At 35.1% G+C, this 72,089-nt stretch overlaps 1 protein-coding gene across 1 annotated transcript; it reads left to right on the top strand.

The window, feature by feature from the left end:
* Window positions 1–12,473: 12,473 nt before the first annotated feature.
* On the top strand, window positions 12,474–70,874 carry SYCP2 (synaptonemal complex protein 2; the record flags this gene model as incomplete). The annotated part of the gene is made up of 42 exons (XM_079719587.1): window positions 12,474–12,497; window positions 13,402–13,545; window positions 15,240–15,372; window positions 16,174–16,274; window positions 16,523–16,547; window positions 18,729–18,814; window positions 20,754–20,839; window positions 21,114–21,148; window positions 21,937–22,079; window positions 22,162–22,214; window positions 23,359–23,404; window positions 23,946–24,041; window positions 29,156–29,216; window positions 36,239–36,387; window positions 37,565–37,639; window positions 38,081–38,227; window positions 41,100–41,199; window positions 42,043–42,200; window positions 43,996–44,065; window positions 44,382–44,439; window positions 44,972–45,105; window positions 45,255–45,688; window positions 51,817–51,944; window positions 52,739–52,775; window positions 54,848–54,918; window positions 55,019–55,076; window positions 55,557–55,612; window positions 56,020–56,077; window positions 56,623–56,791; window positions 58,756–58,793; window positions 59,267–59,431; window positions 60,660–60,855; window positions 62,087–62,295; window positions 66,199–66,289; window positions 66,551–66,703; window positions 67,276–67,403; window positions 68,564–68,658; window positions 68,755–68,854; window positions 69,479–69,537; window positions 69,649–69,727; window positions 69,841–69,897; window positions 70,803–70,874. The coding sequence occupies 42 exons, from the start codon at window positions 12,474–12,476 to the stop codon at window positions 70,872–70,874; spliced, it is 4,377 nt and encodes a 1,458-aa protein (XP_079575713.1).
* Window positions 70,875–72,089: the final 1,215 nt, after the last annotated feature.

Below are 72,089 nucleotides of genomic sequence, written 5' to 3'. Positions count from 1 at the left end.
CTATCCACCTCATTACAAATAGCTCAGTTTCGTTTCTTTTTATGGCTGAGTAATACTCCATTGTATATATGTGCCACATCTTCTTTATCCATTCATCCGATGATGGACACTTAGGTTGTTTCCAGCTCTGGGCTATTGTGAATAGAGCTGCAGTGAACATTTTGGTACATGTCTCTTTTTGAATTATGGTTTTCTCAGGGTATATGCCTAGTAGTGGGATTGCTGGGTCATATGGTAGTTCTATTTGTAGTTTTTTAAGGAACCTCCATACTGTTCTCCATAGTGGCTGTACCAATTCACATTCCCACCAGCAGTGCAAGAGTGTTCCCTTTTCTCCACACCCTCTCCAGCATTTATTGTTTCTAGATTTCTTGATGATGGCCATTCTGACTGGTGTGAGATGATATCTCATTGTAGTTTTGATTTGCATTTCTCTAATGATTAATGATGTTGAGCATTCTTTCATGTGTTTGTTGGCAGTCTGTATATCTTCTTTGGAGAAATGCCTATTTAAGTCTTCTGCCCATTTTTGGATTGGGTTGTTTGTTTTTTTGCTATTGAGCTGCATGAGCTGTTTATAAATTTTGGAGATTAATCCTTTGTCAGTTGCTTCATTTGCAAATATTTTCTCCCATTCTGAGGGCTGTCTTTTGGTCTTGTTTATGGTTTCCTTTGCTGTGCAAAAGCTTTGAAGTTTCATTAGGTCCCATTTGTTTATCTTTGTTTTTAGTTCCATTTCTCTAGGAGGTGGGTCCAAAAGGATCTTGCTGTGATTTATGTCATAGAGTGTTCTACCTATGTTTTCCTCTAAGAGTTTGATAGTTTCTGGCCTTACATTTAGGTCTTTAATCCATTTTGAGCTTATTTTTGTGTATGGTGTTAGGGAATGATCTAATCTCATACTTTTACATGTCCCTGTCCAGTTTTCCCAGCACCACTTATTGAAGAGGCTGTCCTTTCTCCACTGTACATTCCTGCCTCCTTTATCAAAGATAAGTTGGCCATATGTGCGTGGGTTTATCTCTGGGCTTTCTATCCTGATCCACTGATCTATCTTTCTGTTTTTATGCCAGTACCACACTGTCTTAATTACTGTAGCTTTGTAGTATAGTCTGAAGTCAGGCAGCCTGATTCCTCCAGCTCCGTTTTTCGTTCTCAAGATTGCTTTGGCTATTCGGGGTCTTTTGTTTTTCCAAACAAATTTTGAAATTTTTTGTTCTAGTTCTGTGAAAAATGCCAGTGGTAGTTTGATAGGGATTGCATTGAATCTGTAGATTGCTTTGGGTAGTAGAGTCATTTTCACAATATTGATTCTTCCAATCCAGGAGCATGGTATATCTCTCCATCTATTTGTATCATCTTTAATTTCTTTCATCAGTGTCTTATAATTTTCTGCATACAGGTCTTTTGTCTCCTTAGGTAGGTTTATTCCTAGATATTTTATTCTTTTTGTTGCAATGGTAAATGGGAGTGTTTTCTTGATTTCATTTTCAGATTTTTCATCATTAGTGTACAGGAATGCCAGAGATTTCTGTGCATTAATTTTGTATCCTGCTACTTTACCAAATTCATTGATTAGCTCTAGTAGTTTTTCGGTAGCATCTTTAGGATTCTCTATGTATAGTATCATGTCATCTGCAAAACAGCTTTACTTCTTCTTTTCCAATTTGGATTCCTTTTATTTCCTTTTCTTCTCTGATTGCTGTGTCTAAAACTTCCAAAACTATGTTGAATAAGAGTGGTGAGAGTGGGCAGCCTTGTCTTGTTCCTGATCTTAGTGGAAATGGTTTCAGTTTTTCACCATTGAGAACAATGTTGGCTGTGGGTTTGTCATATATGGCCTTTATTATGTTGAGGAAAGTTCCCTCTATGCCTACTTTCTGCAGGGTTTTTATCATAAATGGGTGTTGAATTTTGTTGAAAGCTTTCTCTGCATCTATTGAGATGATCATATGGTTTTTCTCCTTCAACTTGTTAATATGGTGTATCACATTGATTGATTTGCGTATATTGAAGAATCCTTGCATTCCTGGAATAAACCCCACTTGATCATGGTGTATGATCCTTTTAATGTGCTGTTGGATTCTGTTTGCTAGTATTTTGTTGAGGATTTTTGCATCTATGTTCATCAGTGATATTGGCCTGTAGTTTTCTTTCTTTGTGACATCCTTGCCTGGTTTTGGTATCAAGGTGATGGTGGCCTCGTAGAATGAGTTTGGGAGTGTTCCTTCCTCTGATATTGTTTGGAAGAGTTTGAGAAGGATGGGCGTTAGCTCTTCTCTAAATGTTTGATAGAATTCGCCTGTGAAGCCATCTGGTCCTGGGCTTTTGTTTGATGGAAGATTTTTAATCACAGTTTCAATTTCAGTGCTTGTGATTGGTCTATTCATATTTTCTATTTCTTCCTGAGTCAGTCTCGGAAAGTTGTGCATTTCTAAGAATTTGTCCATTTCTTCCAGGTTGTCCATTTTATTGGCATAGAGTTGCTTATAGTAATCTCTCATGATCTTTTGTATTTCTGCAGTGTCAGTTGTTACTTCTCCTTTTTTATTTCTAATTCTATTGATTTGAGTCTTCTCCCTTCTTTTCTTGATGAGTCTGGCTAATGGTTTGTCAATTTTGTTTATCTTCTCAAAGAACCAGCTTTTAGTTTGGTTGATCTTTGCTATCGTTTGATTTCTTTTTCATTTATTTCTGATCTGATCTTTATGATTTCTTTCCTTCTGCTAACTTTGGGGGTTTTTTGTTCTTCTTTCTCTAATTGCTTTAGGTGCAGGGTCAGGTTGTTTACTCGAGATGTTTCCTGTTTCTTAAGGTGGGATTGTAGTGCTATAAACTTCCCCCTTAGAACTGCTTTTGCTGCGTCCCATAGGTTTTGGGTCGTCGTGTCTCCATTGTCATTTGTTTCTAGGTATTTTTTAATTTCCTCTTTGATTTCTTCAGTGATCACTTCGTTATTGAGTAGTGTATTGTTTAGCCTCCATGTGTTTGTATTTTTTACAGATCTTTTCCTGTAATTGATGTCTAGTCTCATAGCATTGTGGTCGGAAAAGATACTTGATACAATTTCAATTTTCTTAAATTTACCAAGCCTTGATTTGTGACCCAAGATATGATCTATCCTGGAGAATGTTCCATGAGCACTTGAGAAAAATGTGTATTCTGTTGTTTTTGGATGGAATGTCCTATAAATATCAACTAAGTCCATCTTGTTTAATGTATCCTTTAAAGCTTGTGTTTCCTTATTTATTTTCATTTTGGATGATCTGTCCGTTGGTGAAAGCGGGGTGTTAAAGTCCCCTACTATGATTGTGTTACTGTCGATTTCCCCTTTTATGGCTGTTAGTATTTGCCTTATGTATTGAGGTGCTCCTATGTTGGGTGCATAAATATTTACAATTGTTATATCTTCTTCTTGGATCGATCCCTTTATCGTTATGTAGTGTCCTTCTTTGTCTCTTCTAATAGTCTTTATTTTAAAGTCTATTTTGTCTGATATAAGAATTGCTACTCCAGCTTTCTTTTGATTTCCATTTGCATGGAATATCTTTTTCCATCCCCTTACTTTCAATCTGTATGTGTCTCTAGGTCTGAAGTGGGTCTCTTGTAGACAGCATATATATGGGTCTTGTTTTTGTATCCATTCAGCCACTCTGTGTCTTTTGGTGGGAGCATTTAGTCCATTTACATTTAAGGTAATTATTGATATGTATGTTTCTATTCCCATTTCCTTAATTGCTTTGGGTTCGTTATTGTAGGTATATTCCTCCTGTTGTGTTTCTTGCCTAGAGAAGTTCCTTTAGCATTTGTTGTAAAGCTGGTTTGGTGGTGCTGAACTCTCTCAGCTTTTGCTTGTCTGTAAACGTTTTAATTTCTCCATCAAATCTGAATGAGATCCTTGCTGGGTAGAGTAATCTTGGTTGCAGGTTTCTCTCCTTCATCACTTTAATTATGTCCTGCCACTCCCTTCTGGCTTGTAGAGTTTCTGCTGAGAGATCAGCTGTTAACCTGATGGGGATTCCCTTGTGTGTTATTTGTTGTTTTCACCTTGCTGCTTTTAATATGATTTCTTTGTGTTTAATTTTTGACAGTTTGATTAATATGTGTCTTGGCGTATTTCTCCTTGGATTTATTCTGTATGGGACTCTCTGTGCCTCCTGGACTTGATTAACTATTTCCTTTCCCATATTAGGGAAGTTTTCAACTATAATCTCTTCAAATATTTTCTCAGTCCTTTTCTTTTTCTCTTCTTCTTCTGGAACCCCTATAATTCGAATGTTGGTGCGTTTAATGTTGTCCCAGAGGTCTCTGAGACTGTCCTCTATTCTTTTCATTCTTTTTTCTTTATTTTGCTCTGCATCAGTTATTTCCACTATTTTATCTTCCACCTCACTTATCCGTTCTTCTGCCTCAGTTATTCTGCTATTGATCCCATCTAGAGTATTTTTCATTTCATTTATTGTGTTTTTAATTGATGCTTGATTCATCTTTAGTTCTTCTAGGTCCTTGTTAACTGTTTCTTGCATATTGTCTATTCTATTTCCAAGATTTTGGATCTTGGAAATAGAATCTTGGATCAGCTTTACTATCATTATTCTGAATTCTTTTTCAGGTAGACTGCCTATTACCTCTTCATTTGTTAGGTCTGGTAGGCTTTTATCTTGCTCCTTCACCTGCTGTGTGTTTTTCTGCTTTCTCATTTTGCTTATGTTACTGTGTTTGGGGTCTCCTTTTTGCAGGCTGCAGATTCGTAGTTCCCATTGTTTTTGGTATCTGTCCCCCGTGGCTAAGGTTGTTTCAGTAGGTTGTGTAGGCTTCCTGGTGGGGGGGACTAATGCCTGTGTTCTGGTGGTTGAGGCTCGATCTTGTCTTTCTGGTGGACAGGTCCACGTCTGGTGGTGTGTTTTGGGGTGCCTGTGGCCTTATTATGTTTTTAGGTAGCCTCTCTGCTAATGGGTGGGGTTGTGTTCCTGCCTTGTTAGTTGCTTGGCATAGGGTGACCAGCACTGTAGCTTGCTGGTCGTTGACTGAAGCTGGGTGCTGGTGTTGAGATGGAGATCCCTGGGAGATTTTCGCTGCTTGATATTATGTGGAGCTGGGAGGTCTCTTGTGGACCCGTGTCCTGAAGTTGGCTCTCCCACTTCAGAGGCACAGCACTGACTCCTGGCTGCAGCACCAAGAGCCTTTCATCCACCCGGCTCAGAATAACAGTGAGAAAAAGTAGAAAGAAAGAATTAGTAGAAGAAAGAAAGAGAGAGGGAAAGAAAGGAAGAAGGGAAGAAAGGAAGGAAGGAAGAAAGAAAGGAGGGAGGGAGGGAGGAAGGATGGAAAGAAAGAAGGAAAGAAAGGAGGGAGGGAGGGAGGAATGAAAGCAAAAGGAAGAGTGAATGGAAGAAGGGAGGGAGGGAGGAAGGAAAGAAAGAAAGAAAGACAGGAGGGAGGGAGGAAGGAAAGAAAAAGTGGAAAGAAGAAGGGTGGGAGGGAGGGAGGGAGGAAAGAGAAAGAAAGAAGGAAAGGAGGAGCGGAGGGAGGGAGGGAGGAAGGGAAGGTAGGAAAAAACGAAAGAGCAGGTAAAGTAAAATAGAATAAAGTATGAAATATAGTAGCGTTATTAAAATTAAAAAGTAATTATTGGAAAAAAACACGGACCGATAGAACCCTGGGACATATGGTGGAAGCAAAGCTATACAGAGAGAATCTTACACAGAAGATTACACATACACATTCACAAAAAGAGAGCAGGGGGAAAAATCAAAAATCTTGCTCTCCAAGTCCACCTCCTCGATTTGGGATAATTCGTTGTAAAAAGAGGAAAAGGGCGAGAAGTCTGAAATCTTGCTAAGTCCACCTCCTTAATTTGGGATAATTCGTTGTAAAAAGAGGAAAAAGGGGGGAAAGTCTTAAATCTTGTCCTCAAAGTCCACTTCCTCAATTTGGGATGATTCGCTGTCCATTCATGCACTCCACAGACGCAGGGCACATCAAATGGACCGTGGAGCTTTAATCCACTGCCTCCGAGGCTGCACAGAGAGATTTCCCTGTCTCTGCTCTCACAACTCCCGGGTCTCAGCCTTGGACCTGGCCCCGCCTCTGCGCGTAGGTCGCCGGAGGGCGTCCGTTCTTCGCTCAGACAGGACGGGTTTAAAGGAGCCGCTGATTCGGGGGCTCTGGCTCACTCAGGCAGAGGGGAGGGAGGGGAATGCCCTCTCCTCGCGCACCAGGCAACAAAAGGGAAAAAAGTCTCTTGCCTCTCCGGCAGCTCCAGACCCTTTCCCCGGACTCCCTCCGGGCTAGCCGTGGTGCACTAACCCCTTCAGGCTCTCTTCCTGCCGCCAGCCCCAGTCCTCTCCCTGCGCTCCGACTGAAAGCCGATACCCGAGCCTCAGCTCCCAGCCCCGCCCGCCCCAGCGGTCGAGCAGACAAGCCTCTCGGGCTGGTGTGTGCCTGAGGGCACCGATCCTCTGTGCCAAAATCTCTCCGCTTTGCCCTCCGCACCCCTGTTGCTGTGCTCTCCTCCGCTACTACGAAGCTTTCCCCCTCAGCCACCTGCAGTCTCCGCCCGCGAAGGGGCTTGTAGTGTGTGGAAACCTTCCCTCCTTCACGGCTCCCTCCCACTGGTGCAGGTCCCGTCCATATCCTATTGTCTCTGTTTATTCTTTTTTCTTTTGACCTACCCAGGTATGTGGGGAGTTTCTTGCCTTTTGGGGGGGTCTGAGGTCTTCTGTCAGCGTTCAGTAGGTGTTCTGTTGGGAGTTGTTCCACGTGTAGATGAATTTCTGATGTATCTGTGGGGAGGAAGGTGATCTCCGCGTCTCACTCTTCCGCCATCTTCCTCCCTCCCTTGTATTTAATTTTTGATAGTTTGACTAATATGTGTCTTGGCGTGTTTCTCCTTGGGTTTATCCTGTATGGGACTCTCTGCACTTCCTGGAGTTGATTAACTATTTCCTTTCCCATAATTGGGAAGTTTTCAACTATAATCTCTTCAAATATTTTCTCAGTTCCTTTCTTTTTTTTTTTTTTTTTTTTTTTTTGGTACGCGGGCCTCTCACTGTTGTGGCCTCTCCCGTTGTGGAGCACAGGCTCCGGACGCACAGGCTCAGCAGCCACGGCTCACGGGCCCAGCCGCTCCGCGGCATGTGGGATCTTCCCAGACCGGGGCACGAACCCGCGTCCCCTGCATCGGCAGGCGGACTCTCAACCACTGCGCCACCAGGGAAGCCCCCAGTTCCTTTCTTTTTCTCTTCCTCTTCTGGCACCCCTATAATTCGAATGTTGGTGCATTTAATGTTGTCCCAGAGGTCTCTGAGAGTGTCCTCAATTCTTTTCATTCTTTTTTCTTTATTCTGCTCTGCAGTAGTTATTTCCACTATTTTATCTTCCAGGTCACTTATCCGTTCTTCTGCCTCAGTTATTCTGCTGTTGATCCCTTCTAGAGGATTTTTAGTTTCATTTATTGTGCTGTTCATAACTGTTTGTTTGCTCTTTAGTTCTAGGTCCTTGTTGAACGTTTCTTGTATTTTCCCCATTCTATTTCTAAGATTTTGGATCATCTTTACTCTTATTATTCTGAATTCTTTTTCAGGTAGGCCGCCTATTTCCTATTCATTTGTTAGGTCTGGTGGGTTTTTACCATGCTCCTTCATCTGCTGTGTGTTTCTCTGTCTTCTTATTTTGCTTAACTTACTGTGTTTGGGGTCTCCTTTTCGCAGACTGCAGGTTCATAGTTTCCATTGTTTTTGGTGTCTGTCCCCAGTGGCTAAGGTTGGTTCAGTGGGTTGTGTAGTTGGATATCTCTAGGAGATTTTTGCCGTTTGATATTATGTGGAGCTGGGAGGTCTCTTATGTACCAGTGTCCTGAACTTGGCTCTCCCACCTCAGAGGCACAGCACTGACACCTGGCTGGAACACCAAGAGCCTGTGCTCCACACGGCTCAGAATAAAAGGGAGAAAAAAAAAAAAAAAAAGAAAGAAAGAAGAAGATAAAATAAAAAGTAATTATTAAGAAAAACAGTTTTTTAAGTAATTATAAAAAAAAAACCGGACAGACAGAACCCTAGGACAAATGGTAAAAGCAAAGCTATACGGACAAAATCACACACAGAAGCATACACATACACACTCATAAAAAGAGAAAAAGGGAAAAAAAAATAAAAAAAAATATATATATATATATATCGTTGTTCCCAAAGTCCATCTCCTCAATTTGGGATGATTCGTTGTCTATTCAGGTATTCCACAGCTGCAGGGTATATCAAGTTGATTGTGGAGATTTAATCCGCTGCTTCTGAGGCTGCTGAGAGAGATTTCCCTTTCTCTTTGTTCTCACAGCTCCCGGGTCTCAGTTTTGGATTCCGCCCCGCCTCTGCGTGTAGGTCGCTGGAGGACGTCTGTTCTTCGCTCAGACAGGACGGGGTTAAAGGAGCTGCTGATTCGGGGGCTCTGGATCACTCAGGCCTGGGGGAGGGAGGGGCACGGAATGCGTGGTGAGCGTGCGGTGGCAGAGGCCGGCATGACGTTGCAACAGCCTGAGGCGCGCCTTGCATTCTCCCTGGGGAAGTTGTCACTGGATCACGGGACCCTGTCGGTGGCAGGCTGCACAGGCTCCTGGGAGGGGAGGTGTGGATAGTGACCTGTGGTCGCACACAGGCTTCTTGGTGGCGGCAGCAGCAGCCTTATCGTCCCGCTCTGGGGTCCGCGCTGATAGCCACGGCTCGCGCTCGTCTCTGGAGCTCCTTTAAGTGGTGCTCTTAATTCCCTCTCCTCGCGCACCAGGAAACAAAGAGGGAAGAAAAAGTCTCTTGCCTCTTCGGCAGCTCCAGACTTTTTCTCGGACTCCCTCCCGGCCAGCCGTGGCGCACTAGCCCCTTAAGGCTGTGTTCACGCAGCCAACCCCAGTTCTCTCCCTGTGATCTGACCGAAGCCCGACCCTCAGCTCCCAGCCCCCGCCCCCCGCCGGTGGGCGAGCAGACAAGCGTCTCAGGCTGGTGCGTGCTGGTCAGCACCGATCCTCTGTGCGGGAATCTCTCCGCTTTGCCCTCTGCACCCCTGTTGCTGCGCTCTCCTCCGCGGCTCCAAAGCTTCCCCCCTCCGCCACCCGCAGTCTCCGCCCGCAAAGGGGCTTCCTAGTGTGTGGAAACCTTTCCTCCTTCACAGCTCCCTCCCACTGGTGCAGGTCCCGTCACTATTCTTTTGTCTCTGTTTTTTCTTTTTCTTTTTTTTTTTTTTGCCCTACCCAGGTACGTGGGGAGTTTCTTGCCTTTTGGGAGGTCTGAGGTCTTCTGCCAGCGTTCAGTAGGTGTTCTGTAGGAGTTGTTCCACATGTAGATGTATTTCTGATGTATTTGTGGGGAGGAAGGTCATCTCCGCATCTTACTCTTCCGCCATCTTGAAGCTCCTCCATCTTCTGTGTTCTTGATCTGACTTCTGTTACCCTCCCCCCATATTTTTGTCTCTGCTTCATTCCAGATATTATCTTATGGTACCACTTCCATTTCTCTTTTACTTCATCTGTGTCTAATCTGCTATTAAAACCATCAATTTTATTCTTTCTTAATAATATTATTATTGACTATTTTTGTTTTTAGGATTATTTGGTCTTCTTTCAGACTTTCTGTGGCCTTCCTTACTGCCCACCCCAGTTTCCAGTTCTCTGCCACAATTCTCAGTCTTGTATTATAATCATTAGGTACACAATACTCAGTTATTTTGAAGTATTTGTCTAATAACTACCATTTGGAGGTCCTGTGGGTCTTTTTCTTTTGGCTAGTTCTGTTTCTCACCTTTTAATTAATTCATCCAAGTCTATGAATTGTACTTTAACTGCTGATTTGGTTGTATCCTATAGGATTTTATATGTTCAGATTTTCTTAGTGACTTAAATATTTTATCATTTCTGTCTTTCTGTATCCCATGGACTATTCACATGTATGTGTTTAAATTTCCAAATATATAGGAAGTTTGAAGCTATCTTGTAGCTGATTTCTAAATTTATTTCATTGTGAGAACAGAGAATCTGTTATGTTTATTCTTTTGCATGCATTTGCGTTTTGTTTTTGCTGTGGTGACTTAAGATTTTCTCTTTTATTCTTACTCAGAAATGTCCTCACAGTATGTCTAGATGTACTTTTTCTTATTTATCCTGGAATTCCGTGGACTTTTTCAACTTGTGGATGTTTATATTGATTTGGGAAAGTTCTTGGCTATTATTCAGCTGTTGCCATCCCACTGCTCTTTTTTATTTAAAATTTTTTTCTGGATTTCTCATTGAATAGATAGTGGAATGTGTGCATCTCTTCTTCATATCTCAACTTTTTATTCTATACATTTTGTTCCTTTGTGATCCTGTGATATCCTCAACTTTGTCTTTTTATTCCAAGGAATGTTTCCTCCTAAAGCTTTCAGGCCTATGGTGTAGTGGCAGTGGTGGACGCTCAGGGTTCTCTAGCCTACCTTGTTCCTCTTACGGTTCCTCATTAATCCCCCTGTTGGTTGCTGACCTTCAGTACTTACTTCTTACCTCCATAATTGAGTTAATACAGGCTAAATTTCCATCTTCTGTGATGGCCTGGGGAGAAAGAGAAAGATTGAAGCCAAGCAGAAAATAGGTACACCCCTTGTTGGGAATTGGGAAAGCAAACCGGTGGGTCCCTGCATTCCCAATTTCCCAGGCAAAATGATAAAACAACTACCAACTATTTAGAGATCTTGGAATCATTGCTGGTATACTGGAATCCCCAGCTAGCCACAGACCAAGAGTCACCCATTTAATATTTAAGCTAGAGCAGACAACCATAACCAGATGGGGCAAAACCACAGCTAAGTCGTGGATAGATTTGGATGGAGCAGCTGGACTCTAGCTGCTTAATTGCAGAGGCTGGCCTTGTGATTTCATTTCCCTCACAATAACCCAAACCCACATTTTACTGATCCCAAGTTTTGGACCCCACCTACCTGCATTTTAGTATGAATTTACTTTTAGAAAGGTTAAGTAAGTATAAATTACAAATAAAACTGAAGTTTCCCATTGCCAAATAGCTGATTATGGTTCTGTGCAACTCTCTACTCTTCCTCCCCAATAAGCTGACAGATAGCTGTGTCAGAGTGTCCTGAGTGGTGTAGGTGAATGTCACTCTACACACACACACACAGGTGCATGCATGCACGCAAATATGTGTATACTTATGTGCACCTAGAGGTATAATAATAAATAATACAGTTTCTTTTTGCATATAAGTGGCATTATGCTGTATTTGTCATCTGGCAACATGTTTTTTAATCACTAAAACTGTTTGGCTGCAAATATCTGAAATTCTGGTTCATTTTATCTAACTGTTATCTTTACAGAATTGATTAGCATATGCCACATTTTATTTATTCATTCCTTTCCCTCCCTCCCATTCCTAGCTCCCATCTAGGTACTTTTGAATTTTCTCACTCAGAACGATGCTGCAGAAGCATCTTTATACTTGGCTCCCTATGTATGTGGATTCAGTGTTTCTCTGTGGATCAGATTTTTTCCCCCTGGAGTTAATCTTTGGAAATGCAGGATATTTTTTTGCTCATCCCTTTTGTATGTCTCTTATGTATGTCCTCATTGGCACTTTAAATATCTCTACTGGCATGTCTGCAAGAAAGTAGACTGACCTAGTGCCTCTTGTTGCCTTCAAGATATACAGTCCTGTATTCCTCCTGGATTAAGTAATTAATTTCCCCTCTATGTTGGATTTCCTGAGGTTCTATTACAAAGCTCTTCATAGTACAGATTATTTTAAAATTGTTCTAGTTATGATGTCTAGAAAAGATTGTTTTATTTCTTTTCCTTTATAGGACTAACCTCCAAACCTCCAAATTGCATTTGCAAATGTTAGATGCTTTTGTTAAGATGGTGCTTAATGTAACCCTGCTGTTTCCTATTTCCATTCTCTTTTGAAGGGAAAAATGTGTTTAGGTTATCTTTTCCTCCTTTCATTGCATATTTGTATATTCTTACATATCCTGTTCTTTGACAGTATACTTGCATATACTTCCCTTCTTAAATATTGTATTACTAGCTTAAATTTCATTTAGGCATTAATTCAAGATTATTTTTCTTCTCGTTCCCAAAGTTGGAGCAAAGTTGGGATCTCTGATGAGGGAGGTTCACATTTATATTCTTTCAGTGACTAGTTTTGTGACCTTTTGGCAGGACTTTGACATTTATTTAAGTCATTTATAAAAAGGGAAAGCTTGAATAAATGATCTTCAGTCTTTCCTCCAGAAACTTCTTTGGACAGATTCAAATGAGTAATTTCATAAGCAGTGAGGAACTTGAAGAAACAACATTTATTGCCTTTGGTATAAGCAGCAATGCTTATTTATGTGTGTTAAGATTTTTAAACTGTAAACATATAAAATAGATTGTAAGATTCAGAAAGTATATGCTTTCTTTTGTAGGTGTTTGTTTTGTCCACCTGTTTTAAAATTAAGTCAAAATGCCAATAAGACCAGATCTCCAGGTATGTAGTCCTAGACCAAAAGGAAGTCTTTTATTTTAATTCCTAAAATCACTTTTTGTTTATTTATAGGTATTAAATGCCATCTTTTTAGGAAAGACAAAGCTTACTTGTTTTTATGAAATGGTCAAGAGTCAAATAATTGAAATTAAAATGTTGTCCTTTTATTTTTTCAATAGATTTGTTTCCAAAAGCTTTATTAAGAATATAAAGTACTGAAGATGATTTATATATACCTCTTACATAGAAATGAATCATACACTGATCTATGTATCATTTATGGCTGGATACTTTTATATCAAGACTTAAAATTGTGAGATACTTGCATTTAGGCGAATCATATTAATGTATGAAAATTCCTTATTAATGGTGGTGTACTTTAATAGCAGGGATGGCAGTTTTGTAAAGCTTATAAATATAGAATATAATAAATAATAAATTATATGTACATGTAATGCTTAAGTTATATTGCTTGGTATAGTTTCTAAAACCTGTCTTTATGCAATTTTTTTTTTAACTATTTAAACTTCATGAAGAAGTTGATATGTTAGGGTTTTATCCATGGTATTAAGTATTAGTTACTATAAAGTTGATTTTTCCTTCATTAACAGGTTTTTGTTGAGTTTAGCATAATGATGACTTTCCAGTAAGAAATATGAAGTGGAAAATTAGTAAAATATATTTTTCCTGTATAGAGCTTATTATTATCAAAAAACTTAATCTCTAATTCTGTTACTCTGAATTTAATAGTGGACAGTTTTTTTTAAATAAGTGAATTGATATTATATAAGCTCTTTTGAGAATTTTCAAATGTGAAAACAATTCCTAAATTACTTGATTTCATAAGGTGACTAAGGTGACTTATTTGGGTTTTGATTCAATATATTTGCCATTTTCTATATTTCAGCAGTTGGAAAAATGCATTGATTATGCTTTAAGAAAAAATGATTTCAAACCTTTGAAAACACTTTTACAAATTGATATTTGTGAAGATGTGGAGATTAAATGCAGCAAACAGTTTTTCCACAAGTTGGATGACCTTATGTGCAGGGTAAATATTCATTTTTGTTGAATGAGTGTTACAGTTATTAGATACCACTCTACTTTTTAGGAAGAGATACTCCGTTGGAAGGAATGAATAAAAAGGCTTTGGTGGGCTTCCCAGGTGGCACAGTGGTTGAGAGTCCGCCTGCCGATGCAGGGGACGCGGGTTCGTGCCCCGGTCCGGGAAGATCCCACATGCCGCGGAGTGGCTGGGCCCGTGAGCCATGGCTGCTGAGCCTGTGCGTCCGGAGCCTGTGCTCCGCAACGAGAGAGGCCACAACAGTGAGAGGCCCGCGTACCGGGGGAAAAAAAAAAAAAAAAAGGCTTTGGCAAGCTCACTTTTAACTGTCTAAATAAATGCTTGTTTCACCACTTGCTTTTTTTTTTTTTTTTTTTTTTTTTTTTTGCGGTACGCGGGCCTCTCACTGTTGTGGCCTCTCCCGTTGCGGAGCACAGGCTCCGGACGCACAGGCTCAGCAGCCATGGCTCACGGGCCCAGCCACTCCGCGGCATGTGGGATCTTCCCGGACCGGGGCACGAACCCGCGTCCCCTGCATCGGCAGGCGGACTCCCAACCACTGCGCCACCAGAGAAGCCCTACCACTTGCTTTGTGTGTGTGTTTGTTTGAGGAGTCCCAAATAACATGTTGGATTGTTGTTTTCTAAATAATATATTTAAAATCTGTGTTTACATAGTGTTACCATTATTAACTGTTATCTAAACGGGAAAAATAGCTTACCTGTTTGAAGTTGAAACAACTTGAACTATTTTTTAAAAGCCTGTCAGCATATTCTTCATGTTGTGTGGACAGTGCTTGGTGCTTGCAAAAAATAAAACAAAAACAAATAAAAATCATCGAAAACCTTGTACTTGATTTATCATGTATAAAGTATTTTTATACGTGAGAAAAAAGTGATTATTGACAATCTCCACTAGAATTTGATGTTTGTTATGAATCTAGAAGAGTGAGTAAAAATTTCTCATATCGGGGGCTTCCCTGGTGGCGCAGTGGTTGAGAGTCCGCCTGCCGATGCAGGGGACACGGGTTCGTGCCCCGGTCTGGGAGGATCCCACATGCCGCGGGAGCGGCTGGGCCCGTGGGCCATGGCCGCTGAGCTTGCGTGTCCGGAGCCTGTGCTCCGCAATGGGAGAGGCCACAACAGTGAGAGGCCCAAAAATTTCTTGTATCGGGCTTCCCTGATGGCGCAGTGGTTGAGAGTCCACCTGCCCATGCAGGGGACACGGGTTTGTGCCCCGGTCCGGGAAGATCCCACATGCCGTGGAGCGGCTAGGCCCGTGAGCCATGGCCGCTGAGCCTGCAGTCTGGAGCCTGTGCTCTGCAACGGGAGAGGCCCGCCTACCGCAAAAAAAAAAAAAAAAAAAAAAAATTTCTTGGATCCCTTAGTTAAATACATAAAGCTTTTTAGAATGGAAGGTAACTGATTCATTGCATCATAAGTTTAAGGTTTCTTGAGTTTATACATGTCTGCAATTTTTTACTGAGTTTGTCATTCACTGGCTGAGTGCCTGTAAGCAGGTTGCCTTTTTTAAACCACACTTTTGTCCTTTGCAATATGGAGATTATGATTATGATAATGACTAACACTCAGGATTTGTGAGGATTATAACGCTCCTAGCACAATGCCAATTCCATTCTGTTTTGTATTTACAGATGTTTAAATGTATAATTTGCATTTCAGGAGCTGAATAAAAAGGATATCCAAACTGTTTCAACCATTTTGGTTTCTTTTGGAAGATGTGGCAAAAATATCACTATATTGGGGCAAGCTGGACTTCTAACTATGATAAAACAAGGACTAGTCCAAAAGATGAGTATAGAATATGTAACATATTTCTTTGAGGGAAATATGATTAAAGGTGTGTTTTCTAATTAAATGGTTCAAACTTGGAAAATAAATTTGGGAACTGTATATAAAACTTTGAGATAAAATATTTTTATAACCTGTGGTATATGTTAGAAAAATAAAGATCACAAGGGAACTGTATACAAGGTCCTTGATAATTGTGTGAATTTAAGGTCACAAGACTCCCTAAGGCCTTTACTTGCTTTATTTTCTTTTTAGCTCATCTTAACCACTATCTAACTTAATTTACTTTTCTTTTTATATCGTTTATTATTATCTATTTCCCATTTTGGAATGTAGGATATTGATTTTTGTCTGTTTTGTTCATTGTTGTATACCGAGCACCAAGAACAGTGCCTAAAACCGTGTGTGTACTCAAATGTCTGAGTTAATAAAAATAAAATAATACCAAAATATTTCAAATAGTAAAAATGCCACAATAATCTAATGTGTAATGATAATTTATTCTTTATCTATGAATATGAATGTGCATGAACTAAGAATTTGAAGGGGGGAAGTAAAGATTTTCTTCTTGGAATTGGATTAACTTCATCCATTCCCATCTAAAAAATGGGAACATATAGTGAGTTACTAAAAAGCAAAAACAATGATGGTGTTTAAGAGCATAAACTTATTTTGATACAATACTGGAATTTTTATTTTTAATGTTTCTTTGTTCTTAGGTTTACTGTTTGTATGAGTACATTCTTAAAATTATTAAAATTGAAGTCAAAGTAACTAATGTATATACATTTCTTTTTCTACATGGTTGCCTGGTTTGAAAAATCCAAGGAGATTATTCTGAGTCAAGGAAATTCAAAAGATGAAGCTGTTATAAATATGATAGAAGACTTATTTGATATTTTGATGGTAACAATCATATTGATTCACTGATGTTATAAAGCATGTGTTTATTTAAAAACAATTTGTGTTCTATATGCCCTGAGACTAAAAGTCACTAACAGGTTGGTTAGTGCACTTATCCTGATTAATTAGTTAATACATAAAAGTTAAATAATTATGTGGTGAGTTCATATGTAACCTGTTATTTTAATACTATTTGTAATGGTTTATAATATAAGATAGTAAGTTTTAAATTAAATATTATTCACTTTCAGGTCATACGTGACATCGATGATGAAGGTATAATAAACATTTTATTTCTACTGGAACAATAATTTGCTGTTAGAGTTTTGGTATAATCTTGCAATTCTTTTAGTATTGTTCTAATATTAGGAATTCATTACCTAATTCAGGGATCGACAGATTTTTTTCTGTAAAGGGTCAGATAGTAAATATTTTAGGCTTTGTGGGCCAGGAAAAAAAATGATGGTATTATGTAGGTACTTATTTAACAAGAAAGAAAACAAATTTCCACAAATGTTTTATTGATGCAACTCAAAATATAACAATAATTGAGTACAGTGTTTTTGTAATACAGGTCTACTAATGAGAATAGCACTCTTTTTTGAGAAGATGACGTTTCTCTTAAGGTTCAGAGTTAGTGTTTGCTGTTATAAAAATTAATTGCAAATATTCATTTGTTCATGCTTATCTGTAGTGAAATTTTGTGTATATTACATTAGAAAACGTCTTTTCATGCAGATAATGCCAAATACTGATACCAGTTCATGAGCATGATTTTTAATTGAGCATATTCATCACTTGGAAAGCATTTATAGAATTATATTAGACTTTTTTCTTAGTATTTGCTTTTTAGAATGCCATTACATTGCAGATTAATCACGTTTAGTCGAAGGTTAGGTAGAAGCTCCTCAGTTGCAGAGTTAAAATGAATTTTGAAATTTTGAAATTAGGGAAATTTCCTTTGCACCTACATCAACGTCCAGAAACGCTGCTGGATCTGTAGTTGGAGCTTGGAAAAAATATATCCCCTATAAATTTGTTGTTGGAAATGGAGATGTCATTTCTTGTCTCAGCTTTTGACAGCCTAGGAGATGTATAAAGCAGCTGGACATTACTCGTGATTCAGATGACCTTTGTTTCATTGAAATAACTTTACTGAAGTATAAGTTTCTCATATACGCACTAATTTTGCCTTGGACTTTGGTGTTGAATTCATTAAGAAACACTATCAACTCTGCAGCCCAAGCTAATTACCAAAGCCATTCATTTAGTGGTGGCTAATGATGGCTAAGTTCATAAGAATGAATGAAATTCACCTGAGACTACTGGTTCAGTAAATCATGATAGATTCACATATTTCCACAGAGTACCTGCTGATGAATACAGCCATACAAAAAGGGACAGTGAGTTGGATTTGGTTTGTGGGCCATAATTTGTCCTTGATCTAATGAAACAAAATTTTCAGTAGTACACGGAGAGTATAGAACATGTTACAACTCATCATTTCACTTGTGCTTGGCAGTGCCTTATGTCAAACAATAAACTCAAGTTATCTTATCTCTGTGTTGGCTGAGGAAGAATTACCTAGGATTAGTAATTGGGGCTGGTGAATTGTTTATAAATAAAGGAACAGCTAATTGCTGCCAAAACGTTTAAAAATATCAATTGCTATTTATTTCAGTAGTAGTTAATACTACCTTTTCATTGGTTTCTTTGCAATTAACATAACAATCTAGTCTAAATTCTTAAGTTTTTAAGGGAGAAAACAGTCCTAAAGCACCAGTGATTATGAAGTGATCCAACTGGTTTTTTTTAAGTAAATCACTTTATCTTTTCAAGTAATTCAGTGATTTTTTTTCTTTTAACATAGTCACTTTGAAAAGTGCATTTTCTGTTGCAGCGTTGTCATTATTTAAAATTATTTTAGAACTCTGCATCATAAATTAGCATGTAGCAAATTCCTCTTAATATACTTAGTATTAATAAAGCCTTGTCTTTTGAGAGAATAGTGTCAAATTTTAGAAATAGGTCAAGATATTTAGATCTTCATGAAGTCCGGAGGTGTTAATGGCCGTTACGGAATTTTAGAGGTATGACTATAAATTACTGAGGCCAGTTTTCATAAAAACCTCAAATTAGACGTTTCCAGTTTTGGACTGTTATTTATTTATCCGAAGAAGTCATACTGCTTTAAGTGCCTCAAAGGAGAAGCTGGATCTGGGCTTATTCCTTTGCTAGAGTTAAAATCAGTCACATCTGTTTGAATGGTGTTTTTTTGAAGTTACATAGCTAGTTAATGGCAGAACCAGGACTGAATTTCATGCTTCCTGGTGCCCAGGCCAGTCCATGGGCCTTCTTCTGAACTGAATTAGTATGTCTGATTTCCATTAACACATATAAGATTGTCAATGAAAAGAGTTTAAAATACACATTTGTCAATAATTTATTTTTATTCAGGTAAAAGGCAAGTAGTGGAAAGTTTCATACCTCGAATTTGTGCCCTGGTTATTGACTCAAGAGTGAATATTTGTATTCGGCAGGAGGTAAAGTCATTTTTTAGATTTTCTTTGAAAACTTAAAGAGAAGGTGAAGACAATTTGGTAGCAATTTATCAAATTCAATAATTATTTTATCTTGGCACTAAATTATCATGTAGTGTATCTCTGTTGTCTTAATTCATTGTCTGACACGATGAAATATATTGTGTTGGCCAAAAAGTTCCTTTGGTTTTTAAGTTAAAAAAGACACATTTTACATTTTCACCAAGAACTTTATTGAACAACATATTCACCATTTTGTTCCACTACTTTCTGCCATTTTTCAGGCAACTTGATAATTCCATCTTCCAAAACTTTTTACCTTTTTGAGCAAAGAACTGTTCTAGGTACCTTCTACAGTCTTCCAGGGAATTGACATTTTTTCCATTAAGAGAATTTTGTAAAGACTGAAATAAATGGAAATCCGAAGATGCTATGTCTGATGAATATGGCGGATGAATCAGAACTTCCCAGCCAAGCTGTAAGAGTTTTTGCCTGGTCATCAAAGAAACATGTGGTCTTGTGTTATCCTGATGGAAGATTATGCGTTTTCTGTTGACTAATTCTGGACGCTTTTGGTCGAGTGCCGCTTTCAGTTGGTCTAATTGGGAGCAGTACTTGTTGGAATTAATCGTTTGGTTTTCCAGAAGAAGCTCATAATAGAGGACTCCCTTCCAATCCCACCATATATACAACATCACCTTCTTTGGATGAAGACCAGCCTTTGGTGTGGTTGGTGGTGGTTCATTTCTCTTGCCTCAGTGTCTCTTCCCGTTCCACATTATTGTACAGTATCCACTTTCCATCGTCCGTCACAATTTGTTTTAAAAACAGAACGTTTCCGTTATGTTTCAGTAGAGAACTGCATGTGGAAATACGGTCAAGAAGGTTTTCTTCCCTTAACTTATGTGGAACACAAACATCAAAGCGATTAACATAACCAAGCTGGTGCAAATGATTTTCAACACTTGATTTGTATATTTTGAGTATGTCAGCTATCTCCCACGTGGTACAACATTGATTGTTCTTAGTTAATGTCTTGATTTGATCGCTGTCAACTTAAACTGGTCTACCTGACCGTGGAGCATCATCCAGGGAGGAATCTCCAGCATGAAACTTCGCAAACCACTTTTGACATGTTTCATCGGTCACAACACCTTCTCCATACACTGCACAAATCTTTTTTTTGCGCTTCAGTTGCATGTTTACCTTTCTTGAAATAATAAAGCATAATATGCCAAAAATGTTGCTTTTTTCTTCCATCTTCAATATTAAAATGGCTACACAAAAATTCACCAATTTTGGTAAGTTCTTTTTAAATGCACGCTGATATGACAGCTGTCACAATACAGTCTAACAAAATTGTTCCGAATGAAGTTAAAGACAACTAAGCGCTACTAGAGCCATCTTATGGGAAAAAAACGCCAAACACACCTTTTGGCCAACCCAATATTACCTAAATATGTATTGAAAATTCATAAGCATGTGGGTTTATGTATACATATATAGCTCATATGAAAATAAACTATGCCATGTAGATATTAGTAGTTCCTAAGTATTTAAATGCTAAAAATAACCTGTATTAGTATATATATATATATATATGTGTGTACATGTGTGTAGTTATAAAAACAAATATTAATAGGGTAATATTTTTTGCTTTAGTTCTTAGAGTAATAATAAACATATGTCATACTGCAAAGAGTATACCTTCTTTAAGTACAGGAATCATGGTATATTCTATTTTTGATATCCTGTGTTTTATGTTTTCTTATAGTCACTATTTTATACTTTATATTCTTTCCTCCACCCTTATTTCCCTGCATAAAATGCTGTGATTAAGAAAAAATAGGCTTCTAAGTTTATATACCTATAATATATCTCTAAGTACTTAATGTTTCACTGAATATATAAAGTTAATGGATTATGTATTTTTCTTTTCTAGACTCTAAAAAAAATGAATGCTATGCTGGACAAAATGCCTCAAGATGCCAGGAAAATACTCTCTAACCAAGAAATGTTCATTCTCATGTAATAATTTGTACTATATTTCTTTAATTAGTGGTTCAAGTCAAGAATTTAAAGGATGTTTTATAAGGCAAATAAGGCAACCATGAGTTGCCTTAATAATTAAAACTGATAAACTCTTGTAGGTTTCTGATTTAATTTACATATATGTTTTCTGCCAAAGTCTGTGATACTAATCAATTGTAAATTTTGGTGAAGTTTTTTTCCCCCAAACATATGAGCTTTCTAGTTAATTGATACTTGTCTAGTATATATAACCTGTTGTTTTGATTCACAGGAGTAGTATGGGAGAAAGGATTTTAGATGCCGGAGGTAAGTCTGTTTTTTTCAAAATGTTCATGTTTGAAATTACTCCAAATTTATTAATAGACTATAATATCTAATTAGTCAAAATAATATTAACATTATAATGTAGTAAAATTATGCGAGGGAATTATAAACTAAACTAAAAAAATAAGTGTGATAACAGGAGTTGTCAAATATAATTTGTGCCTAGTGGTAGGTTTTTGAATAATAACTTAATTTTCAAGTAGATTTGGATTCCTTTTGTGAAGAAATTTCTTAAATGTATTTTATGAAATTAGGAGGTTTAATATTCTTGGGATTGATAGATTTGTTTGTAAACAACGTTTCTATTAAAAGAGCTCAAATTTTCTTTCCATATGAGAAAATTTTGATGTAGTGATTTACATATAGAACAAACCACTGGTTTAGAGTACTTTAAAATAACTTTAAATATCATGATATGCAAAAGGAAAACAAAGATTACCTGTGATTTATAGACTTTTGTATGAGTTATTTTGCAATTCACAGCTCTAATAATGGAATGGAGGAATCTTTGAACATTTAGGAGTTTCTTTTAAATATCCTTAAAAATATTTTTTTACTCCTTCTATTAGTAAACTTATTTTGTTATTTGGGCTATATTCATGCCTGTAATGATGAGATGTTTCTAATCTCTATGAAGAAAATGACAAAAGATGAGTAAATTACACTACGTTCCTTATTACTCTTGCTTGTTCTAACAACTTATGAAATGTATTGACTTTTATAAACTTTAATTTTCATAATTTCAAATAATACATTAATTTTTTTTTAAGATTATGACTTACAAGCGGCTATCATAGAAGCTTTATGTAGAATGACCACAGAAAAACAAAGGCAAGAACTGGCGTGTCAGTGGTTTTCAATGGATTTTATTGCTAATGCATTTAAAGGAATTAAAAACTCTGAATTTGAAACAGTAAGTAGTGTAAAAATAACAAATTAAAAAGTTTTTTTAAATTACTCTGTTTTTTAAAAGCTCTCTCTTTTTTAAAAATTAGGATTGCAGGATATTTCTCAACCTTGTAAATGGCATGCTTGGAGACAAAAGAAGGTAAACAATGCAAAATACAACCATTTAATGATAAAGAAATAGAGTTCAAGGAAGAGCACACAATGGTAGGCTGAAATAATCCTCCACTGGTCTTATTTTGCTTTGTACTTTTTAGAGGAAAGAATACATTTTTATTTAATTAATATTAATTAATAACTTTGTCTAAAATTGGTTTACTGTATTTCAGAATTGCATATATATTATAAATTTGGTATTTAAGGAACAATAAAAATCTGGGTATAAATATTACTTGAGCTACCTCCTTCATACACATACTGGAATAAAAATACATAGCAAACATAAATCATCTTCTTTTATAATTAACATATTGTAAGGATGTTCTTTCTGCAGTTATTTAATCTCAAGAATGGTCATGGAAGGCTAGGTAGTATAAATTTTTATCACTTTTGACAATGACAGAAGAGGTATTTTTGTAGTGCAGTGCCTGGCACCTTACCGGTGTTCAGGACACATTGGATTGAATGAGTTCACATTTAGTTTACCTGCTAAGGAAATGAAAGATAGGGTGAGGGTTGTGCGCAGGGAGTCACACTATTTGGATTTGAATAACAGGTCCCCCTCTTCCTGTTCTAATGTTGGACAAGTTATTTAAACTTACTCGCCTCAGTTTCCTTAGCTGTAAAACAAGAATACTAATAATATCTACCTCATACGTTTGTTGTGAAGATTAAATGAGATGGTTATACACTTAGTACTTATAGTAGTATCTGACCAAGAAAGTATTCAATGAATTCAGCCATTTTTATTAGCAGTATTATTCACTTCTACTCTTCTTTTCCCATATAACCTTATGGGAACTTCCACTGTATCAGTATCACTAGTATAAGCTAAATTAGCAATCTCTGTTCATAGTCGATAACATGAAAAGTAATTTGGTTCAGTCACTTTAGTCAAAATGGTAGGCTGAGTAGTATCCTCAAAGTACTATGCTGTCTTTCGGAAACAGATTTCCCATGAACTCTCACTTTAAAGAGTAATAAAGAAGGAAATATGATTTTATTTAAATTGTTGTCACTACTGCCTGATTTCCTTTTGATCCTAGGTGTGATTTGTATGGCAAGTGAAAATTATGCTGTGAAGGCTTATTAATTTTTTCTTTAATTCAGACTACTTTTTATTTCAGGGTCTTTACATTTCCTTGTTTATCAGCATTTCTTGATAAATATGAGGTAAATTTTAAATTTAGTATGTGTTTTAGTTATTAGATGAATTTTGATGCAAAGGTCAAGTGAATTGTAGGTCACAAATTGACAAGAACATTAATGTTAGTCATAATTAGATCACACATACAGCTGGTCTTGTATTCTGGATCTAAGTGACATTTTATGAAATGGCACGTTTGTAGCCAAGGATAAGTGAAATATAAAGGTTGTACTTCAAATTTTCTTATGTTTCCTTAATCAAGCCCATTATTGTTTATCATTCATGAATATATTCAAACATGAAAATATTTTCAACCTTTATTTGTACTTGGAATATTTGTGATTTTTGGGAGCTAGCTAATTTCTGTGTAAAATATTAAGCAGCATTTCTTTTGGTTGTTTCTAAATTGACTTAAATGCTGTACTTGCCCGCTCTTTATCTTCCCATACCTTCCAGCTCTACTCTTTCCTTTTTTTAAAAAACTCAACCATGAATATAACATCATAATTTTCTGTTGTCACTTTTAAAAGCATAGTATATTCTAGTTTTCTATGTTTATTTTATTAGTTGCAGATACCATCAGATGAAAAACTTGAGGGATTTTGGATAGATTTTAATCTTGGGAGCCAGACTGTATCATTCTACGTTGCTGGAGACAATGATGTAAGCTTTAGATACCTCTGTACCATTTTGTGTGTGTGTGTGTGTGTGTGTGTGTGTGTCTGTGTGTGTATAATGTTGTAATTCAACTTAATATGGATTTCTTTGATATTTATTTTCTCGCTATTTTAATAGATTTCAATGTTAGCTCTAGTAGTTTTGATGAGCATGGTAACCTATCAAGTTAATTAGAAATGAAAATTATTTCTGATGTCTGATTGCAAGAGAAAAATGCTAAAATTTAATACTAGTGTTTAAATATGAGCTTTTCAGAAATTAATAACATGTTAATTATTAAAATTTAACATTCACATGAACAAAGTGAATTGAATCTAGAAAAGACAGCAGTTACTCCAGTACAGAAGCACTCAGTTAAAAATAACATTAACAGATGATGACAAATGGTCTTACCTTATTATTTCATAGAATCTTCTGTTTGAAAATAGTGAGGGATTAATTCTTTTTTTGTTTGTTTGTTTACATCTTTATTGGAGTATAATTGCTTTACAACGGTGTGTTAGTTTCTGCTGTAAATCAGCTTCACGTATACATGTATCCCCATATCCCCTCTCTCTTGCATCTCCCACCCCTCTAGTTGGACACAAAGCATGGAGCTGATCTCCCTGTGCTTTGCAGCTGCTTCCCGCTAGCTAGCTATTTTACATTTGGTTGTGAGGGATTGATTCTTATGGTGGTACTTAGAAGTGAATTTTAGTTATTTTCTTTCTGTGCTATATTGTAACTATGTTTAAACTTTCCAACCAGGCGGTATGTTTTCTACTGACCTCTTTAACCTGAGGAAAATTCTTGAGGCCTTGTTTCCAAATAGCCACCACTTAATATTTGCTACATTTGCATACTTCTAGCTCAAACTGTATGGCCAAGATCTGAGTAAGAGTTGATTTGCATTTACTAATCTGAATGCGGCTGCTGACAATACAATGAGGCTTTAGTCTTTTTAGTCTCTCTCTTGTAAAATCCTGCCTTTTGTTCCAGGTAAACTCTTTATAGACAAACATTAACCAAATGCCTCTTAGGATTTCCATGTACTTTTATTTCTTTTTAGAGTACCTTTTTAGAATGCTTAATTAAAATTGAGCTCCAAAAACTAGCACTACTTCTCAGGGGTACTGATGGTTTTCATTAGTGTATTTATTCTTGCAGCGTTTTTAGGTGTATTTTTAACTGGATTTTCTTCAGGAAGTGGACTTTCATTTTGGGAAAAGAGGATAGAATAGGACTGATGTGGTTCCTGACTTCACTCACTTGGTCTAATGGATGATTCAGACAAGGATATAGTAATTTTAGTATTATACTTGATGGGGATAGTATAAAATGCATTTATAAGTATTAAGTGCCTCCTATGTTCCTGTCACTGATCTAGAGATGCTGGGAGAGAGTTCTTCTCACAGAGATATTTAGACTCCTCTCCCCTTTGGATTTCTATAGCAGTAGTGCATTCTCCCTGTCTTCAGGCTTACTCTCCTCAAAGCCATTCTTCCATATTGTGGCTGCTTAAAACCCTCCCTTTGTTTCTTTAACATGGTGTTTGAGGGCCTTTATGACCTGGCCCCTGACTATTTCTCTGATAATCAGACTGTTCTCTGTGCTTTCTGTGTTCTAGCCACATTCTTTTTTTTTTTTCTTTTCCTCTAGATCATGCTCTTTTCAAGTCTTTCTACTTGCTGGTTCTTCTGCTTAGGAACCTCCGGATCTTTGCATCTTAGTTCCTTCCCAGTTAGATTTCAGCACAAATGTCACCTCCTTATAGAGGTATTCCCTGGTAACTCAGTCTGAAGTAGCCACCCAGCCACATTATATCACACTGGCCTCTTTTTTTCTTTTATAGTAGTTATTGCTACTTAAAATCCTTTTGTTTATCTGTTGTTTTTTTCTGTTTTTCCCCCCGTAGAACATAAAATTTATTAAACCAGGGACATGTCTTTTCTCATTTATGGCTATTCAAGGGCTCATATTTATTTTAAGAATGAATATATAGAATACTCAAAGAACTGAAAGATACATAGTATTGTTAGTGCATAGAGTTCAAAGGATATTGGAAAGAAATAAGGCAGGCAGTATAGAGCCAAAGAAGGATTATAAGTAGGAGGCAACATCAGTTCAGTGAATATTTAATAAGAACTTACTGTATGCCAGATATATGCTAGACACTGAGCATCACATTCATGTAAAAGATTCTCCTGGTGGGGATCTCGGAGAGGCAGCAGTGAGTGGTGGCGTGAAGCGAGATCTTAATTCCCTGCCCAGGAGTTGAACCTGGGTAGCCTGGATGAAAACCAGGAATCCTAGCCACCAGACCCCCTGGCTCTTGCCCCCAGTGAAAAATGCATTTCTTACAGAGGCAAAAACTGTAAAAAAAAAAAAAAAAAAAGAAAGGTACAAAGTTTATTATTTAGAGACATAGCACAACAACTAGTGGGAGAGCACACAGAGAAACACTTTGTTTAGTTAAGACGGAAGCAAGGCAGAGATGCACACCGGGCGAGGAAGGGTGTGGGCCTCCTCCCTAATGAGGAGGAGTGCAGTAAAGAGGTGGTTAAGTCATCTATATAGGGCAGTTCTTCCTGGTCTTTGTTTACCTTTGGCCAATTATCTGGTTTCTCAACACCTGACCTGCCCTAGGACCCTCCCCGAGGTGCATGCGCAACTTTTTTCTAAGATGGATTTCAGCCCAGAGGCCTAGGGGATGGCCTTAGCATCACATATTACGGGGTGGTGCCCCCTCCTTTTTGAACCCCAAGGAGCCTTTCTGTGCATGTGCAATGTTTCCCTTGCACCAAGGATGGGAAATGCATGATGTCTTGATCTTTTAACAGGGTTTAGCCCCTCTCTGTCCCTGCCATAAAAGTGTCCAATGTCCAGTTATCTACCCTATTCCTGTTGTTGTTTCTTATATTGAAGTGCAGAGCTCGAAGTATAGACTGGAGTCTGGTCATAAATATGTAGTTCAGAGCCGGTTTGTCTCTTGCCTCAGGAAACGTAAACTTGGGGGTTGGGGGTTGTAATGAATGTCCAGCCTGGAGCCCATCTTCTTCTCACCCCAGGAAGTTGGAACAGGAGGCCAGTTGTAAATGTCTAGCTTGGGGCCCACCTATCTCCTGCCTCAAGGAGAACAGATTAAAAAGGGACAAGACCAGAGGCAGTTAGGAGACTTGCAGTAATCCAGGTGAGAGAAATCATGGTGGCACAGTTTTGGAAACTGACAGTGGGGATGGATGGAAATGGATGGATTCCAGAGAAACTTGAGGAGGTAGAATTGAGCAGACTTGGTAGTCTGTAGTAAAAAGAGGAAGGATTAATAAAACTTGGGTAACTGGATGGATGAAGATGCTGTCACAGGAGGATCAGTTTTGTAGGGCAAGATGATGAGCTCAACTTTGGATGTTTTGATTTGGAAGTGTTTGTGGGGTATTCAGCTGAAGATATCTTGTAGGCAGTTGGATATACTGGTCTGAAGTTGAGGTGAGAGAACTGAGCTGTAAGTGGAGATTTAGAAGCTCTCTGTATATAGATGATAAATAAAACCATGGGATTTAATGAGTGTCTACATGACAGAACTGTGAAAAACACAAATTTATACAGGATAGGTAGAAGAGACTCTAGCCTGAAGGATACTTGACGAATCAGCCAAAAAAGAACAAATTAAAAGGGTATCATGTTATAGAAGACAAAGGAAGGGTGTTTTATGAGCGGAAATGATGAACACTGTCAAAACACGTTAAATAAATAAAAACTGGTGATCCATGAAAGAGCAGTTTCTCTTAAGTGATGAGGATTTAAGCATTCCTGGAAAGTTGAAATATTTGTAGAGGAAGTAAAGACAAGGGAGAGAGAACAGTAGAAGCTAAAGTGAGATGTGGATTCAAGGGAGGGGTTTTTGTTAGGTACTTTAAGGATAAGAGTTTTAAAGTTGATGGCTGGGGTGACAGAGATTAAATAAAAAACAGGTCAAGAGGAGGAGAGTGTAGTAGAGGGAAAGTAGGGGGTGAAGATGAAACAAGTAGGCATAATATATCAGTAACTGTTGAAGCTGGGTATGGCCATATTTTGGATTCATTATACTATGATTTCTATTTTTTATAATCTGTTTGAAAATTTTTATAATGTAGACATTTTTTCAAAAGGAAAGCTTTGAACCAGGTGCCTCCATGTATGAGGAAGAGTCACTTTAAAGTTAGTAGATGATAACCGATAGGTCTGTGTGCCAGCTGGCATGTGCCGCAAAGGAGCAAGGTTTTTACACACAGAGAAATGTGAAGCTGCTCAAAGTGTTGGGGAGAGAGGAGGAGACCAGCCCTTTCCTCCCAACCCTGAGGTTTTGAGGTCTGGGAGAATTATTAGCACCTTAACTGGAGAAGGCTATAATTATAATAGTAGTAGTGCCCTCAAGAGTACAGACTGGTTTCAATTAAGGCAAATAAGGGAGGGAGTTAGTGAAGAGATTGAGGACTTAGCAGAATTTCTATACAATGAGTGGTCCTTAAATAGCAAAAGAATTGGATCTATTTTCATCATAAGATTACTGAAGGTTTTAGGATCCCATCTTTTAGGAATGGTTCTAATTTTTACCATGACTTTTTTGTGTGAATTCATATTATTTTATTCACTTATACAAATTTTCAATGAAAATACTTGGAAGGGGAAAACATTTTAGGTTATTATTCACATGCATTCAGTGTTTGAATCTAAGGACAATCATCAATTAATGAGTGGGAATTGGGGGATGAATATGATCACACAACATTTCAAAGGAAGAAATGACAGGATTTGGTAATATTTTTTAAAAGGGTATACTCTAATAAATATGAATGGCTAGTCATTCTTTGCTTTGGGTTAAGAATAGGAAACCATAAAAGTAGTCAATACTGTCATTTACTTTTAAGAATGAACAAATAGATTAAATGCAACAAGTATAATATATTATCTAGTCAATTGATGGAGCAAGAAATGTGTTATATCAACCAGTTACTTAGTGATACTTATTAAAAATAATAATAATAACCTTTATTGTTTGTATAACTTAAAATGGTGTTTAAAGGAGCCTTAAAGCAAGAATGAATTATTATTTATGATCAAAACCTGTTTTTAAATTTAAGAATCATCAGTGGGAACCAGTCACTGTGCCTGAGGAAGAAGTACAAATATACAGCATTGAAGGTATTAAACTTGTTTTTGATATCTTCTTGATTCTGCTCGAGTAGAAGTTGCCCACTCTATGGAAAAACACAATAGACTGATGAAAGCAGATCAACATTTCCATATGTTCACATTCATAAATTTGATAGTTCAATATCATCAAATTCCCTGACCCCGCATTTCCCCCAATATCTTATATTTATTTCCTTCTCTATCTAGTCTAAAACCCATGATCAGCCACTTTCTTGTCAATACGTGCTGTACAAAAATCATACACCTTGGCAGACCGGCACCACTCCAAATTCAGATATCAAGACATATTTTAGTTATCTCAGTGGGCAGGTAGTGGTATCTCATGATAGCTTTTATTTGCATTTTCCTAATAACCAGTGATGTTGAGCACTTTTTCATGTGCTTGATGGCTACTCATATATCTTCTTCGTGAAGTATCTGTTTAAATATTTTGTCCTTTTTTTTTTTCTTACTGGACTGTCTTTTTTATTATTAAGTTTTTGAGTTCTTATGTATCCTGGATACGAATCCTTCGACAAATATATGTTCTGTGAGTATTTTCTCCCTATCTGTATCTTGCTTATTCATTTTCTCAGTGGTATCTTTAATGAGCAGAAGTTTTTAAATTTGAAGTCCACATGATCAGGTTTTTTTTCATGGTTATTGCTTTGTGTGACCTAAGAAATTTTGCCTACTACCAAGTCACGAAGATGTTCTCCTGTTTTTCTGTAAAAACTTTATGGTTTTAGCTTTTATGTTGAGGATTATGATCCATCTCAAATTAATATTTGATTATGGTATAATATAGGAGTTAGGTTCATTTTTTCATATGGGTATACAGTTATTTCAGGACTCTTTGATGAAAAGGTTTTCCTTTCCCCACTGGACTTCATTGATTCCCTTGTTGAAAATCAAATGACTGGTAGAAGTGCAGGTCTTGATGCTGTAGTCCATTCCATTGATCTGTTCCCTATGCCAGTACCACATTGTTTTAATTACTGTAGATTTATAGTGAGTCTTAAAGTGAGATAGTGTAAGTCTTCTAACACTATGGGTTTTTTTTTTTTCAAGACTGTTTTGGAAATTCTAGACCTTTTGAATTTCCATGTAAATTTTAAAATTGGCTTATCAATTGCTACAAAAAGCCTGCTAGAATTACGACTGGGATTGTACTTTGATATCTGGAGAAATAACATTGTAACAATAGTTACACTTCATTGTGATGTATTATTTTATATATTATTGGAATTGATTTGCAAAATTTAGTTAGGAATTTGGTATTTCATGTTCTAGAAGGTCTGTAGTTTTCTTTTCCTATAATGTCTGGGTTTTTTTTTGTTTTTTTTTTTTTTTAAGTTTCAGAATCAGGGCATTGTTAGCTTCATAGGCTGAATTGGCAAGTATTCTATAGTCTTCAGTTTTCTCTAAGAGTATGTGTAGAATTGGTATTGTTTCTTCTTTAAGTACTTGGTAGTATTTACCAGTGAAGCAATCTGGGCTTGCACTTTTACTTTTCTTTGCTGAAGGCTCTTAACTACAAATTCAATTAATTTAATAGATAGAGGGTTTTTCTGGTTATCTTTTTTTTTTTTACCTTGAGTAAACTTTGGTAATTTGTGTCTTTCAAGTAATCCTGTTGTCAAATTTATTGGCATAAAGTGGTTTATAATGGTCCCATCTTATCTTTTTACTGTCTGTAGATTCTGTAGTGATGGTCCCCCTGTTGCTGCTGATACTGCTAAATTGTATCTTTTTTTCCTAATCAGTCTGAGAGTTGTATCAATTTTATTGATATTCTCTAAGAGCCAGCCTTTAGTTTCATCGATTTTTCTCATTTTTGTGTTTTGATTTTCAATTTAATTGATCTGTGCTCTTATATCTGTTCTTTTCTTCTGCTTACTTTAGTTGTAATTTGCCTTTCTGTCTCTAGCGTCTCAGGGTGAAGCTGAAGTCATTGACCTGAGACCATTTTTTCTCTTTTAATATAGCCATTTAGTGCTTTAAATTCTTCCCCTAAGTACTTCCTTAGCAACATCCTACAAATTGCCCTGTGCTGTGTTTCCATTTTCATTAATTTATTCTTTTTAAATTTCTCTTTTGGTTTCTTCCTTGACCCATAGGTTTATTTAAAAGTGTTTTATTTAGTTTCTATATACTTGAGATTTCAGGGATATTTTCCTGCTACTGATTTCTAACTTAATTTCATTGTTATGAGAGAGTATACTTTGTATGATTTTTGAGAATCCTTTTCAGTATATTGACACTTATTTTATGACCCAGAATATGGTCTCTCTTGATGGATGGTGTGAGTGCACTTGAAGGAATGTGTATTCTGCTGTTGTTGGGTGGAGGGTTGGGTTGATAGTGTTGTCATATATCCTCCCTCATTGTCTACCTCCTTGTTCTGTCACTTATTGAGGGAGGGGTATTGAAGTCACCACTAGAGCTGTGGGTTTTTTTCTGTTCAGTTCTGTTATTTTTTTGCTTCAGATATTTTGAATTTCTGTTATTAGTTTTATAAACATTTAGTGGTATTATCTTTTCTTCATAAATTTATCATTATGAAATGACTCTTTTTCCTGTGGTAATATTCTTTGCTCTGCAGTCTACTTTATATTAGTATACTCTCTCCAAGTTTCTGTTGGTTAATTATAGCATGGCTTAGCTTTTCTTTATTTTTAAGTCCTTTGTGTCTGTATTTAAAGTGGGTTTCTCATAGGCATCATATCCTGATACTGGGCATCATATCAGAGACTGTCAGTGTAATCTGACAGTCTCTGCCTTTTGTGGTTTTTAATGTGATTATTGATTTGCTTTAAATTCATCATCTAGCTTTTGTTTTTTCTATGTGCCATCCCATCTGCCACGTTTCTTTTCTTTTTCTCTTTTTCTTCTTTGGTGTTAATTCATTTTCAGTGGTTTCATTGTATTTCTTTTGTTGGCTTTATATCCACCTTTTTAGTGGCTGATTTACGGTTTATTTTATACATATTTAACTTAATAGTGTGTATGTTCAAGTAATATTATACCCCTTTATGAATAGTATAAGAACCTTGTAGTAGTAAAGTTCCATTTTTGCTTTCCTGACCTTTGTGCCATTGCTGCCAATAATGCTAAAAATTTTTTCGCTTCTGAATGTGTCAAAGACCTCATATTATGTGTAATGATATTTTTCTTTATGCAGCCAATTAGTTTTTAAAGAGATTTAAAAAGTGGATTAAAAATTATTTTATATTTACTCACATATTTACCATTTCCTGTTCAGCTTTCATCTGTATAGACCCAGATTTCCATCTGGTATTATTTTCCTTCTGCCTAGTATTTCTTGTCCTGCAGATATGCTGGTGATGAGTTCTTTCAGCTTTTTTATGTCAGAGAGTCTTTATTTTGTTTTTATTTTGCAAAGTATTTTTGATACATATAGAATTCTAGATTGCCTGTTGTCTTCCTTTCAGTGTACTTGAAAGAGGTTACTCTGCTTTCTCTTGGCTTGCATTGTTTCTGATGAGAAGTCTGTCACTCTCACGTTTGCTCCTTTTTGTTTAAAGTCTTTTATTCCCCTGGCTGATTTTAAGATTTTCTCTTTATTAATAGTTTTAAACATTTGATTATAGTGCTTTAGTGTAATTTTCTTCATATTGTTCGTTCTTGAGGTTCATTGAGCTTCCTTCTAAAGTTTTTATCCATTGTTCTTCAAATATTTTTTTCTGCTCCTTCTTTTTTCTCCTCCTCTCTGGAGGCTCTGATTACATATATACTAAGCTATATGAAGTTCTCCCATAGCTCACTTATTCTCTGGGTTCTCCACCCAAACTCCAGGCTTTTATTTCCACTCTCTTTTTTCACTTCGGTAGTTTTATATTGCCGTGTTTTGTTGCTAGTTAATACTTCCTTCTGCAGTGTGTAACCTGCTTCTGTTCTATCCTGTATAATGTTTATCAGGCATTATATTTTTCATCTCGGGAAGTTTGATTTGGGTCTTTTTAAAAAATTTTATTTTATTTATTTATTTTTGGCTGTGTTGGGTCTTCGTTTCTGTGCGAGGGCTTTCTCCAGTTGCAGCGAGCAGGGGCCACTCTTCATCATGGTGCGCGGGCCTCTCACTGTCGCGGCCTCTCTTGTTGTGGAGCACAGGCTCCAGACGCGTAGGCTCAGTAGTTGTGGCTCACGGGCTTAGTTGCTCCACGGCATGTGGGAAGTTCATCCAACTTACTTCATGTATCAATAGTTTATAACTTTTATTCCCAGACCAGGGCTCGAACCCATGTCCCCTGCATTGGCAGGCAGATTCCCAACCACTGCGCCACCAGGGAAGCCCTTCATTTGGGTCTTTTTTAAAGATAAATTTTAAATTTTAGAATAGTTTTAGATTACAGAAAACTTGCCAGAGTAGTGTAGAAAGTTTCCATATACACCCTCACGCAGTTTCTCTTATTTTTTTTATTGTGGTAAAAATCACATAACATAAAATTTACCATCTTAACCATTTTTTAGTGTATATAGTTCAGTAGTGTTAAGTACATTCACATTATTGTGAAACAGATCTTCAGAACTTTTGTCATCTTGAGAAATTGAAACTCTATACTCATTGAACAGTTCCCCTTTTCCCCCTCCACCCAGCCCCTGGTAACCACCATTCTACTTTTTGTTCCTATGAAATTGACTGTTTTAAGTGGAATTATGCAGCATATGTCTTTTTTGTGACTGGCTTATTTCACTTAACATAATGTCCTCTCCTGTAGTTTTAACATCATACATTTTTATGGTACATTTGTCACTGCATCTTAAAAAAGTCTACTTGGATCCTATGTCTTCCTTTATCTCATTCTTTTTCCATTCATAGCCAATTTGGGAGAATAGTTTTTACTAAATCTTTCCCTTTCTCGCTCTTCATTTCTGTTCTTTTCTACATTCTGTTTTACATCCCACTCCACCAAAATTTCCACTGAAATTTCAGATGTCAAGATAATAATTAACTCTTTCATTATCAATATCAGTATACACACTTCAGTCCTTATACTGACCCTGGTGGCACACCGCAGACTCCACAGGGATAGTGTCTTCTGTGCTCAGGACTTTTCTAGACCTCGCACTATCTCTCTTCATCTGGCTGTTCATCTGTATCTTTTAATATCCTTTGTAATAAAGTGGTGATGTAGTCTACCTATGTGGAGCAGGCAAGATCTGAATTTTTTTACATGACTGGCACTCATGGAAGTTAAAAAAACGTGTGGGCTCTGGAGATCAAGCAATAGTTTTTGTGAAAAAGAGCATCTACCGTTGCAGACTGAAGGAATGGGGAAGCAGCAACACAATAGGGTGAGGTTAGACCCTTTTACGTTCAATTTATAGGAGTACATAAAATACAGGCTCCATGGACAATTAAGTGTTTGTTCGAATGGCTTTGCAGGAGAAAACATATTATTGTATTCATTTAAGAACAGTATACTGGAATCCTACAGAAATATCTAGATAACGTTATAAGATCCAAATATGTTGATATCTATGAGTACTTGGATTTTATAGGAAGCAAAATAGGAAGTTTTCTGGTATTTCAGTAATATTGCTAGCTAAAAAGCAAGCCACGATATAGTCTAGGCAGTCAAAGCAAATATCAGAAATTTCAACAAAGTCAGCAATAAAATATAACAAATATCAACAAATTCTTATGTAGATAGTCATGACATATGTGGAGAATGCTTTGTAGAAAAAGGTACAAAGCATTCAGCAAAATAATAAATTGGAAGTAATTCTAATACTATGCTCATGCAAGCAGTGAAGCAAATACTGCATTTACTCTAAGTTCTCAGCAAGCTGCAGAAAAAAATTCAAATGCATATCAGAGGGATATAACAATAAACAAAAATATTCATAAAGTGTTCTAATCTTCATCATCAAAATTGGAAACATTATCATTTTCAGCGTCACCTGATCTTTCATCTCTAAAGCCTGAACACTTTTACTGTTGAGACTTGTGACTGTTTTTTTCTTTCAAAAAAAAAAAAAAAAACTACCAGCATTTTGGATTAGAAACTGCGTTACCACTATCTTCAGGCAACTAATACTTCTTAGTACCATCAAAGAACATCACGGAGGAAGTTTTATGACCATATAGCTGCAAAAGCAAATAAGACATTTTCTGCTTCGGCAAGCCTCATAAGGATCAAAGAGTTTTATAGCCAATAGGGACATTTGTCCTTTAGGGTAGAGCATGGAATGGCCAGCGGAGCTTTTCCTGATGCAGACACAAAGTTTTGTCCTTGGTGTGGTCCTTCTCCCTCAGGATATTTTCCTCTTGCCCAAAAGCAAACACTGGGGGCAGGTGTGGATACTTCTCAGTCAGCAACAGGAGCACCACCAGAGGTAGGACAGGACCATAGTGGCCTTTGGTCCATAATACAGGCACATTAATTGGGTGCCAGGTAGTTTTCTGTAACTTTTTGGAGGAAGGGAGGTGAATACTTCATATAAACTGGCACTTAACAGTATTTTCTTTTCACTGGATTGGTGAATTTATTGAGGATTAGCACTGTATCCTTCTTCCTTCACAATATCCTGGTACTCAAGTGTTTATCAAACGTTCATTGTCAACACGTTTGTAACTGTGGATTTAATAGAAATGTCTGAATAGATGCTTATGCCTAGGAATAGTTATGGAATTAAAGTTATTTTCTTTTTTGCCTGTTTTAAACTAAGAAAATAGTTTTCTCAGATGTGTTCAAAGAATATTTATTAAGAACCTGTTAGTGTCCAGAATGTACTCAGGGCTTTAGTTCATTAATTATTGTATTACCTTGTAATTTATAGATCAGGAAGCTGAGACTTTGAAAAATAAACTGAATTGTTGATTTGTTTACGTAAGTAGTTAGTACCAGAATTGATTAATTTAAATACTTTTAAATCCTAAAAGTTAATTTTATTTCAGTTAATTTTAATTGGTATGCTGCATGCTTTTCTTATTTATAGTATACCTATAGAGTGGTATCATAGGAATGAATGTAAACTAATCAGTGTGATTCATTTGTGTACAGTGAGAGAATCGAAGAAGCTACTGAATATAATTCTGAAAAATAAAGTAAAAATTAGTAAAAGAGAAGGGAAAAAATTGCTTTTGTATTTTGATGCATCGTTAGAAATCACTAATGTGACACAAAAAATTTTTGGTGCAGATAAGTATAGGGTAAGTTAAACTCTTTTTAATAAACATTTATTTTCATAATTCTGGAAACTTTCAGTTATTTGGGACTAAGTTTCATTGATTTTTTCCCCTACAATTCTTTATAAAATAACATGTAGATTTTTAGTCCTTTAAATTTGTATTGTGGAATGGCCATCAGATTGTTAGCCATACCCTTTCAGATACCGATTAGAAAGAATCTCAGATGACAGAATTAGCAGCAGCTACTCAAAACATTTAATGAATTTCTGTGAGGTGTTTAAAAAGTGAAATGAAACAAAGACTTGTTTTCAAGATATTAAACATTGTGAGAATTATAGAATGTGCCTCAGAAGAAGTAAGTGGCGTATAGAAAATGAAGTATAGATGTTGAAGAAAGAATGCGCATTAAGAGTCGGATTTGAAGGAAAGGCTATGGAGGTGGGCCTTGAAATGGCCTTTGAAGTTAATGAATGAAATTTAGATAAGATGCTTTCCAGGACTGTGGAAGACGATATGAGTCGGATATTGTTTAACTGGGAATCAAGGTGGCAATTCATGTTATGTTTAGGGAGATGTTCAGTTGACAAGCTTGGATGGTCCATGTCTTAGTTTGTTCAGGCTACTGTAACAAACATACCATAGACTGGGTGGCCTAAACAACAAACGTTTTTTTCTCATAGTTCTGGAGGCTGTGAGATCAGGGCGCCAGCAGACTCAGTGTCTGGTGAGGGCCCGTTTCCTGATTCATCGATGGCCATCTTTTCATGGTGTCCTTACATGGTGGAAGGGGTGAGGGATTTCTCTGGGGTCTGTTTTATAAGAGCACTAATTCCACTCATAAGGGCTCTGCCCTCATGACCTTAGCAACCCCCAAAGGCCTCCACTCCTAATACCATTCTTGGGGACTACGTTTCAACATATGAATTGTGGGGGGAAAATTCAGTCTATAGCGTGCAAAAGATTTTTGGTGAAGAATAGCAGATAATATGCTTGTGAGGAACCCTTACCAAAATAGCAGGCTAAGACCGTGGTTACTGGGGACTCATTGAATTATTCTGAAAAGAGTATTTATATGTATAAATAATAATGATTTAAGATAATTTGGCAATTTTGGAAGGAAACAGGTATAGGAAATAATTGTATTAAAATGGAAAGCACTGGGAGAAAATGACATCCCTTTGCATTAATTTTACTTTAGGAATTTACCAGAAAACGAGGCACTTCCGTTGCCAAAACATCTGTGCATATTCTTTTTGATGCAAGTGGATCACAGGTATGTGTCTAACTTACTTGATTTTTACCACTGGGCTAAGTTTAACCCTAAATAATGATAGCACAGTAATAAAGTTCATCTTGGAGGGTGAATATCTAAAAAATAAATTGTCTCAACATAGTGCCCCAATAAGATGTATATACTTTTTAAACATATTAATAATCATTTATTTCAGTACAGAAGGTAGATTGTTATTAATACCAGTTTTGGTAACTTTAAATAAAAATCAGAAGTACATGTTCTTCCACTAATGCCACAGCCTGTTTTATGTCTATTAACATTTGAAAAAGGACTAAAAATTATAACAGTACGTAGATATAAGACAAAAAGAATTGACCTTTTGAATGTGAGATGAATGAGCGCTTTACAAAGACATCCAGTGATTTTTGAGAACTTCCCGTGGTTTGCAGTTTTAAACACTTTTTCCTTATTCTCCCACAGATTCTAGTCCCAGAAAGTCAAATCTCACCAGTCGAAGAAGAACTTGTTAGTTTGAAAGAAAAAGCTAACCCCCAAGAGGAATTTGCTAAACCTCCAAAATATATCAAAAACAGTAATCAAGGGGACAGAAAAAATAGTCAGCCTGAGGTATATATGGCATCAAAATAGTCATTTATAAAATAGCATAGGTGAAATCATTGCTATATATAATTACAGAAAAAAGCATCTAGAATTCATATGTTCATCAGTAACATTTCAGAGTATTTCCCCTGCCTTTTACAAATGCAAACAAAAAAAAAAGTGTTTCAGCAGATTGTGTTTATATGTAAGGTTTAGGGATTTAGGACAAGGTATACTATACACTTGTAAGTTTCAAATTAGAGATATATAGGAAAGTAACTACCACTTTTTGCATTTATCCTTTCTGTTCTGTCTCTGCACTGGCCAAAACAAATTTATAATGTAATGTTCTGTTTACTGGCATGAGGAAAGAAAGCAAAATACTGGATTCTTTCTCCTCCTCCTCCTGCTCCATTGAGGATCTCCTCTAGGCCGCATGTGATAGAACCATTTCTCAGCCCCCTTCTCCACATCTTGCTGTGACACGTGACATTGCTAACAGCCCTCTCTTTCTTTTCTTTTTTTTTCTTCTTTTTTTTTTTTGTGGTACGCGGGCCTCTCACTGTTGTGGCCTCTCCCGTTGCGGAGCACAGGCTCCGGACGTGCAGGCTCAGCAGCCATGACACGGGCCCAGCCGCTCCGCGGCATGTGGGATCTTCCCGGACCAGGGCATGAACCCGTGTCCCCTGCATCGGCAGGCGGACTCTCAACCACTGCGCCACCAGGGAAGCCCAGCCCTCTCTTTCTTAATGTCCTCTCCTTTGTCTTCTATGTTAGCATTTTAATTCTCTTTTTACTTCTGTTACTACATCAGAGATACTTTCTCTCAGTGTCTCCTAAATGTAGATTTGCTCTAAAAGCTTGATACCCAGCTTTCTGAACATCTCTATGCCTTCTCCCTTAGAGAGCTTCCTTCCTGTGCATAATTTAAGCTCTTAAAATGTACCAGGCTTCTATTCAAAGTTCTATAGCTACGTCTCCACTTACTCTTTTAATATTTCCCTTGGTTGTGTCTCTTCAAGCTCTTTCCTAAAGTCTACCTCAAACTCTTTATCTTTTGCCTCAAGTTTGCATCTGCCTCCATACTTCAGTAATGTTACCATTCATTTTTCTGATGATATCCTTGATTCCAAACTCTTCTCCCCCCATACCTAGATAGAACCAAGGTGCTAGTGATTGTTCTTTCATAGTATCTCTCACATCGTTTCCTCCTTATTACTCCCTTTACCGTTACTCATTTTAGCATACCTAGGTTCTACAGTAACCTTCTAATAGTGTCTTTGACACTATTGCTCCATTTTGTGAGCTACCCTGTGTCGTACACCACTGATTTTTCTTAATACCAGTATCCTCATAGCATTCTTCTGCTTAGAAAGCCTTGTCATCTCTGTATTTATCCCATTAAATCTAAGTTTTGACTTAGTTTGAAGACATTCTGTAATATTACTCTATCAAAATACCTTCCACTTTAGTATGGTCAGTTGCTTTACTGTCTCTTTTTTTATGGCATGCTCATTCTTGCCTCTGTTCTTTCATTCATGCTGCTTTTACCTCTGCTTATCTAAAGTGTACTTACATTTGTAAATCTTTGTTCATTTTTACTTTCTTAATGGAGCTTTTCCAGATTATTTGTTTTTACTAATCTCTCACCTTTAGGCAACTATAACTCTCACAGGCTCTTCCATACATTGTGTTACTAATTTTCCCTGTAGTCTGTGTCCTTCATTAAATTAAAAGTATCATTTTCGTCAACTGTAGTTCCCTCAGATGATTAGATTATAAAAGCCTTTTTTTTGTCTTTATATCAGAATCATAACTTGAGTACTTAATAAAAATGCAGATTCTTAGAGCCCCCCCCCACCTTAAACCTACTGAGTCATAACACAAACTCTGGAAGAGATCTTAACCACACTAAAGTTTGAAAAACATTGCACTGTTGTTAAATACCCACTGTGTTTTCAATAAGGACTAACTGTTTGAAGCATTTATGTGAATATGTAACTTTTTGGATCTCATTCATTATATACCACTAGAACTGTAATTTCTTTAAGAAGAATCTGCTGATTCAGTAGCTTCTTTTCTGGTTAATCTTAGAATTCACTTTTCTCCTGTCCTTCCCCACCTTTCCTCTATTGCCCCATATACATACCTACTCAAAACTCCATCAATATTTTTTTCTCTGTCTTAGAGGCAAGTGCCTTTTTCAAAACAGCTGTCTTCTCCCTCTTTATGGTTTGTCATCATGTACTCCTTTGTACGGCATCCTCTGGAACCTCCTGTCCCCTGTAGTCCCTCCTCTGCTTATCTACTTCTGTTGCTCTTATCAGTCATTCTAGGCTAAAGTTAGAAAATGCACATCTTTTTTGGAACACTAGCTTGTGTGCCACTGAGTCTCTGAACTGTAGCTGCATTTTACTCCAAAAGCAGTTTAGTCTTCACAGGATATTAATACAATTTTTTAAATGTGTGAAAGTTTTGAAGAAGGCTTAATGTTATGAAAACTTTCACAAACAAGTTTACATAAATATGTGTTCCACACATTATCCTTATGAAATACAATAGGAAATCGTGAGCCAACGGTTAACTAGATAAACTGAGTGTCAATAAAATATTTTCAGCTAATATATAAAGGTACTATACTTCTAAGTCTGGATATTCTTTAAATATTCTTTAAAACAACATCCTTTACTTGTTTTGGCTATCTGTTCAATACCAAACATTAGGATAAAATCCTTCAAGTCAGGCTAAACTACAGATATTTCTGGATATCATATTGTTTATAAAATACCATATGTCTTTTGTGTGTAGTCAAGGTGAAATGTGAATAAAATTATAGGATATTTAATTTCAAAAGAGAATGTATATTTACTCTGGGTTTTTTTTTTTCTCATGGTTTAAGATAATTACTCCTAGCAAAAGAAAAATGTCTGAAGCATCAATGATTGTTCCTGGCACAGATAGATACACTGTGAGAAGTCCAGTACTTTTAGTCAATACATGTAAGTTTTATTGTCTTTGAAGATTCCTAACAAGTATTATTGTTTTAAGCTGACATTTTTAAAATTCAGGAGTATTCTGGACCTAATTTATCTAGAGGATAATTTGGGGATATAAAAATTAATAAAATATGAACCACAAATGTCTTCTCTCAAAAAATTACAAATGTCTGAGAAGTTTAATGGGTATCCATATAAACATTATTCAGAATATTAATATCCAGCATTAATAATTTGTTGTAATTTTAAGTAGGATCCAGCATAACATAGTGGATAAAACATTAAATTAATCAGGTTGCTTGGGCTTGTTTCCCCACTCCTGGGTATGTACTTTGTAGCTAAGTTTAGAACCAGTTTCCTTTCTATGAAATGGGACTAAAGTGTCTAACCTCATCAAATTGTTTAAAGGATTAAATAAAAATTATTCATTAAACAAGAAATGTTGTGAAACATTTAGACAGTGCCTGGTACATACTAACAGCTAAATAAAAATTTTAAAATAATCTGATACTGTGTACTAGTTGCTATAAACAGTATTATTTAATCTTTATGATAATAGTGACCTTCTGTTCCCAAAATCTCATTGCCTACTGGGAAATTATCTAATATTTGACAAACTTCTCAAACTTAACAGGTCCAAAATAAATTCATCTTTTCACCCTCCCTGCCAGTTTTTCTCCATTTCTTACCTTGGAATATGGCGTCCATATCCAGTTACTCATCTAAATCAGAAACCTGGGACCCATCTTAGAATCCCCTGTTTTAATCTTCCTCAGAAAAAAGTATCTCAGTGAGAACAACATAGAAAATCCTACAAATATAGCAGTGCTTTGTCCTCCTTTTTAGCAACACTACGAAGAAGAAGAATTAAACCACCACTGCAAATGACGAGTTCTACAGGAAAACCTGGTGCTTCTAAAACATTGGAAGATGGAGTGGATAATGCTGTATCACTTAAATCTAGACCATCTGAAGAAAGAAATAGAGGAGATAATACAGACAAAGTAACTTTACTTTGAAAGCATTTTTAAATAAATTTTTATCAAGTTATTGTAGAAATGCATAATTGAGCTAACTACTTTTGCAAGCAGTGAGTGTCTCACTTTTCCTACAGTATTGCTTTTTAAATTTTTTTAGATATCATTTATTGTCCTTGAAAGTAAGGTCTTATCAATCATTCACTATGCTAACAAAATAAAATTTAGAAATATTCAGTGTAACTGATTTATGCCTTCACTAGGAGAAATGGACTTGCCCGTCATTCTTTAGTTTATTATACAAATTAGTGTCTGCTGTGGGGAAGGTTCTGGTTTAGAAATAAAAGACACAAGTGGAATCTTTTAGTATCTCAAAGTCTAGCATGGGAATTAGACAAATTAATAAGATGATTATAATATTGTATGTGTTCTCAGATGTACATACAGGATGCAGTAGAAAACTAGTAGAGGGGCAGGTGCCTAATCCCAGAGCTGGAGGGGAAGCTGAAGATCAGGAGATGCTCTTTTAGGAGATGGAGAAGAGTTGATTTTTGAAGGGTCAATAAAGGTTATTAGTCACATGGACATCGAGGAGGGCATTCTTTCCAGGAAGTTGAAGGGGGGACAGAGCAGGGAATGGATGAGAGAAAGTTGTGTCTTGGAGAAATAGGCAATCAGAGATACAGATAAGTTTGTAGGTGAGGAGGAACACCTGAAAGATTTTGTTTTCTCTGAAGTGTGAGCATGGTGAGCTTCTCTTGGGGACAGAGCCTTGAAGTAGAGGGCTCAGAGACACACCGAGGTTTGGAATAACTACTGAGAGAGAATGGAGAGGGGGGAGAATGAGCACAAGTGTTAGGCAGTGTTGAGGGCCCCGTGCAGATTGAAGACTATGAAGCTTACCATGGCAGTAGTTCAGAAGTAAGTATAATTTCCTCACATAAAGCTTAGCAGCCTTGGTGTTACAGTAAAAAAAAAAAGAAAGATGGTGGATGTAAAAAAAATTTTAATGGTTATGTGGCCGAAAGGTAAAGGGTGCAAGAGTTGAAGATACTAGGAAAAAATAGTCAAAGTAATGGTTCAAATTGTCTAGCTAAGTGTTTCTTAATAGGGGCAGCATGGTTTAGCTGTGCAGTGTGGTTCTGAATGTTGTAGGATGAGAAGTGTCCTAGGCCTGTGCTTACTTATTGTCAGGAGAACCCTTCTGTCATTGTGACAACAAAAAACACACCTGTACATTTTCATACTGCTCCTCCCCCAGTAGGGAAGACAGCCAGGATGAGGCAAAATATCTTAGTTAGAGGGTATATTTTTCTGATGGTGATGGCAAATTTTTATTTGGTCCGGGCAGGTATGTATCTGTGGCTGTGGAAAGAGGGAAGCTTGCTACAGTCAAGAAGTTACTTGTGCAGTGGCCAAAACTTTATAAAATAAGTTAATACTTCATAATTTCCAGTTCATATGTATGTTAGTGAAAAGACAGAATAGATGCAGGCTATGAGATCAATAGCAAGAGAAGATATGCCATGGAGGTGCTACAAATTCTCAGAGAGGAAAATTGAATTATTTTTCTAGCTGTGGCTGAGATCAGAAAATTTGTAGGATCTTCTGCCTCCTTATCTGCAATGAAAGTTACTTTCTTGTGTTTTAGGATAGGCAATATTCTAGAATGGGCATAATCATTATGAAATAAATAGAAATATTATCCAACTTTTAATAGTAAGGCAAAAAAGTTTTAAACTTTAATACTCTGACTTTTAAAAGTTGTTTTCACATAATGCCTTGATTCAAATTTATAATAAAATTTCTCCCCTGTTTATAGCATATCGAAACTGCTAAAGTTAGAGAAAAGACAGAAAATAAGGACGTTGAATTCCCAAACCAAAATTTTAGTAAGTAATCTTTGGTTTAATTTTAGTCATTCTTTATATATATATACACACACACACACACACACACACACTCACTCACTCCTCTCTATACTTTCATTTATTTGAAAAAAAGATTTATAATGAATACATTCAGCTTTATGAAAAGAACTTAGAGGTTACAAGCCTTGGTTCCCAAGAAGTTTGGGTCTGGGAGGGGGAAGATGAGATCAATCAATCTTTCCATCCCAATATGTGAACTTTGATCAAATTCTAGCTTTCATTTTACCCTGCCAACTGCACGAAAAAATGAAAATACCATAATTTTTGTTTTATTTAGGTGAACTCCAGGAAATTGTTCCTGATTCACAGGCAGTGGGAAAAATAGATAAACCTGTGTAAGTATGAGAAAACCCATCAAATCATTTAGCCTATAATAATGTTACTTTTAGATGAGTGTAACAGATTTAAAGGACAAGGCCTTTATATTCTTAGAATGGTAGTATTGGTTATAGAATTTATCATCTTTCAAGTATTATTATGATCGCACAATGGGGAATAGCCTATATGTTTCTTCAACCAACATAACTTCTCAAATTGAGAGACTTAAAATGAATGAGATTTTTAAAACAATAAAGTATGAATGTGAAGAAAATTAACCAAGTTTAGATATACATGAAGACATGTAAGATATGTGAGATGTATTTAGGTAGATATCAAAATAGTAGCAATAATGGAACTTTTAAAATAATATTCTTTAATCTTGATCAATTATGTGGTAAATTTTAACTTTCATCAGGACTTATGAAAATATTTTCATACTTGACTGTTAAACTTCTGTCAATAAACATTGACTAAATAAAAAGAATCAAGGCCTTATATCAGTCATAGGCTAATGTTTTGTGATAAGCAAATGAATTTATTTTGCAGGTTACCTGGTGTTTCAGACAACACCTGTGGAAATAAAATGCACTTCAAACAGGCATGTTGGACACCTGTAACAGATATTAATCTGTGTAATAACCAAAGAGCAAGTACTTCATCAGGAGACACATTTAATCAAGGTGAAACACAGTTTTCTCTGTATATAAAATAGTTGTTCAAGGAAATACTCATTTCTTGAAATGTCTTGACAAATATTTTAGTTTTAACAAATTTTGTATATGATCAGTTTATACATTTAATAAGGATTAATTTCTCATTTTCCCACTAGATGTTGTTATCAACAAAAAACTTACTAAACAAAAATCATCCTCTTCAATATCAGATGATAATTCACAGGAAATGGGAAAGGTGCAGTATGGGAAAGAAATAATGCAGCATAACAAAATACATAAAGCAGAAGTAGAAGTTTGCAAAAGAAACAAACAACAACAACTAAATCATTCTAAACATTTGGAGGAGAAAAATATTGAAGATACAAAGCAGAGTGATTGGCATATTGAATCTGAAGCTACTTTTAAATCAGTTCTAAATAAGACAGTTGAAGAATCTGTGATCTGTAGGAAGAAATACATACTGTCAAAAGACGTGAATACTGCTATCTGTGATAAAAGCCCTTCTAGAAAAAATGCAGAAAGTCATAGAAAATCAGGGAAAAGATTGACATCTGAATTTAATTCCCGGGATTTGAAACAAAAAAAAATGGTGAGCTTTCAGTGTGTTTTATTTCTGCACACCCATAATATGCCTACCTAATAACATAAAGTGAAAGAAGCTTGATTAATTGCTACAAATTTAGTGTTTGTAATACCCTGTCCTTTTTTTAATTGAAGTATCATTGATTTACAATATTACATTAGTTTCAGGTGTATAACATAGTGATTCAATATTTTTATAGATTATACTCCATTTAAAGTTATTACAAAATAATGGATGTATTTCTCTATGCTGTGCGATTTACCCTTGTTGCTTATCTATTTCATATTTAGTAGTTTGCATCTCTTAATCCCATACCCCTATCTTGCCCCTTTTCTCTTCCCTCTCCCCACTGGTAACCCCTAGTAATACCATGTTCTTTAATTCAAGCTTAGACTCTGAGAGTGCATGCCTCCTGAACCCCTTTCTGACCTCTCCCCAGTCCCAGCCCTGATAGAACCCATGTGCCTGCTGGCACATAGCTGGCATGAAAATAGGTATAGCATGAATGAACCCTGCAGTTCCTTGTCTCCTCTTGTTGGGTCTCTCCACTCTGTCCCTCAGATTCTTCTGAACATGCATATAGAACTGTCTGTGCCTCTCTTATGGTGCTTACCTTTCTTTTTTAATAAACGGTTATTTTGTGTGGTCTTTCCCTCTGTTTTAACCTATTAGAGTCTAAAGACTGTGTTTTATTCAACGTTTGTTTTCCTGCATGGCCTAGCACAGCTTTGCATATAGTAGCATCTGAAACATTTCTTGGATTATTGCCTTAAAGTTTGACAAGGTTTTTCAAGAAAGTATGTAAGTGGGGTGGAGGAGACTTATCTTCTATTGTAAATGTTGCTTGTCCTCATTGGAGACTCCACTTCTTCAAATTAATCATCTGTAGAACATCTCCAGGAGAGTTTTAGCTAGTTTGCACCATACTTTGAGACTGAAAGTTTACTTTTGTGTGTGTGTGTGTGTGTGTGTGTGTGTGGTACGCGGGCCTCTCCCTGTTGTGGCCTCTCCTGTTGTGGAGCACAGGCTCCAGACGCGCAGGCTCAGTGGCCATGGCTCACCGGCCCAGCCGCTCCGCGGCATGTGGGATCTTCCCGGACCGGGGCATGAACCCGTGTCCCCTGCATCGGCAGGCGGACTCTCAACCACTGCGCCACCAGGGAAGCCCTGAAAGTTTACTTTTTGTAGCAGTTAAAGTTATAAACCTTTTCTTGGTCATTGCTACCAAGATGCAGATTAAGAAAATTTTCTAATCAGAATACATTTCCACTGCCAGTAATGCAATCGCTTTTGTACCATGCCTTAAAAGACCCAGGTTGTACAGGCCTTCATTTATCTTCCAGAGTATTACTAATACCTGGGTGGCCAAATTTCTAGAGTCAGTGTAAAATGTTCATATATTGGAGCATCTTAGTGTGCAAGTGAAATATTTAATAGCCAATTTTGCAGTTGTTGTATATAATTAGATATTATTTCATTTGTCGTGACCAGACTACTCTTTGTTTTTAACCTGCAATTCCCTTGTTCTGCCTCATTTGGCTACTTTCGTTTTTAACCAAATCCTTTTGGGTCACTTTCTTCTTGATTCTCAGTACACTATTCTCTCTTCTTTCTAGTCTTAGCTGCTATTTAGTTCCTTCAGACCCAGTGGAAGTAAGTTTCTTTTTGTCTGAATGCTGATCTGTCCTTCAATTTTAATTTTAAACTGTTTTCTTTGGAATTTAGAATCATTCCACAGAATTTTTCTGATCTAGTCATTTTTTTCCTGGGAGCACAGAAACTTGATCTTTTCTAAACTGCTTTTTTTTTTTTTTTTTAAATCAACTTCCCGTTTTCAGAAGTTCTCTTTGCTCTTTCATAGCGTCACTCTCTTTATTACTGTGCAGCATTTCCTGCCACTCTCATTCATGGGTGACTCTCCTCTAAGGTAGTCATCTGTCTGATCATGTCTTTCTATTCACTGGATAAACCCAGAGAAATAGAACCTCTGTAGTTCAGTAGTACAGATTTCCCACATTGGCTCTAATTATGTCAGAGTTCTTAATAATATTATATTATTATACACTGTTTTAGGGGAGGTTTGTTTTTGCTACGTTTTTATCAAGGCAGGTATACCCTGTCTTCTGGTAATCTCAAGAAGGGATAGTAAGTAATAACTTATTATCTATTATATATAAAAACATATGAACTTAAAAATGGTTAAAATAATAGGTTTTATGTCATGTTATGTTTATATTATATTTTACCATAATTTAAAAAACCCATATGCGTGATGCCCAGAAAAAAAATAAAACTAAAAGCAAGAGAACTCATATCTTTAAGAGTGTTGTTCAAGTTTTCTTTTAACAAGATAATCTAAAATTATGCAGATAATATTCCTACTTTGTAGTCTTTCCATTAAAAAATTAATAGAATTTTTTAGAGCAGTTTCAGGTATACAGCTATACAGAGTTCCCATATACCCCTTCACTCCACCCCAGTTTCCCCTGTCATTAACATCTTATGCTAGTAGATTTGTCACAAGTGATGAGCCAGTACTGAAACATTATTAACTGAAGTCCATAGTTTACATTATAGTTCACTCTTGGCTTTGTGTATTCCATGTTTTTTTGGCAGATGTGTAACAACAGATATTGACCCTTAGAGTATCATGCATAATAGTTTCACTGCCCTAAAATTCCCCTGTGCTCCATCCCTCGTTTCCTCCCTCCCCTGCCAAACTCCAGGCAATCACTGATCTTTTTACTGTCTCCATAATTTTGCCTTTTCCAGAATGCCACAGAGTTGGAATCATATAGTATGTCATCTTTTCAGATTAGTTTCTTTCACTTAGCAATATGCATTGAATGTTCCTCCGTGTGTTTTTATGGTTTGATAGCTCTTTTTTTTTTTTTTTTTTAATGCTGAATCCATTGTATGGACATACCAAGATTTGTTTATCCATTTACCTGTTGAAGGACATCTTGGCTGCTTCCATGTTTTGACAATTACAAATAATGCTTCTATAAACATTCGTGTGCAGGTTTTGTGTGGACATAAACTTTCAACTCAGTTGGGAAAATACCAAGGAGCATGATTGCTGGGTCATATGGTAAGAGTATGTTTAGCTTTGTAAGAAACTGCCTGTCTTCCAAAAGTGGAAAAAGTAAGAGAGTTCCTGTTGATCTACATCCTTGCCAGTATTCGATATTGTTAATGTTTTGGATTTTAGCCATTCTTACAGGTGCTTGGTGGTATCTCGTTGTTTTAATTTGCACTTCCCTAATGACATGATGTTGAGCATCTTTTCATATTTTTATTTACCATCTGTATATCTTCTTTGTTGAGTTGTCTCTTCAGATCTTTTGCCCAATTTTAATTGGGTTGCTTCCTAATTGGTGAGTTTAACAGTTCTTTGTGTATTTTAGATACAAGTTCTTTATCAGGTATGTATTTTACAAATATTTTCTCCCAATCTGTGGTCTGTCTTTTCATTCTGTAAACAGTGTTTTTTGCAGAGCAGAAATTTTTAATTTTAATGAAGTCCTACTTACCAGTTTTTTCTCTCATGGATTGTGCTTTTGGTGTAGTACCTAAAAAGGTATTCCAAACCCAAGGTCACCTAGATTTTCCCCTATTTCTCCTATGTCGTCTTCTAGGAGTTTTATAGCTTGCACTTTACATTCAGGTCTATTATCCATTTTGAGTTAATTTTCATGAAGGGTATAAAGTCTGTGTCTAGATTCTTTTTTTTGGCATGGTGATGTTCCAGCACCATTTGTTGAAAAGACTAACTTTTCTCCACTGTACTGCCTTTTGTTCCTTTGTCAAAGATCAGCTAATTGTATTTATGTGGGCCTCTTTCTTGGCTGTTTTTTCCATTATTCTATTTGTCTGTTCCTTCACCAATACCACACTATATTGATTATTGTATTCAATATCTTTTTAGTAAGTCTTAAAGTAGGGTCAGTCCTCAGACTTTGTTCTTCTCTGCTGATATTGTGTTGGCTACTCAGGGTCTTTTGCTTCTCCTTGTAAATTTTAGAACCATCTTGTCGATAACCACAAAATATCTTGCTGGGACTTTGATTGAGATTACATTGAATTTATAGATCAAGTTGGAAAGAACTGACATCTTGACAATATTGAGCTTCTTAAAATACACGAACATGGAATATCTCCATTTATTTATTTAAAAAAATTTTTATTTTATATTGGAGTATAGTTGATTAACAATGTATTAGTTTCAGGTGTACAGAAAAGTGATTCAGTTTTACATATACATATATCTGTTCTCCATTTTTTTAGATAGTCTTTGATTTTTCATCAGTCATGTTTTCCTCATATAGATCTTGTACATGTTTTGTTAGATTTATACCTAAATATCTCATTTTGGGGGGTGCTAATATAAGTGGAATGTAATTTCACATTCCAGTTGTTCATTACTGGTTTATAAGAAAGCGACTGACTTTTGTATATAAACCGTGTATCCTTCAATTGTGCTATAATTGTTCTTTAGCTCCAAGGATATTTTTGTTGATTTTTTGAGGTTTGCTACATAGACAGTGATGTCATCTGTAAACAAAGACAGTTTTATTTCTTCCTTCTCAATATGTATGTAGTGTATTTCCTTTTCTTACGGCATTAGTAAGACTTCTAGAATGATGTTGAATAGGAGTGGTGAGAGCAGACATCCTTTCCTTGTTTCTGATATTAGTGGGAGAGTATCTAGTTTATAATGTTAGCTGTAGTTTTTTTTTTTAGATGTTCTTTATCAAGGTGAGGATATTCTTCTCCATTCCTAGTTTTCTGAGAATTGTTATTGTGAATGGGTATTGGATTTCGTCAAATGCTTTTGTGCATCTACTGATATGATCATATGATTTTTCTTCCTTAGCCTGGATTTTCTTTCTTTCTTTCTTTCTTTCTTCATTCATTCATTCATTCATTTACGGCTGTGTTGGGTCTTCGTTTCTGTGCGTGGGCCTTCTCTAGTTGCGGCGAGCAGGGGCCACTCCTCATCGCGGTGCACAGGCCTCTCACTGTCGCGGCCTCTCTTGTTGCGGAGCACAAGCTTCAGACGCGCAGGCTCAGTAGTTGTGGCTCACGGGCTGAGTTGCTCTGCGGCATGTGGGAGCCTCCCAGACCAGGGCTCGAACCTGTGTCCCCTGCATTGGCAGGCAGACTCTCAACCACTGCGCCACCAGGGAAGCCCAACCTGGATTATTAGTTGATTTTCAGATGTTGAATCAACATTGCATACCTGGAATTAATTCCACTTGGTTGTGGGTACATAATTCTTTTTATACATTATTGTATTCAATTTGCTCAATTTTTTGTTGAGGATTTTTGCATCTATGTTTATAAGAAATATTAGTCTACAGCTTTCCTTTCTTGTAATTCCTTTGATTTTGGTATTAGGATATATTGGTTTCATACAGTGAGTTAGGAGGTACTCCCTCTGCTTCTGTCTTCTGAAAGGTTGTGAAAAGTTGTATAATTCTTCCTTAAATGTTTGATAAAACTCAACAGTGAACCCATCTGGGCCTGTTGCTTTCTGTTTTGGCAGGTATTAATTGCTGTTTCAATTTCTTTAATAGAGTAGGCCTATTCAGATGATTTATTTCTCCGTGTGTTTTAGTAGAATTTATCTTTCAAGGAATTGGTCCATTTACTCTAAGTTATCAAATTCATGAGCATAGAGTTGTTCATAATATTTTTTAATTACCCTTGTGATTTATCCATGTGATCCATAGTGATAGCCTCTCATTTCTGATACTAGTAATTTCTGTATTTTTTTCTTAATGAACTTGGCTAGAGGCTTATCAATTTTATTGATCTTTTCAAAGAACCAACTTTTGGTTTCCTTCAGTTTTTTATGATTTTTTCCCCCCATGGATAGAAACTTTTTTTTAATCGCTGCATAGCACTCGGCACATTTCTATATGTTAAAAGACTTATCCTAAGTTGTTGTAATACCTGACAAGGCCCAAACTTATTAAATAATTTCTTTAAAAAAAATAATTTCTGACCCCTTTTATTTCTCTTTGTAGTTATTTATAGAACCAGATTTTTTCTTAAATTTTCTTTTCAGCCTTTTTTTCCTTTGAAGGTTAACTTGGTAGAGTTTTTAAGTAGCTAACAAATTGTTTCAGAGAGAAAAGTCAAAAGGAAAAGGATTTACTGATGCAGCAGAATCTTTGATAAGCCAAATTAATAAGAGATACAAACCAAAGGATGGCATAAAGTCTACAAGAAAATTAAAGGAGTCTTTGATTGACAGGTATGTTCTTAAATTTAGAAATGAATATTTTTCTGAGAGATACAACTAAATTATTTTACCTAGTTTTAAGGTTAGTTTTAAATATATGTCCAAATAATGTAACTTTCCATTAGAAAACACAGGTACTTATTTACTTTTATAAATAGAATCTGTTTAAATTATATAGAAAGGGAACTACAATTGAAATTAGTCATTCTAGTATCTGATTACATTTTATAAAGTATCAAGAGCACCATATTGATACAGCATACCATTTCAGAAATAAATCTTTAGGATATAGACATTTTAGAAATGTTATTTATTGAGCCTAGTGATGAGTAAGACTAAATATATTTACATATATTGCTTAATAAAATATGAAATTTAAATGACCTGAAATGAGTTGTTTTGTATTGTATATATGTATTCCTTGTTTGCAATCTTTCTGAAGGTTTTCTTTTATTATAAAATGTTTCTTTATAGGCTTCCAGGTAGTTAATTCATGTTTAAGTTAATTCTGACTTTATATGGCATGAAAAAAATTACTCTGTCGTGGCAGAACCATTCATTTAAATTGTCTGGCACCTCCTGCTGCATGAGTGATTCAACTTAGACTTAAGTTTTTTTGTTGCTGTTTACTGTGTGTGGAGTTGCAAAAATATCAGACTAGGACTGTCACATTTCAGTTATTTGTAGCATATTGAATGTAGACTTAGTGATCCAAGTATGTTTTACCTTATATAATATGGATTTTATGAAAAACATTCTACTGACATTTAATTGCCTTTTTAATTTTGACAAAACCTTTTTTATAGTGGTTTTTCAAACAAATCTGATCTACAGCTCAGTAAGGTAAGTTTCATGTATTTAACTACACCAAATGTATAGTCAAACTCTATGATATTTGACTTTACAGTGAAATAGAATAGTAGTAGGATGGAAGTAGATTTAATGTTTTCAGCATATTGAAAAATGGATTAAACAACTGACCAGATTAGTGGCAAGTACTCAGAAAAGCCCCCTAAACTTCTGTTCTGCTTTTCAAAGAAAATGCTTCTTTTACATACATGTGTGATATTTTTCCTTTTTGTTACATGATTCAGTACCATTTTTTCCCTAACTTATCCCATCTCTCTTGACAGTAAGATCATTCTGAAGTCCATATTTTTGTTAAAAACATTTATTATTCATCCAGGTTTAAAATATCAATTATCTTTGATTTATTCCTCACAATTATCTCCAGTTAATTTCAAGTTTTGAGCTTTACCTTCTGTAAGTTCCTCTTGAGTTTTCCCTCTCCTGCCTGTGCCAACTCCTATTTTTTTGAGTTCTCATTTCTAATCCCTGGGTTATTATAATATCCTTTATGTAATTCTTTTTGTCTCTAGTATTTTCTCTGTGCCAATCCATTCATGACATCCAATACTAGCTTTATTACTTTCCAAAGCACACAGCTTCAATCATGTCATTCTCTTATTGAGAATCCTTCTTTGGTCTCTGTTTTTTTTTTTGTTTGTTTTTTAACATCTTTATTGGAGTATAATTGCTTTACAGTGGTGTGTTAGTTTCTGCTTTATAACAGAATGAATCAGCTGTACGTATACATAAGACATGTCTTATTTAGCTGAAACATAATAAATTGAGATTCCCTGAAGTGTCTTTCCTAAGTGTTTATTCTTTTTCTTCCCCCTTTGGAAAGAACTTCGAAGCGAGTTGCCCGGTTCTTTCACCCTCTTTTCTCCTTGTCAAAACTTTATTCCTCCTTGCAAGCCTTGCTTCAGAGTCTGCCTTCTTTATGAAAACTTTCTAAGGTGCCCTATCTCAAAATCCAAATGGGCAAGAATTCTCAATCTATGCAATAATGTCTTTGTACCTTTTTATTAACTTTGCAGTTCTTTTTTTCTCTCTTCTGTCTTCTACTAGAATGCAACTGTTTAGAATCATCTTTGTATCCTATATAAGTAAGACCTTTGCTCACATTTGTATCTTCTTTAATATCTGCTCATTTTTGGATCTTTGGTAATACTTAGCAAACACTGGCATGCAAAAGATGAATTGAGCAAATGTATCTAAACAATGGTAAAAATCATTTTGGAAAGGACAAATCAGATCAGTGATTAGAGGAGTAAAATATTGAAGGATAAACTTTTTGGAATAATGTAAACTTTTATTATAAAACAGCCAAAAGAAATAATAAAATTGAAGATGAATCACAACTAAAATGAATATTTTAGTTTTAATATTTCCAACTTCCAGATATTAAATTAGACTTCTAATTATTTCTGATCAGTAAGCAATCATTCAGTGATATTTGTGTACTAATTATAGTTAAATTACTTTAATAACATAATTACACACTTAAGTATGTTAAAATTTTATTTAACTTTTCTGCCTACTTTTTGATCAGATTGAATATACTTTGAGCAGTGGGCTATAGAAATAGATGTACACACATCTTTTCCTAATAATACTAGTTGATTGATGCAATATTGTCTCTTTCACATGAGATTTTACATAAACCGTAGCCTCTCCTGAAATGTTTCTATTTAACAGTTTAAAGCAAATGAGATACTGGGGGAAAAAAGTAGAAGCATGATTGTTTTGTGATCCTAGAATCACTAAATTCAGCTTGTAGAATACCAGTGAGGCCATTTGCCTATGTACAGTAATGTCAATAAATATTAAAGATATAAGGATCGTTTGTATTTGATTTGCAATACTTTCTATTTATTATGTTCTCAGTTAACACTTAAGTCTTCAATATTTTTTAAAGTGTGGATGTTTATAAAGAAACTCACAAATGTAAAATTTATATTAGTAGAAACACAACTAGATAATATATGAAAATTTAGTTGCATCTGTTATTTGTTTGACAAGTAATGTACAAGTTTGAATGGTTTTATGTAAATTTCTTCTGTATATAGGAAAAGGCTCAGAAAAAAAGTTATAGACAATTGAAGACTACTTTTGTTAATGTTACTTCTGAATGCCCATTGTAAGTAATTTTTCATAAATCTTAAAAGTTTTCTTCATATTTGAAGGCAATAAATTTATTTGTTGTATAATGAAGTTAATATTTCTCTTCATTTTTACAGGGATGATGTTTACAGTTTTAATTTGAATGGAGCTGATGAGCCTGTTATAAAACTTGGAGTAAGCTAGAAATCAGAATTTTGTATTTTGTACAAAATACTAAATTTTGTATTTAGTTATTCAGTATTTATTTTGTACTTACCATGCAGTTATTAGAGCATGTTTTCTAATTTCCATCCTCTTATAGATATGCTTTAAAATATTTTAACATATATTATTAAATTCTTCAAAATTTATTTGGTACCAACCTAGGTATTTTTGGTTTTCTTTCAAATCTTTTGGACTGAAGTAGAGAAAAATGAGTAACTGGGGCAACAAGAAAGTCACTTTCTTTACTGATGCAACAGATTTAATCTTATTTGTTTTTAATATAGTTTATATTATTAGCTTCTTAAATATAAAAATATTTCAGTAAGATTAATTTTATTGTCACATCTTACATGAAGTTATAGAAACAAGATTTTTATGTTAATTTCTTTCAATTGTTGTTTACCTTCTTCTAACACTAAGAACATTTTTTAATGCTTATTCATAATATAGATCCAAGAATTTCAAGCTACAGCTAGAGAAACCTGCGTGGATAGTTCAATGACTTTGTAGGTATTTTTATTATAATTAGATGGATCAGTTTAAAATACAGTTTTCTCAGTTGTTCTTTTTCTTAAATATTTCCTCCCAGTTTGACATTTTAACATATCAAAAGAGAGAGTAAAAATGCTGTCATAACTACTATTATTCTATTATTTTAACATTTACTTCTAAAATTAATTTGCAGATTCTGTACACTTAATATTAGTTGTAAGCTGTGAAAGGACTAGGCTTTTCATCTAACCTTGTTACTTTATAATTAACTGAGGTCAAAGAGAGTAAGTGACTTGGCCACATTTATATAGGGACTTAGTAAAAGAGTTAAGGCAGAAAACCCAGGTCTAACTGTCCAGTTGCATGCTACCTTAAAAAAACAAGTAATTAAGATTTCAATTAATGCATATTTTTGTTTAAGGTTAGGTTTAAGGAATCATCATGAACTTGAACCTTCTCTCAAAACAAAAGATAAAAGAGTAAGTTATAATATCCTAATGTGTCTTAAAATCAGTATTTCTTTTACTAATTTTTCAATGCCAAAGATTATCCCATAACTGGAACACAAAAATATTTGGATCACTTTTTTTTTTTTTTTTTTTTTTTACTCTGGAGATTATCCATGTTCCTATTTTGACTTTTCCTGTGGTCTCTGAGCTATTTGTAATCATCTAGTAATAGAAAATATGACAACCTTAGTTACTCTTTTCAGTGGTATTAGGTTTTGTCTCTATGGAAGTAAGCTGTTTTGATTTAACTTTTAATTAACAACAACATTGACAGCAAAATATAAATCTCAATCTCTGATCTGGATTTCTGAGTGATTTTATTGGATAGGTCCTTAATGTCAGATAGATGATTTAGTTTGCTAAAAAAAATGAGAAGTTAGTTTTTCTGAGTTTTTTGGTGGGGTTATTTTATTTTATTTTATTTTATTTTTTTGGTTTAACTTCCTTTGTATGACATATAATAAGCCAGATTCCTTCATCTATTATAAGGATTGTGTTTTTTTTTGTTTTTACAGACTGTAACTAATCATAAAAAGAAAAATCTCTTTAGTGATACTGACACAGAATACAAATGTGATGACAGCAAGACCGATATTAGCTGGCTAAGAGAACCAAAATCAAAACCACAGCTAATAGACTACAGCAGAAATAAAAATATGAAGAAACATAAAAGTGGGAAATCAAGTAAGAAATCACTTTTTAGAGAAATTCTGTAAATGATTTTACCATTTCAACTGTATGAAATACTTTGTTGGTTGATAAGTGTGTTTTTGTTATGTAGACAGTGTTTATAATTACATACTCTTTTGAATAGGAAAAGAAGTATGAAAGTAAATACACCAAAATGCTACAGCGGTTTTTGTTTTATCATTTTTGGTAATATGGTTATATTTAAATTTCTTTTTTATTGGAATCTTTAGGGACACAAAATATGGTTTATCATAATCTTTGATTCATGACACACTCTCATCATTTCTCTAGTCATGGCCTACTATTCAGTTATTTAGCTAATTACTGTGAGTAATGTATTAAGTACTTATGAACCCAGCACTGTAAACAAAATCAAAGGTTGGACAACACCCCACTCCCTGCTTTTTAGGAATTCATATAGATGCAATAAAAATTTATTGAAAGGAAAACAATTTTCTCGCAGAAATATTTTTGCCAAAGTCTTTCACAAAATGTTTTCCCAGCATAAGTCTTCTGCTTCTTGAAGTAGCTGGATAAGAGTTTGAGGTATGCATTTTTGGCTAGACATAATGGCCATTTTCATAGCTTAGATAAATTTCAGTGTTTACTAAACCACAGAGATTTTATATATTCCATTTTTAAAAGAGGGTAACATAACTCTGAGCTTTTAAATTTATATTTGTTTTAAGGAATCAGTTTTTATTTTCTTTCAGGATAAAAATAATTGTTAGTGACCTGTGGGAGTTGGGGGAGGGAACGATGGCTTAAAAAGAAGTAAAAATAGAGGAAATAGGAAATGAACTTTGGCATGTGTTTAGAAATGAGGCTGAATCTTGAAAACAGATGAGAGTTCAATCATATACATGAGGAAGAGAAGTAATGGGATTATCATATATATGAGACAGTAGGAAATAGCATAGTGTACTCAGGAAGTGCAGTATCTGGGTAGTTGGAATGTAGATCAGACTTGTGGGAAAATGTTGAAGAATGTGGCTGGGTCTAGTCACAGTGTGTGGACTCTGAAGCAGTGTGTTACAAGCCAAGGAGAAACATAAGATTCACATACTCTCAGGGACCTTATAGTCTAGTAGGAAGATGTATAAGTAAAGACATTCATGACATGGGAAGTTAGTTATTAAAGGTTAGAATACTGAAGTCAGTAAATACTCTTAAAATAGAACACTTCTGAGTGAACTGTTTTGTTTTTATGGTTGAATGACAGTGAGCCAATATGTACGAGCTGGTTTATTGCCAGGAAGACCTTGGATAATCCCAATTCATTATTATTTCCTGGGCTGGGATAAGCCCAGTTCTTAGGCTTCAGTGAATATTTAGAAAGTGGAAATTGTCCTGGAAATGCAAAAAAAAGGGAATAGGGACTGAAGCAACTCTTAATAATATGGGTAAATCTTAGAAACATAATGATGGGTGAAAAATAAACCAAATCATAGAATATTTCACATAATGTGATACTGTTTTATAAAGTTCATTATATTGTCTAGGGATATATATCTGTGAGGTAAAACTTTACGAGCAAGTGACTAAGAAACAGATTTCAGGATAGCGATGACATTTTGGCAGAGGGGATATGGAGGATCGTGTAAGAGGGAGTACACAAAGTAGATTCAGTATTATTCATAATCTGGTTCTTAGTGGAATGGTAGATTCATGGGTGTAACTTTATAATCTATGTTACATATTCTCTTGTATGTTTAAAAGTGTATACTGTAAAATAAAGGAGGAGAAGGGAAATTGGTAATTCATGTTGTACCAAACTATACTGTAAAAGTTTATCAATGTCAGTTTAGTCTTATCTTGAAACTTAAATTTTTGAATGAGTTTAAAGGTATATTCTTATTGTTTTTATGATTTTAACTTACATGCAGAAGTATTCTAACAATTTTTAATGTCAGTTCTTATCTATTTGAAAATTTTAACCTTATTTTCTTGAATTGCAGGACCATCTTTGGAAAGGGGACAGCCAAGATCTAAAATGGTAAAACCAGGAAGTCTGTGTTCAAACATCCCTTTAAAATTATTTTTCTCCTTGTAATGAAAAATATCATTTGTCCCCTCATAATTTTATCCTTGTTATCAGTTCCTTGTTTTCTATAATTGTTCCAAGCTTTGCACACTTACTTCTACCTTCTGCCTTTTTGAATCATGTTGACTTGTTTTAAGTCTATTTTATTCTGTGGTTGTAGGTATTTTTGATATCTTTTCCTTTCTCTCTCTCTTACTTTAGTTACGTAATATATATCAGGCCTCACAGAGCTTTAATGATAAGGATAAAAAGGTGATAAAGATATATTTGAAATGGAAAGATAAAATCCAGTCATTTTAAAAGTATTAATCAGGAATCTTTTTATTCCTACAAATATACAGATCTTGTCACAGTGCCAATTTTGTAGCAAATAGCTTGTATCTCAAAATATTGATCTAATATATTCAGGAATTTTTCTCCTAAAGACACCCAACAAAAACATCACCAAAAAGGTAGATGAGACAGTTCCAGAGGGGAGAACAAGACTTCCACGACGAGCCACAGAAACCAAAAAAAATTATAAAGATCTCTCAAATTCAGAATCAGAGAGTGAACAAGAATTTTCACATTCATTTAGAGAGAAAGTAAAGGTAAATAGATACAATTCAGATTAACAGTTTCTAAAAGCCTTTTAAAATATTAAATATAGAATATATTTTTGTAAGAATGTCAGATTTATCTTGTCACTTCTTTTTAAGATTTAACCTTCCATATGAGAAAACTTATATAACAATTCTAAAAATTGACCCTTAGGCAATATAATGTTAAAATTTATAATAAGTTGGCATTATTGTTGCAAAATAGATGTTTGACTGTAGTAAAATTATAACTTTAAGATAATATCTTTGAATTAGAGAAGTACTTGGTCTTTCCAAAATTATGCTTCAAGAAACTACAGACTGTTGGGAAGCTGTGGATCTTTTCCTTGAATGAAAGCAAAAATATTGGATCTGAGGTTCTTTCCATACCCTGCCCCACCTCTGTTCACTCCTGACTTCTAGAGAGCTGAAGGAACTTACCCAAGGTCACACAGCTAGGAAATGGTTAAAAAAAAAAAAAAAGATTTGAACTCAAAAGAGTCTGGCAGGTCTCTGATCATTACACTGTTCTCATTTTAAATCATTAAACCTCCATCGCCCCCTGTTATCTCTTACCTGGAAGAACTTAAGGACTTCATAACTTACCTCCACATTTTCTTATCGCTTCCTACTTTAATTTACTATGCAAATAGTTAGGTAAATCTTACCAAGCCAACTCTCATCTTACCTTCTTCAAAGGAAAACCCTGAAAAATCTCCAAATAGACATTCAAAACATCGAAATACCTTTCCAAGCTTATTTTCTCACTTCCCCAGTATATACACAGAACTGTACCAGTCAAACAGAATAACCTGTGACTGCCAAACAAGACCTGTGCTTCTCGCTACCTTTGCTCATATCAGTCGTCCTCCGTACTCTCAGTATGTTCCCTTGCCATCTTCTTTTACAAACTCCTGAGCATGTTGAGTACTATGAAATCGGGGAACTCCTTCTGCTTCTGGTTTCCCTAAACTGGAAATCATCTTTTTTGAACCATTATAGCATTTTATTTGTATCTATTAGGATATTTATTATAGTCTATAATATTTTCCTGTGAATTTGTCATATGCTTTCTTGTGTATTAGAAGGTCTTTCACTACTCATGTTGAGGCCCCTGTTATGCATGTAGTGATACAAGGCATTTAATAAATAGTTCAATGTAATTTAATTAAATTGTTTTATGTGTCCAAGTATAAATTATTTGTATTCGAGTATAATTGAAAGACATCAATACATTTAGGAGAAGATCCATTCCAGACGCAAAACCATGAAACTGCCAAAGAAACAGCAGAATTCCTTCACTGCTGAAACACAAGAGGATGTATCAAAAGAATGGAAAAACTCATCTCTATTGAAAGATACTATAAGAGATAATAGCCTTGATCTATCTCCTGTACCTTTATCTGGGAGTCCGTCATCTATAGAAGTAATGAGATGTCAGTATCATTTTTTTCTTTTAGTTGAATGTTCAGTAATTTTCTATTATAACTAATTATGTGAAAATACAATTTGAAGACTAATTTTGAGGGATATGTTTAAGATTTTCAGTATTCAAAACATTTTTAAACTAGTTAATGCTAGTAACTTGGTCTTTGCTAAGTAGACTTGGGAACAATATTACTATGACACTGAAGTTTTAGTAAAAATGTTAGGAAGTTGAAGACCAAACGCTTTAATATAGAAAATATTTAATGTATACTTACAAATTATAATGTGAAAGCTTGAATAAACCCTTATGTTTTCAGCTCAAAATATATTTAATAAGAGGGAAATAATGATGGGGATTTCTATTTTCTCATTTTTACATTTCAGTGACAAAATTCTCCAAGGAATATCACGGTCAGTCTTTGGACCTGTAGTGGACTATCTTCATAAACAATTGAAGTTTTGCTTTTATTTAAAAATAATTGGGAAAGAAAAAAATTATTCTTTGGGGCTCTGGCATATGTATATATTTTTCTAGTATAGAAACCATAAGAATAAGTTTCTACTTTTAATATCTTTTTCATTTCCCTTTATGGATATTTTAAAGCATTTCTAAGTGTCTGTCATTTTAGCTAAATTCAAGACCATTCAACACCAGTTAATGTACATTTCCTCTAAAGTAGCTACTTTGTTCTTTTCTAGAATATTTTCATAATGCTTGGGACCACTGTCATCTCAGATAAGCACACACTCAGAAGACAGATGCACATGCCCTGATTTGATTTGAAAACTGTCTGTCTGAGAATTCACTTATACTAAGACTTATTTCAGCCATGAATTTTCTCATCTATATATAAAGGATGTAGACCAGATGATTTCCCAAGCCATTTCTAACCATAAAATTCTGTGACTTTAAAATATATCAGTACTGGTGTCAAAATTACTCAAGATAATAATTAGGTTGATCATTATAGTGCAGCCCATACTATAGATATTTGTGTTTGAAAATGTTTTGAAAGTTCTTATAGTTACAATTTTGTTTTAAATTGAGCCATTAATATTTTTCAAAGTCTTATAAAAATATTTCACACTTAATTTTATCGATCTATTGAACACTTATCCTTTCTAAATACAGCTAAGATTTGAGGATTTGATAAATTACTATATTTTTTAGAATTTAATAATACTGTTTCTAAAGATGTCAGTGATTAACACCTGCCATCTCTTTTTGTGTCTTGTGAGGCAATATAGGTATAGAGAAAATAACAGAAAGGGATTTTACTCAGGATTATGGCTGTATAACAAAATCAGTATCACCTTATCCAAAAATTTCATCACCTGAATCCTTAAACAGTGGAGTTGGAAGTCCAATAAAGTCACCCAAGAACAGTGAGAAGAATTTACTACGTGCAAGAGAAAGTTACTCACCAATTCCACGATCATTCTTCTTGGTAAGGAAAAAATGTATATATATATTTTTCCTTCATTAGATATACCTGAAGGGAGTAAATCATTTGCCTCTAATCTTAATCAAATATACAGTGCTTGTCTGTTTAAGGTTTTGAGTTTGGTCTGGGGGAGAGAAGGAACCTACCAATAAGTAAAACAGCCTCAGTGAACTAACAGACTGATACAGGAGAAAGATGTAGTGGTATGAGAATTAGTACAGGGTACTGATAAGAATTCTCTGATAGGAACAATCACTTCCAAAGAGGTACTGCTTACTTGTCTACATGTCAGAACTACATTTCCTAGATTGGAACAGGCTTATTCCTGCAACACAGGCACTTCTTTCTGGTTTCACCGTAACTCGAAGTCTGTAACCTTTTAGTTACTAAATCACAAGTTGGCAAAGCAAACTGACAAAGAATATAGTTGAAAACAGTATGACTGTAGCATTTGCTTTAGAGATTTGTAAAGGAACTTTAGTAGTTAAATGGCATGAATATTAATGTAATGGTATATTGAAAAAGTCTTTATTCTGCTGCTCATGTATTGTTCTATGTACCATTTCTTATTAATAAAATACGTACATATGCTCGAAAGTCTTTTAAAAAGGTATTAGAGAAAGGAATCAATTATGGGTCAAAGTGAGGGAGTGTAGCTAAAAATATAATGTCTATGAGGAGTAGTTTGTAGTTTGAATTCTGCTTTTTTTTTTTTTTAAAGTTGTTTGTACTTTGGTACCAGTTTACAAAACCCACCTCACCTCCTTGGCTTGGGCTGTATAGATGGCTTAATTTGGAGAATTTTGAAGTAGTGATAAAGCTACAGAACTGATTGCCAAACAGAATCGTATATGAAACCTTCAGTGTGCCAAACATAAAAATAAAAATGCAGTTATGCTTTTTAAAGCAGATGGGTCTAAACCGTGGCCTACACACCACCCTCCCTCTCTGATAACCCCCCAAAAGCACCTTTGCAAGACTCTTAATTTCTACAGACCACAATTTAAAACCATTTCCCACTAGACCATCATCCCATGGTCCTTTCTCAGTATTGCTCTGTCATCCCTCCTTTCCTTGAATCCTTTCTCCCTTTAGTATCCCATCTTGCAAATCTCAACACCTAGGTCATCCCCACCCACCTACTTTGATGCTATCTGTGCTAGATGGAATTTTAATTGTTACATATATTGGCTGGACATTTACAGGAGATATTGTGTTTCCCATTTTCTGTGGACTCTTAATTAGGTATTGGAAATTTGCTATATAAATTAGTTGTACCAGTTTACACTCTCCAACAATGCTATGTGCTAGTGCCCATTTTTCTACAGTTTTTTGCCCATCTGATGAGTGTAAAGTGTCTGACTTTATTTTGCGTTTTTCAGATTAACAGCATCAGTGAGTATTTTCATATTTTTTGGCCACTTTGTAAATTGTCTGTTTTTTCTGATTTTTAAATTGAAGTTTGATTTTTCCTATAAATTTGTAGGAGTTCTTACTGTATTCTGGAGATTATTTATTGGTTATATACAATGCAGATGTTCTTTTTCTAGTGTGTAGCTGTCTTTTCACTTAGTTAAATCAAAATATGATGTAATGAAATTTACCAATCTTTTGTTCTTCAAGAAATCCTTCCCTCAGTTATTGTCATAAAAATATTTTCCTTTCTTGTGCAAATGTTAGTTTTAACTTTGAGGTTTTCCATCTTCCTAGGCTTCCTCTTTGCATATGGATAGTGAATTAGTGCAACATCATGCATTGGATACCCCTCCTTTCTCCATCATTTGTGATGCCAGTTTGGTCACAGCCTTGGCAACCACATGGGTCAGCTGTTTGGCCAGTAGAATATAGAACAGTGCCTGTCTATCTTCGAGCTAATACAACATTGCTTCAATTAGTGTAGTTTTAGGGTTTCACCACCCCCATCCTCACCCTCATCTCATTCTGCTTCTAAATTCTCTTGGCCCTGTACTTGTCTGATAAAATTTAGAATTAGTTTGTCTAAGGGAAGAATTGCCATTTCCCAGTATTGTTACTGAGATTTCTCATCGACATATTTCATTTTTCTCTCTACTTTTTGGTCTTATTTCCAACAAAGTTGTGTCAAATCTTCCACAAAGAAAGTTGTACTTCTGCCCTGTTTTATGGGCCTTTTTCTTTACTGTATGTAAAAAAAAACACAAAACTTTAAAACAATTGTTTTCTGGATTTCTAACTTTTTGCCTTTGTGTAGAAACACTATTGATTTTTATATGTCCCCACACCCTTGGCAAATTCTCTCATAATCACCTGCCTAGATTCTCTTGTATTTTGAATATAGATAATCATAAACTGTTTTTTATGGTAATTTTTGCATTTTCTCCTCCAGTCCTTATACTGCATGGTCTTTTCATTTTTAAGGTTACTATGACCTGTAGAGCAGTGCTAAATAGATACCGTGCTAGCATGCATGCTTATCGATAGTTTTCGGTAGATACTTGTTATCAGATTAATGTTGTAATTGTTTTAAGTGCCTTTTTTTCAGTTATGAATGGGTGTTGAGTTTTAGTAGGAATGAGTTACTCCCTCAAAATTTAAGTAGTTTGGTTTAATGTTGTTGTGTTTTTCTTACTTTAGTTTTCTGACTTCCTTTGGGTTTCTGTGTGTCTTGTTCATTCATAGCCCAGTTAAGAATAATACTATTGTGAATAGAAACAATATAAATTCTGTGGTACAGCTGGCCCTCCATATCCATCGGTTCCACATCTGTGGATTCAACCAACTGTGGATCACTATTTTATATATGGGACGGTAGCATCAATGGATTTCGATATTTGTAAGGGGTCCTGGAACTGAATCTGCCCCACAGATACTGAGGGAGGAGTGTACTTATACAGGAAATACAAAAATTGCAACAGCTATTCAGATGTAAGCAGTTATAGTTCAGAAAAAATTTATGGAAATTGAACCTCCAAATAGGAAAATCATATTTGAAGCAAAAGAGGGGTATATATGGTAGTATATCCATCAAGCTTTCCTTAAACTAAGTTGGTTCTTATAAGAATCAGATTACGGGCCTTTAATAATAGTTACAATAATTTAGTGTTTTTCAACGGTTTTTATCTGAAAATGTGATGTTTAAAATATGTAGGATGGTTTGATCATAGAAAAAAAGTTGAAATTTTTAAAATGAGATGGTCTTAAATAGGCTGTCACTGCTAAACCACTGACATATTTATAATTAGGACTCTCTGGTTTCATGATCATACAGGAATTTGGGTGAGCTTTTTATCCACTATAGAAGTCCACCAATCCATCAACAAAAATATTTTAATAACCTATAAAATACAGAATGTTTAGAATTTTACAGCTTGGAGTGGGCTGGGTTTTGACCTGGACCTAAGTGGATAGGTTGGTATATACAGACTGACTGGAGAAGCAGCAGTAACCTAAGTACAGAAAGGCTACCGGAAGTGGACATGCATTTTCATAAAACAGGAAAAAGACTAATTTGACTGTAACAACAAACGTGTGTATTGAAACAGTAAGACATAAGGTTAGAGGACAAAGATATGGCTTAAAGATATAGCTTGAAAGAACTAGTTTAGACTTTTCTTTTCTATGGCTTCCCCTTTCCTGACTCAAAGAAATCAAAATCCTAATAAGGAAGAACTGAAAAGTAGGAGTAGTTTAAAAAAGCCAGCTCAAAACTATTGCTGTAATTTAAGATTGAGGTTAACATAAGAATTTAGAATTTAGGTAAATGCATGGTAGTGTGAGGCATAAAAAAGTATAGAAACAAAACAATCTGAAAAAAAAAGAATTGATAGCCTTTGCAATTTACTGTGTTTAGGGTTTGAGAAAGATGGTCAAAGGTGAATCCAAGAGTAATTACAGAATTTTTTTTCCTATTTCTGATACATACTTTAGGAAAGTCATTCAGCATCTCCATTATCCATGTCTAGTGAAGGAAGAGAGAAAATGTGGTGTGGCATGTCCTCTGACTCCACTCATGTATCAGGTTTGTAGTCAGAAGACTTGCTTTTTAAAAAACATATGTTAATCAGCAAAATACTACTGTGAAATTTCATCTGAGGGAATTATATATTTTAAGTCAATTTAGTTAATGTTAAAATGAAAGTAAGTACAATAGAATTTAATGCACAGTTACCTAAAACTATACAGATAATGGAAAAAAGGCCTTTTTTATAAAAGCAAGTATATATTAGGTATTTGTAATTAAGATTGTAGCACTGTTAATTACTTTTTAACTGTTCCTAAGGCCCTACACAACATCGTAGTCGCAAACGAATGTACACAGAAGACAATCTAAGTAATCCTGGTGAAGCAGAACTGGAAGAAGAAGAAGAAAGAGCAGACTTGCTTCCCAAGAAACTGTCTAAAGGAGAAGGTGCGGATCATCACACTTGGAAAGGTGGGTGGAGCAAATGCCTGTGTCAAAACGCATTTATCTTTGAAAATGGTTTCTTAGATCTTGAGTGGTCCTATTCACAGAACAAATTCCTTTGTAAAGATAACTTTGTATAAATCCAAGAAGGATCATGCTTTATCACAAAGTTCACTTTACCTGAATAATGTTATATAGTAAGGGTCTTTTTACTCATAAATCTCCCTTATCATTCTATCACTGATTACCACAGACAAGTTTTACTAGAGTATGAATTTACTGATAGATGAGTGTGTCACTAAATACTTGGGTTAATAATGTAGTAGTTAAGAACTAGTTTTTTTTAAAAAAAATCAGTCCAAGTATGTTCCATTTTAATGTTACTGTTTCTGCCTTAATTCCCATGCTTAGAAGGTTTTTTTAATAAGTCAAAATAATATTTTAAATGAAAAATATAGTAGTCTGTCTTTGATTTTATAATCCTTAGATTACATATAGAATCTAAAAATAAGATAGATTTGTTCTCAGCCTCATGGCAAATAATGCTAAATTTGTAACAATGCATATCTTAATTTTGGCTGATTGTCTTCATTTTTTAGTGTCTGAAAGTATATCTCCATTATCAACAAATGACTTTTCTATTCCTGGGGAGAACTGGGAAACTGAAATTTCAGGTATAGGGACGATGTGTGAGGAGCTCAATACAGAATTTAGGAGGAAAGTTCATGTGAGTTGTCATTCTTTAAATTATGATTTATATTTACACCCAATAACATGACAATATGCCACACTTTCTACTAGACTGTCAGTTTGACCCTTTGGCAACAAAACACTTCTTCATGAACTCACCTTTCCTCATGTACTGGTGAAAAATTGGAGTGATTCCTAGGCGAAAAGCCTTATTGTCTCATGAGCCCAGTTCCTTTTCTACAATCTGTGCATTACTTGTATTCTTTCTTTTTCTATGGGTTCTGTCTCTTTGTCCTATTTTCCTTTTCAGTTTAACATTTTGAGTCTTCTGTGATTTTTCTTTTTTTTTCTGAACGATTTTCTTTTCATGCCTAGTCTTTTTAATACATTCTTTAATCTCCACAGCAGTGACTGCTTGTGAGGGTACTATATTAAAGTATAGAGGATGAGCAGCCTCAGTCAGAGAAATCCATTTCACTTTGTTTCACCAGTTCTGTACTTACAGATCCTTAGTTACTGAGGTTCCAACATGGTGATATTTACAAAAACACTTTATGAAATAATTTTTAATTATTATTGTTTTCTCCACCTATCTCTTTCTCACGTGCCTATATTTAGAGTAGACAGTTCTTTTTGCCCTCCTGTTAAGAGAAGATATTTTTCTGCACAGGTTATCAGCCCTATCTCTTCTTTGCCTTTTTCATCCCTTCATGGGTAAAATCTGAAATTACTTAAGATTCTGTATATTTCTTTTGTTTTGACTTGATTTATCCAAGGTCAATCTCATCTAAACAGAGAAGCCCTGATTCATATATCCTGTTACACATCTGTGACTAGCTGCGAATATATGTTTTTATGAAAAATGGTAATAAATAACTTTGAGTGTGACTCTTATGCTGTGTTCCTGAAGATAATTATATAATCACTAGCATTTTTGTAAATGTAGAATGTCATGTACTTATGAAAATAATTACCAATTCCAACCCTCAGTCAGAGCCTTCCTGGTGGAACTAGGCCCTGCTCTGACTGAGCTTATTTATTAACACTTCAGTTGAGATCACTGAGTTTTTAATTTTTCACTTTTCTGAGTTCTTCTTAGGCATTTATATTTCATGGAAAAGGCTCTGGCCTTAATATAGTCTTGGTTAGATTATTATTTTGTAAAGATTTTTCAAGTTAAAAATGAGTATTTTTCAGATCCGCCACAAAATGATGGATAATTTTACTAAGCAGTCTTGGAAAACGGCTCAACAACATATAAGAACAGTGAACCATCAGATTCAGGAGTATAGGTCTGTGCTAAAAATCCCTTCTGAAATATTCTAAGTGCTGTGCTATAAGTGCTATCATTTTTTTAAAAAAAAAATCTCATTTTGTTTCTTTAATAGGATTAAAAAACTTGACAAATTCCAACTCATCATCATAGAGGAGCTGGAGAATTTTGAAAAAGAGTCACAGTCTTTAAAAGATTTGGAGAAGGAATTTGTGGTTTGTGCTTTTAAGAGTTTAAAAATAATTTTAAAACCTCATTTTTAAAGAGCTACACTCAGGAAAACTTCTGTTAACCTTCTGCTTTTAGACCACACCATAAAGGATTTTGTTTTTTAGAACATAATTTAATCTTAGATTTTTAGTTAGTTTCATATACATACACTAAAAATACAGATTTAAGTTTATGATGCAGGGGAGGGATAAATTGGGAATTTGGGATTAACCAGATACATACTACTATATATAAAATGGATTAACAACAAAGACCTACTATATAGCACAGGGAACTATATTCAATATCTTGTAATAACCTGTAATGGAAAAGAATCTGAAAAAGAATATATATGTATGTATAACTGAATCACTTTGCTATATACATCTGAAACACTGTAAATCAGCTATACTTCAGTAAATATATAAAGTTTATGATGAATACCTTTGATAATAAAGGAGAAAGTCTGAGTTTGCTTTCAATTTTTTTCTTAATCTGAAAGAGTATAGGACATCTGCAATATTCTTAGCATATAGCCAAGTTTTTAAAATGAGGAATATAAATATAGTAAATTCTGCTATTTTTTAGTCATAATTATACTATAATCAGTTTTGTATTTTGAAATTTAGGGCTTTTGGGAAAAGGTATTTCAGAAGTTCAGTGCCTATCAAAAAAGTGAACAGCAGAGGTTAGTATGACATTCTTAATGATTAGAATCTATAACATTAGATTTTTTTATTATAATAGTTTAATTTGTTAATTAAAATACAAAGGTAACTTTCATTATTTTATTTGTTAGACTTCACCTTTTAAAAGCTTCATTGGGAAAGAATGTCTTCTACAACATTGATTATGAAGAAACTATTTTTACATCTGAGGTATAAATTTTATATTTTTATATATAATTTCTCTCAATATTAGTCAGTCTCACTTGTCTTTTTGTTGTGAAAATTTTACAGTAAATTTCATGGGGGAAATTATTTATTCACAGATGTGTTTGATGAAAGAAAACATGAAAATGCTGCAAGACAGACTTCTTAAGGAAATGGTAAATCAGCTATCTAGTTTGGGTTTTTCAAATGGAATGATCAGTCATGCTTTTATATATTTAAATGGGAAATTCTTCCACAGGTTTTTCTTCTTTCTTTTGGGATTGAGAGAAGCCAGTTTTAGCCCCACTGGGTTCTTTAAGTTTTTAAAATTAAAATGGGAGCAAATTTACAGTAGAAAAATAGGGGTGATTTAAATAATGAATCCCTCTCCTAAGGAAGAAAAGATGGATTTAGAAATTTAAAAATAAGCTAGAAGCATGATTTCTTTGTATGCATCTAAGCACGATGCACTGCAACAGTCCTGATGTGTCTTCTGAAGTCCTGTGTCAGGCAGAGCTACCCAGAAAGAACTACTGTCTACTTGGACAAGACTTCATTTCCTTAGATTTGGGGATAAAAGTAGCTGGCTTTGCAGAGTTCTAGTAGACCAGCAACTGCAATCAGGGGGTTGGGGAGGGGGGAAGGTGTCTAAAGGTACTTCTCCAAGTGAACATGCCTTTGGTGTTTTCTCAAAGATGGAGGCATTTCTCTGTGTATTTTAGTACTAATCTTTGATACAGCATATTTTAATACACTTTTATTAAATTTTAATAGAACCAGTATGCTGATATATAGCAGAGGATCAGGATGTGTGGCTAAGCCAGTTCAGCTTAAAAGCACATAAGCTAAAGTTCTTCTCCAGACTACAGATTTAATATTTAAAGGAAGAAAGTAAAAAATACATTTCATTGATTTGGGGTTTAAAAGATGAGGTCTTCTCGCAACTGATCATCTAAATATATCTAAAATATCAGTAATAAGCACATAATTCTGTAGATATCTAGGAACAGACCCTGAGGAATTGGATAGAATGAACACTGATACATAATATCTAATACCTTGATTTTTTTCTTGGCCATAGCAAGAAGAGCAGCTTCTTAACGTACGCAGAGGACTGATGTCATTATTCATGGCTCATGAAAGAAACGTGTGATGTCTAGTTGTTATCAACAAGTTTTATCCAGTTATTCCTTTGTGTGTATAGCTGAGGAATACCAGAGTAGCTCTACAAAGAAAATACATGTCACCCAGGCAAGAGTACCTTTGTAGGAACCTCTAAATTCAAAGAAATGTCCTCTAATGGATGAGAAAGAACCTACAGTCACTATAACATGACTCTTGAGACCCAAAGACTTTGGCCGGAAAAATACTATTTTTTTTTTAGAAAGTTTTGGGAAACCAATCAGTAAAAGAAATTGGCTTGTTTTTGGAGTAATATTTGCATGAGACAAATACTGCCAGGTTAACTATACTCATAAACTAATTATTTCTTTAATAAACTAAAATTTATCATATAAAATATATTTTTAAAGTTTGAACTAAATAAATAAAGTATTATTAAAATTTACTAGTTCAGAATATACTACAAGTAATAAAAATTTAGTGATGCATAGAAGGGGGAGGAGTCTGATTTAAAAATGCTTCCCTGAGTGTAAATCAGTACTTGCAGCACACTGTTGGAGAGTATATTTATTCAGTTATGGCTCCATTGTATTAGAAGGCACTAACTAGCCTAAAATAGTTAACATGTCTATCTAGAATTAAAATGGTATTAACTCGCAGTAGGCTTTTGACAAGTACTTTTTAAGCCCTAGTGTTCATTGTAATAATATATTTTGCTAGATTAATGTATAAAAGTGAATATATTTGCTTTAATTATATAATAAAGTTGAAATAAATGCTGTCACTGGGATTTTATACAATTATTTTACTTTATAAATCATTTTCCTGTTTTATGAACATGGGATCAAGCAAAATATCCTCCAATCAATCAGACATCTGAAGTATAACAGCACGCAGCCTCACTTACCTGCTTCACGGTAGCAGAGTATTTGGATGTTACTGGTATTTAAATACAGTGGTAAAGGCTTCTTAGTCTAGATAAGCAAAGGAAAACCCTTCACATCTTAGCTTTATCCCATTGCTAGCATCAGCAAAGATTTACTGATGGATTGATACGGTAGCAGGGATTCTATGTCAAGAAACAGTGACAGGTCTGCTGTAATATTAACTACTACTCAGGAGTTGAAACTCCATGTTGCCCCGTGAGACTTCTTTAGAATCAATCCCATCGTGACACACATCCTTGTTTGCCTCATCCTTGGCCAGACTTCCAAGACTCCTAAATAATACATTATGCTAATTCCTA

Source organism: Hyperoodon ampullatus (genome assembly GCF_949752795.1).
Source record: "Hyperoodon ampullatus genome assembly, chromosome: 14".
Lineage (NCBI taxonomy): Eukaryota > Metazoa > Chordata > Mammalia > Artiodactyla > Ziphiidae > Hyperoodon > Hyperoodon ampullatus.
This window is presented reverse-complemented; position numbering and strand designations above follow the sequence as displayed.